The sequence below is a fragment of the Zea mays genome, chromosome 6 (genome assembly GCF_902167145.1).
Source record: "Zea mays cultivar B73 chromosome 6, Zm-B73-REFERENCE-NAM-5.0, whole genome shotgun sequence".
NCBI lineage: Eukaryota > Viridiplantae > Streptophyta > Magnoliopsida > Poales > Poaceae > Zea > Zea mays.
Genome location: NC_050101.1, coordinates 31,160,412 through 31,232,500, shown reverse-complemented (window position 1 = coordinate 31,232,500; position 72,089 = coordinate 31,160,412). Strand labels below are relative to the sequence as shown.

The window sequence follows — 72,089 nt, the reverse complement described above, 5'->3', positions numbered from 1 at the left end:
AAATACAAAGTGATAATAAGGCATTTTCCCAATAATTCTTGAACAACCCCTAATAATGTGATAATGGGCAACCAAAAATTAACTAAGTTCATAATGAGATAAACTACCAGAGAAAAATGCAAACCCATGAAAAAGAAGCAAACTCATACCTATTGCTAATAATTTAAAAGAAAGGCCACTTGATTCAAATAATGCATACCACCCCTTCCCTTAAGCAAATAGAGGCCAAACTTCAGAATGATTGCTCTTGCACAAAATAATAACCAAGAAAAATAAGAACTCTGTTGTTTGATGTTTTTCAAATATAATGGTAGTAGAAAGCACCCATTTGGCTAAGAACTTGAGAAAACCATAGAAAATTAATTAAAAGGTAATAATGACTAGAAATTTGTATCAAGTCATGTTATAACACCTAAAAGCCAGCAAAAATAAGTTTTAGAGAATTACCCACTGTTAAATAATAGTTGTAGTTCAAAGTACCCCTTCTGCCCTAAAATTTGGTATTTTTGTCCAGCGAAAACTACTCACTTTCTGATCCCCAAATTTTGAGACAGAGAAACATACACCAGTACCCAACTACTGTAATTTTTGCAAAATTTTTAGAATTTTATAAAAGCAACTTGTAGTTCAAACCTACTCCAAAACCTTTAAGAGAATAAAAGAAAAGGGAAGAAGAAATAAACCTCACCCCAATAAGTCTAACTTGAGAACTTATCAATTCTCCCTAAGACTTAAAAGGAATTCAGTGGAACCCCAAAATTTAATCTACTACTTACCTTAGCTAAGTTTAAACCAATTTACCAAGTATACCCCACCCAAGGGACTTATATAAGCAAAGTTAACCTTGTTTAACTCAAGAAAGATCATACACCTTTAAAGTTGTAATTTCTAAAAGCACATATCATATCATGCATATATCTTACGCATTGCATTCATTAGATTGTAATCTTGTCGACGGAGAGTACGTGCTCATCCCCGAGCAAGGATCTGTCCAAGAGGAGGACCAGGAGCAGGCTTCAGAGGCTGCTATTGAGGATATCCCCGTAGCCCCAGCAATTGAAGGCAAGCCCCGGTTTTATGCATAACCTGTTAGTTATGCTATTTTACTACACTTAATGCTTGTAGGATTGCAATGTGCACTTAAGTGTAGGAGTTGCTTGAAACCTCTAGTTGCATGAACTTAGGATTCCTTTTTGAGATGAATACTAGTATGCTAGGTCGAGTAGCTGCTTGCTAATCAGGATCTCGGTAGAAGTCGAGTGATTTTCTAGCACTCGCGCGAGGTCAGGAATTGATTGTATTCATCTTGATAATGGGATATATGTTTGGTCTATGGATTTGGATCCAGGGAGGATGCCTTGTCCATGAGACGGGAAAAATGAATTAAGGATTAATGTGTGGATACCTGAGTCAAGCTTTTGAACGTACTAAGCACATGCCGGGAAAAATGGTAACCGGTAAACCTAGTACCTGAGTGAAGCCGGGCGCGGACTTTATCCCTCATGCGACCTGAGACTAGGTCTCCCATGCTAGCTATGGTGGGTACAAGTGCGGTCACTGCACGGCGGCAGCCGGGGTCAGTGGAGCATTGTATGCCAAGGCGGTGAGGCCTGGACGCGAACGGGGAATCGATGGGGACGGTTGTCATGTGTGGGGTCGGAGTACCCTGACATGCCGTGTGTTTAGGTTTACCTTGCAAGGTTAAAACTCGATTCGAATCGTCTGCTTCTCGCAGCTAATGAGACTGCTTGATTCCTTGTACTGCATCGAGTAAGAAGTGAAATGTGGTTACATGAGATAACTCGTTGATTGAACTAATTGATTGTTACCATGTATGCTTAGAAGGAGCAAATCTAGCTAAGTTAAGGATGATAGAATTTGAAAAGCTAAAAATTGATTTTAGAAACAGCTAGTGCTTTTGGCAAACCAAACCCCTCAGCCAAACAGCTGCATAGTCTAGAGGTAGAGGAGTAGACTCCTCACACCGGTTAAGTCTAGCTGAGTATTAGTATACTCAGCCTTGCTTGTGGCACAATTTTTGCAGGTACCATTCAAGAAATGGTTGATGGTGTGACTTGACCTACCACCCTGCCACCGGGTTGGACGGTCGAGTGGGATGTTGCTCCGGCACGAGAGGAGCACGAGGAGTAGTGGGCTAGGCCTTGCCCATTTCCTCATTACCGACGACCTCGATTATCCGCTGCACTTTATTTTGTGAACTTATTTACTCCGCAAAAACTCCGATTTATGTAATAACTCCATACTTAATTTGAGGTTTCCTGTTTTATTGTATTTCTTCTGTGACTCACCTTCGAGTGAGATTGTGGAATTTGATCCTGGTTAAGTGGCTCTATCAGACTAGATCTGAAGGACTGACGGGTTATTCCGATTTAAGTGTGTTACGGCCCCTGAGGCGTGACTTAGGCACTTAAGCTGGAATAATTCGGGTGGTTCTGCCACAGCCTCGACCGTTATTTTCTCTTTCTCGCTTAGTCGTAGGTGTGTAACACCCAGTTTGTAATATATAATAAAAGAGGAGAAAATACATTTCCTATATTTTATGTGTGTGTTGAATCTACTTATCATCACATGTGAACACCATATTCAAACAACAAATAAATAATAAAAATATATGCCACTAAATTATGCATCATGCTGGAATTTTATTTTATATGCATTTTGTGACAACATAGAATAATGTGAAGTATACCAAAGTCCAAACTAGAATTTAAGATTCAAAGAGAAATTCAAGAATTTAAAATAAGAGAAAGAAAGAGAGAAAGGATGTAAAATATAAATAATATATATAAATATATCTCAAAATTTGAAAATTTTTATGGCGCCATGTAATCTAAGGATAAATTTGTCACAAGTTTGAATTTAAATTAGGATTTAAATTTGAATTTGTGAAATAATAGAGAAAGAAGAAAATAAAAGAAATTAAAAGAAAAAGAATACTATACCTGGATGGGCCGACGAACCTGAAATCGGCCCATGACCTTCCTCCACACCGCACGACCGGGCTCTGGTAATGGCGCCGACAAACGGGCCCGCCCCGTTAGTATCCACGCCTGGGCGCCGCTGGCAAGTGGACCCCGCGGGTCGGACTTGTCCTCCTTGCGCTGGTCGCTTACCTGCAGGTCCCTCGGGTCAGAACCGTCATCTCCTTCACGCGTGACGTAAGCTTCGCGTGGGTGGTTGCAACCTCCGCAACCGGCGTGGAACTCAGCTGGACGTGAACCACCCCTTCAAATAGCCAAAGTCGAGCCCCTCGCCCGACCTCTGCTCCATCCGCGCCTTACCCAGGCCAAGGGTTGTGAGTACGAGAGCTCCACACCGGGATATTTACGGCGACAGGAAAGCACCATCGCGCCGCACCTCGACCACCGTCAGCTATTGCGGTGGGTCGTCGGAGTAGTACTGCAGGCGTCCACCATAGCTCGCAAGAGAAGTTTCAGAGCCTCGCCTCGGCGAATCCTTGACCGGAGCACCAGGAATCGCTCGCCGTAGCAAGAGGGTCACCGTCGGGCCGCCGTTCGCCGTGAGCAGGGTGTTTGCCGCATCTAATCCCAATAAGAAACCTATCCAAACGGTTCACCTTCATCTCCTCGTTGCGTAGCACCCTTCAATTTTGGTGTTTAGTTTGGGGCACTTGGGCACCAGATCTGAGTTCGCCGGGGGCTGGGTGCGGCCGACGCCGGCGTCGCGGTCTGGTGGAGGAAGGTGATGATGCGTGGGCCCCTGATTCAATAACCGACGGCTAGGATCGGGGCTGGACATAGAGTTATTGCGCGCCGTTGATTTCGGAGCGACCGGTGCAGATTAGGAGTTAGCATACCCCTTCGGGCATTTGATCGTGACCGTCGATTTCGTGATCAACGATCCTCGGCGCGTACCGGTTCATTAAAGTCTAGATTCAATCAAGGCCAGGGAATCCCGATCGTGCGGCCCACAATGCATGATAACCCTTCGGCCGTCCAAAATTACCAAAGAAACCCTAGGGACTTAATAAATTAACCCACTGTCCTATTAGTGGAGCACTGGGTCTGGGATATTTTACCCCGAGGCCCCTGCCTTTCGCTGTAATAGTGCGCCCAATCCAGAGACCCAGGAAATTCAATAATTAAATATAGAAATTGATTTTAATAGATACTAGCCGAGCTCAGGACTCTCTGATGATTAAATTATGGAACCTAAACTCAATTTGTCATTTGCATCTGCATGGAATTATTTATTAATTTTGTTATATTATTTTTATTAAGGTTTGGTATCTACTTACATTTAGTAATTGCTAATAAAACTTTGACCAACTTTAAAAGCAATGCTCAGCTTTAAACCCCTATTGTTGACCAGCCTTACACATAACATGAGCTCCCACCTTTGGTGAGTTCGTGCCACATTATTCCCCACAACTTGTTGAGCGATGAACATGTGTGAGCTCACCCTTGCTGTCTCACACCCCCCCCCCCACAGGAGAAGAACAGGTGGTTCAGGAGGAGCCACAAAGCGAGGGGTTTGATCTGATCTAGGTGGCGTTTCCCCCAGTTGACTTTGCGCCAAGGATGATCCTTAGTTCGTTTTATATTTATCTTTTAATTTGTAATAAGACTTCCGCTATGTAATATGTACTCTGATGTTATTGTGACATTTATCTCTATACACTCTGTTATTATATATGTTGTCTTCTTGGCGTATGTATGAGATGCACTTGGCTTTGTTCCTTAAAGTCGAGTGTGACAGAAGTGGTATCAGAGGAAATGTTGACTGTAGGACGAAACCTAGATAGAAATGGACAACCCTTACCTACTTACCTTACCCTGATTCATTCTATACTTATCTTATCTTGATCATGTCTCACCTTTTGCTGTCATACTCTGATTACTCTTATCTTTTCTACTCTCACACAAGATGGATTTCACACTTTGGAATCCTACATTTATAACCTTTTAAGAGATAGGAGACCGAAAAAAGAAATTAAAAATTATTTTCTCTATTAAAAATGTTGGTTGATTGTTCTGATGATAAATGCTTGATTTGCTTCTTCGATTGATTGAAACATTATAGTTGGACATCTTAGCATGTACCACCATAAGGTAATGTATTAGCTTTAGTAGGTGACACACTAATCTACTACTTAGCTAATAAATCCCCCGTAGTAACATTTCTCGTAATTACTCGCCTTGTCTACAATTCTTCCTTTCTTACCCTGTATTTCTAACCCAGATGGGCTACCCCTATAGTGTTAGAAGAGAGCACTATAGACGTGATCCTTGGTATGTCATGGTTAAGAAAGGCAAAGACAGTATATACACTGTGCTAAGGGAACCGTGGAACTCACCAGTTCCAAAGGACAAAGATTTGAAGTTGAAATTGTAGTAACTACCACCATCAGACTAGCGGCATTCTTCGTAGATGAGAAGTTTGTTGGTGACAACATCCGTGTAGTTAGAGATTTTCCGGATGTCTTTCCAGAGGAGTTACCAAGGATGCCACCATATAGGGAAGTTGAGTTTGCCATTGATCCCTTACCTGGGACTGCCCCTACTTTCAAACGGACATACATGATGTCTGTAGAAGAGTTAAAGGGACTGAAGAAGCAGTTAACGGAGTTACAAGAGGCTGGGTACATACGTCCGAGTTCCTCACCTTGGGGAGCACCGGTACTGTTTGTACAGAACAAGGATGGATCGCAAAGGATGTGTGTGGATTATAGGTCCCTTAATGATGTTATCATGAAGAACAAGTATACGTTGCCCCACGTTGAGGATTTATTTGATCAGATGAGTGGTGCAAGGGTATTCTCGAAGATTGATCTCCGATCGGGTTATCACCAAGTGAAGATTAGACCATCGAATATTCCCAAGATGGATTTCTCGACCTGATATGGTTTATATGAGTTCACAGTTATGTCATTTGGACTAACTAATGCACCAGCCTATTTTATGGATCTGAAGAATAAGGCGTTCATGATCTAGACAAATTTGTTGTGGTTTTCATCGACGATATTTTATTCCAAGAGTGATAGTGATCATGAGGAACATCTGAGATTGCTGCTACAGAAGCTATGAGATAATCAACTCTACGCCAAGTACAGTAAATGCGAGTTTTGGATTGGCAAGGTGCCATTTCTCGGACACATTATTTCTAATGGAGGGATATCAGTGGATCCTGCTAAAGTCAAGGAGATAATGGAGTGGAGAGTACCCACTACAGTTACGAAGATTCGGAGTTTCTTGGGACTTGTCGAATACTATCGGAGATTTATTGAAGGATTCTCTAATATTGCCAAGCCTATGACCTCGCTTCTGGTGAAGGGAAGAGAGTTCAAGTGGGATGAGAAGTGCCAAGACAGCTTTGATCAATTGAAGAAGAGATTGTTGTCGCCACCAGTGTTGGTTATGCCAGATCTACAGAATGGATTTGACATTTATTGTGGTGCATGTGGCCAAGGCTTGGGATGTGTGCTCATGCAAGAAGGACATGTGATTGCCTATGCGTCTCATCAGTTACGGAAACATGAATTGAACTACCCCACTCATGACTTAGAACTGGCAGTCGTTGTGCATGCGCTTAAGATTTGGAGACATTATATTATGGGAACTAAGTGCCAAGTGTACACGGATCATAAGAGTTTGAAGTATATATTCACTCAGAAGGATCTCAACCTTAGGCAACGCCATTGGTTGGAGCTTATTAAGGATTATGATTTGGAGATTCACTATCACCCGCGCAAGGCAAATTTGGTTGCAGATTCCTTGAGTCAAAAGGAGCATGTTCATTCAGCTGTTGTTGCCCAGCTACCCGATGAGATTGTTGAGGATTTCAGGAGAGAGACTTAACCTGGGGATAGTTGCTCACACTGAAGGAGTTACTATTGATGTGGAACCTACCTTGGAGCAAGAAATCCGCAAAGGGCAGATTGGTGATGCTAGGATACAAGAGATCAAGGATCTGATTACTGAGGGACGAGGTCTAGAATTCACGGAAGATGAGCAAGGCATCAGATGGTTCAATGACCGGATATGTGTTCCTGAGATTGATAGCCTTCGTGAAACTATTAAAAAGGAGGCCCATGACTTGGATTATTCTATTCATCCTAGGAGTACCAAGATGTATCAGGATTTGAAGCAGAAGTGCTGGTGGTATGGACTGAAGAGAGATATGGCTGCACATGTGGCTATGTGCAATGTGTGTCAAAGAGTTAAGGCCGAACACCAAAGACTAGCTAGAATATTACACCCACTAAAGATACCCGAGTGGAAGTGGGAAGAGATTGGTATGGATTTTATTACTGGATTGCCTCGCACCCAGAAAGGATATGATGCTATATGGGTGATTGTGGATAGATTGACTAAAGTGGCTCACTTCATTCCTGTCAAGACTACTTATAAGTGATCTCAATTGGTTGAGTTATATATGGCTTGGATTATGCGCTTACACAGAGTACCAAAGAAGATCGTGTCTGAGCGAGGTTCACAGTTTACCTCAAGATTCTGGAGAAGCTTCCATGAGAATATGAATACCAAGTTGAACTTTAGTATGTCTTATCAACCTCAGACTGATGGACAGACTGAAAAAACTAATTAAGTATTGGAGGACATGTTGAGAGCTTGTGCCCTTCAGCATGGTAGTAGTTGGGACAAGAGTCTACCTTATGCTGAGTTCTCATATAATAATAGTTACCAGGCCAGTCTGAAGATGTCACCGTTCGAGACTCTGTATGACAGGAAATGCAGGACTCCTCTATATTGGGATCAGACTAGAGGAAGCCAGTTCTTTGGACCTGAACTTATTCAAGAGGCAGAAGAACAAGTCTGTATAATCAGGGAGAACTTGTGGGTAGCTCAGACCAGGCAAAAGAGCTACGCTGATAATAGAAGAAGACCACTGGAATTTGAGGAAGGAGATTATGTGTACCTCAAGGTGTCACCACTTCGTGGAATGAGGAGATTCAAAGTTAAGGGCAAATTGTCCCCTCGCTTTATTGGACCCTTTAGAGTTTTTAGGCAAGTTGGAGAGATGGCCTATCAACTTGAGCTACCTGATAATTTATCGGATGTGCATAATGTGTTCCACGTATCTCAACTGAAGAAGTGTCTCCGTGTCGCTGAGGAACAGTTACCAATGGAAGAGCTTAGTGTTCAGTGTGATTTAACTTACACAGAGTACCCGATCAAGATTTTGGATACTTTGACTCGAGTTACAAGTAATAAGGTGATAAAGATGTGCAAAGTGCAATGGAGTCACCATGGCGAAGATGAAGCAACATGGGAAAGAGAAGAAGAGCTTCGCATAGGTTTTCCCCATCTTTTTCCTAGACCTTCTTAAATCTCGAGGACGAGATTATTTTTAAGGGGGGTAGGATTTGTAACACCCAGTTTGTAATATATAATAAAAGAGGAGAAAAGACATTTCCTATATTTTATGTGTTTGTTGAATCTACTTATCATCACATGTGAACACCATATTCAAACAACAAATAAATAATAAAAATATATGCCACTAAATTATGCATCATGCTGGAATTTTATTTTGTATGCATTTTGTGACAACATAGAATAATGTGAAGTATACCAAAGTCCAAACTAGAATTTAAGATTCAAAGGGAAATTCAAGAATTTAAAATAAGAGAAAAAAAGAGAGAAAGGATGTAAAAATATAAATAATATATATAAATATATCTCAAAATTTGAAATTTTTTATGGCGCCATGTAATCTAAGGATAAATTTGTCACAAGTTTGAATTTAAATTAGGATTTAAATTTGAATTTGTGAAATAATGGAGAAAGAAGAAAATAAAAGAAATTAAAAAGAAAAAGAATACTATACCTGGATGGGCCGACGAACCTGAAATCGGCCCATGACATTCCTCCACACCGCACGGCCCGGCTCTGGTAATGGCGCCGACAAACGGGCCTGCCCCGTCAGTCTCCACTCCTGGGCGCAGCTGGCAAGTGGACCCCGCGGGTCGGACTTGTCCTCCTTGCGCTGGTCGCTTACCTGCGGGTCCCTCGAGTCAGAACCGTCGTCTCCTTCACGCGTGTCGTAAGCTTCGCGTAGGTGGTTGCAACCTCTGCAACCGGCGTGGAACTCAACTGGACGTGAACCACCCCTTCAAATAGCCAAAGTCGAGCCCCTCGCCCGACCTCCGCTCCATCCGCGCCTTACCCGGGCCAAGGGTTGTGAGTACGAGAGCTCCACACCGGGATATTTACGGCAACAAGAAAGCACCGTCGCGCCGCACCTCGACCACCGTCAGCTATTGCGGTGGGTCGTCGGAGTAGTACTGCAGGCGTTCGCCATAGCTCGCAAGAGAAGTTCTAGAGCCTTGCCTCGGCGAATCCTTGACCGGAGCACTGGGAATCGCTCGCCGTAGCAAGAGGGTCACCGTCGGGCCGCCGTTCGCCGTGAACAGGGTGTTTGCCGCTTCTAATCCCGGTAAGAAACCTATCCAAACGGTTCGCCTTCATCTCCTCGTTGCGTAGCACCCTTAAATTTTGGTGTTTAGTTTGGGGCACTTGGGCACCAGATCTGAGTTCGCCGGGGGATTTTCGCCGGGGGCTGGGTGCGGCCGACGCCGGCGTCGCGGTCTAGTGGAGGAAGGTGATGACGCGTGGGCCCCTGATTCGATAACCGACGGCTAGGATCGGGACTGGACGTAGAGTTATTGCGCGCCGTTGATTTCGGAGCGACCGGTGCAGATTAGGAGTTAGCATACCCCTTCGTGCATTTGATCGTGACCATCGATTTCGTGATCAATGATCCTCGGCGCGTACCGGTTCATTAAAGTCTAGATTCAATCCAGGCCAGGGAATCCCGATTGTGTGGCCCACAATGCATGATACCCCTTCGGCCATCCAAAATTACCAAAGAAACCCTAGGGACTTAATAAATTAACCCGCCGTCCTATTAGTGGAGCACTGGGTCTGGGATATTTTACCCCGAGGCCCCTGCCTTTCGCTGTAATAGTGCGCCCAATCCAGAGACCCAGGAAATTCAATAATTAAATATAGAAATTGATTTTAATGTATAAATAATTGCTAGAGACTTGCTAAATTCGTAGAAAATTCGTGTTAAGTTCAAATTGATCCATTCCACTTTCTAAAATTTTGTAATATTATTTTCTATCACTTAGAATCTCTGTTTTGTCATGAAAACAATAAGAAAATTTATTTCTCATTTAATCCAATTTTAAGCACATAAAACCTTTGGAAATTCATATCTTAAAATCTATAACTCCAAAAATTATGATTCCTGTTCCTAGGATTTTATTTTAATGTGTAGATTATTATCATGTATTTTTTACATGTTTGGTGTGATTTTAATTTTCTCTATATACTATGTATGTGTGTATTGATGCGAGTAGAAGAGCCCGTGACTGAGGATCCTGGTGACCAGCAGATAGAAGTAGTTGAGTAGGAGCTCATTGAAGGCAAGTTGTGCCCTTGACCACTTTTGTTACCCAATAATATTCTTTATCATCATTTACCATGCATAGGCTTAATTTTGATGGGACCCGATAGGTCACCCTAGATTGTTTATCTCTTTACCTTGTTATCCCTGAATCACTTGGGTAGTTTTGCTATTGCTTTACATGGTTTTGGCATAATATTTTGTTATATCCATGTTCCAGTTATTTTGTTATTCTATTTATGTTCATGTCAAGATCATTAATGTTAATTGGAACATGGAGCTTAACTTGAGAAACACGTGCCACCACAAGGGTTTAATGGGACGCCCTTGGCCAACTAACTAGGAAAGCTAGTGGAAGACTACCTTACCCGAAAGGGGCAAGGGCAGTACGGGATTGCATGCAAGGAGGTTCTCGGGTTGATTTTGCTGCGGTGGCGGTCAGACGGGGGATTCTTGCAAGTGCTCTTCCCATAAACTGTAGCGGGTTTTCGGAAGCTAGTGGAACTTTGTAAAGGCCTCGTAGTGGATCCCTAGCCATTCACCTCGGTAGTGTATAAGGGTCTAGCTAACCCTGGCGATATGGGATACACGACTTGTGGGTACAGGGTACAACCTCTGCAGAGTGTAAAACTGGTATACTAGCCGAGCTCACGGTCATGAGCAGCTCAGGACTCTCTGATGATTAAATTATGCAACCTAAACTCAATTTGTCATTTGCATCTGCATGGGATTATTTATTAATTTTGTTCTATTATTTTTATTAAGGTTTGGTATCTACTTACATTTAGTAATTGCTAATAAAATTTTGACCAACTTTAAAAGCAATGCTCAGCTTTAAACCCCTATTGTTGATCTGCCTTACACATAACATGAGCTCCCACCTTTGGTGAGTTCGTGCCACATTATTCCCCACAACTTGTTGAGCGATGAACATGTGTGAGCTCACCCTTGCTGTCTCACACCCACCACAGGAGAAGAATAGGTGGTTCAGGAGAAGCCACAAAGCGAGGGGTTTGATCTGATCTAGGTGGCGTTTCCCCCAGTTGACTTTGCGCCAAGGATGATCCTTAGTTCGTTTTATATTTATCTTTTAATTTGTAATAAGACTTCCGCTATGTAATATGTACTCTGATGTTATTGTGACATTTATCTCTATACACTCTGTTATTATATATGTTGTCTTCTTGGCGCATGTATGAGATGCACTTGGCTTTGTTCCTTAAAGCCGGGTGTGACAAGGTGCGAGCCCTGCACCGAGTGTCTGTTTATTTATTATATTTTATTGCATGGTGTATTGTTCCTTTTATATTAAAATTGTGGAATGTGTGTTTGAACTCGTATAGATAACAGTCAGTTGACGGAGTCTGAAGGAGTTGCATTTGAAGACCCTGAGCAGCAGCGGGTTGGTGAAGGCAAGTGTCCCTTGACCCATATATGTCCTACTCATTTTATAATTCACTCCTCGCATTTACACAATTTATACCTAAGGATTGACTAGCTTTTGTTCATCTTGTACTTGCTTACCTATATGGGTTGGGTTATTTTGGTTTAGCTTTATGCTAGTGCTCCACATTAATCAATGAACATGATGAGATTATTTATGATACACTGTTTTCCCTTTTGATTATGATGATGATACTGTGACATTTAAGGGGACTCGAGCGGTTTCTCGAGTGCCTCTCCGTAAGGACTGGTTCGTTGGATGACCGCCCGGGAAAACAGTGCAACCATGAGGGTGGTATGGGACGCCCTTGGCTAAGTAATTAGGGAAGTCTTATGTTGGGTGCTGGTTTTCGTCATTGGGGAACGGAGGCATCTGTTATGGCTCCTATATTCTTGCTCAGGGATTTTGGTACGGGCTTCTGAAAGGGAAATAGGCGCACACCTTTTTCCTAAATGATTTTGGTGGTTGAATTGCCCAACACAAATTATTGGACTAACTAGTTTGCTCTAGATTATAAGTTCTACAGGTGCCAAAGGTTCAACACAAACCAAAAAAAAGTCCAAGAAAAGGGTTCAAATAAAAAGGAGCAAAGACAACCGAAGGCAGCCCTGGTCTGGCGCACCAGACTGTCCGGTGTGCCACCGGACAGTGTCCGGTGCACCAGGGAGATCAACTCCAAACTTGCCACCTTCGGGTATTTGGGAAGCCACTCCGCTATAATTCACCGGACTGTCCGGTGTAGCACCGGACTGTCCGGTGTGCCAAGCGGAGCAACAGTCGCTAGCGCAATGATCGAGTTCAATGGTCGGCTAACAACGCTATAGTGCACGGACTGCATGCGCAGAGTCAGAGCAAGCGTCAGATGGCGCACTGTACATTGAACAGGACCTGTCTGATGCACCACCGGATTGTCCGGTGGCCCACTTGTCAGAAGCTCCAACGGTTGAACCCTAACGGTTGGGTGACGTGGCTGGCGCACCGGACAGTGTCCGGTGGCGCACCGGACTGCCCGGTGTGCCATACAACAGCAGCCTTCCCTAACGGCCATTTTGGTGGTTGAGGCTATAAAATACCCCCCAACCACCACTCTTCAAGGCATCCAAGCATTCACTACTCCTCATTCAATACAAGAGCAATACACAACACTCCAAGACACAAATCAAAGCCACCGATTGAATCAAAGTCCACAATTCAACTCTAGTTTTTAGGACTTGTGAGAAGATCGACTTGTGTTCTTTTGTTGTTCTTGTTGCTTGGTTGGCTTTCTTCTTTCTCTCATTCTTACTCTCAAAGCCTTGTAAGCGAAGCAAGAGACGCCAATTGTGTGGTGGTCCTTGCGGGGTCTAAGTGACCCGGGAAATCAAGGAAGGAAGCTCACTCGGTCTAAGTGATCGTTTGAGAGAGGGAAAGGGTTGAAAGAGACTCGGTCTTTGTGACCACCACAACGGGGAGTAGGTTTGCAAGAACCGAACCTCGGTAAAACAAATCACCGTGTCATCTGCCTCATTTACTTGTGATTTGTTTTTCGCCCTCTCTTTCGGACTCGATTATATTTCTAACGCTAACCCCGGCTTGTAGTTGTGTTTAAAGTTTATAAATTTCTGATTTGCCTATTCACCCCCCTCTAGGCGACTTCCAATTGGTATCAGAGCCGGTACTTCATTAAGAGCCTAACCGCTCGAAGTGATGTCGGAAGCTCACGTCAAGAAGGAAATGGTGACCGGCGAGAAGCCCGCCACAAGCCACGGGAAGGCTCCATCGGGGGAGTCCGGCAACAAGAAGAGGGAGGAGTCACCTCGCCGCGTCAAGTCGCACCGAAGTGGCGACAAGAAGAAGAAAATGAAGAAAGTGGTCTACTACGAGACCGATTCTTCGTCGCCCTCCACCTCCGGCTCCGACGCACCGTTCGTCACTTCTAAGCGCCATGAGCGCAAGAAAGTTTAGTAAGATTCCCCTACGCTACCCTCGCATTTCTAAACGCACTCCTTTACTTTCCGTCCCACTAGGCAAACCACCGGTTTTTGACGGTGAATATTATTGTATGTGGAGTGATAAAATGAGGCACCATCTAACCTCACTCCACGCTAGTATTTGGGACATTGTTGAATTTGGTGCGCAGGAACCATCCATGGGGGATGAAGGCTATGACTCGAACGAGGTAACCCAAATCCGGTACTTCAACTCCCAAGCCACTACTATACTCCTCGCCTCTCTAAGTCGAGAGGAGTATAATAAGATGCAAGGGTTGAAAAGTGCTAAAGAGATTTGGGACGTACTCAAGACTGCACACCAAGGAGACGAGGTGACCAAGATCACCAAGCGGGAGATGATCGAGGGGGAGCTCGGTCGATTCATGCTTCACCAAGGGGAGGAGCCACAAGCCATGTACAACCGGCTCAAGACCTTGGTGAACCAAGTGCGCAACCTCGGGAGCACTAAGTGGGATGACCATGAAATGGTCAAGGTTATTCTTAGATCACTTGTTTTTCTTAATCCTACTCAAGTTCAATTAATTCGTGGTGATCCAAGATATAAACTAATGTCTCCCGAGGAAGTGATAGGAAAATTTGTGAGCTTTGAATTGATGATCAAAGGCTCCAAGAAAATCATCGAGCAAGGCGCCACCTCTACATCCGAGGTGCAACCCGTCGCCTTCAAAGCGACGGAGGAGAAGAAGGAAGAGTCTACATCAAGTAGGCTTCCCATCGACGCCTCCAAGCTCGACAACGAGGAGATGGCGCTCATCATCAAGAGCTTCCGCCAAATCCTCAAGCAAAGGAGGGGGAAGGATTACAAACCCCGCTCCAAGAAGGTTTGCTACAAATGTGGTAAGCCCGGTCATTTTATCGCTAAATGTCCTTTGTCTAGTGATAGTGACAGGGATAACGACAATAAGGGAAGAAGGAAGGAGAAGAAGAAGTATTACAAGAAGAAGGGCGGCGATGCCCATGTTTGCCGGGAATGGGACTCCGACGAGAGCTCCACCGACTCCTCCTCCAACGAGGACGCCACCAACATCACCATCAACAAGGGACTCCTCTTCCCCAACGTCAGCCACAAGTGCCTCATGGCAAAGGACGGCAAAAAGAAGAAGGTAAAATCTAGAGCCTCCACTAAATATGCAACATCTAGTGATGAGGCTAGCTCTAGTGATGATGAGGATGATTTGCTCACCCTTTTTGCCAACTTAAACATGCAACAAAAAGAAAAGTTGAATGAATTGATTAGTGCTATTCATGAGAAGGATGAACTCTTGGATAGCCAAGAGGACTTCCTTATTAAAGAAAATAAGAAGCATGTTAAAGTTAAAAATGCTTATGCTCAAGAGATAGAAAAATGTGAAAAATTAACTAGTGAGCTAAGCACTTGCCATGACACTATTTCCAATCTTAAATTTGAAAATGATAAATTGATTGCTAAAGTTGAAAACTTAAATATTAGTGATGATTCAATTGTTAATCTTAGAAATAATGATGCTAATTTAATTGCTAAGATTGACAAATTGAATGCATCTCTCTCTAGCCTTAAAATTGAAAATGAAAAATTAATTGCTAAGGCTAAAGATTTAAATGTTTGCAATGTTTCTATTTCCAATATTAGAGATGATAATGCTATTTTACATGCTAAGATTGTTGAATTAAATACTTGCAAACCGTCTACATCTACCGTTGAGCATGTTACCATTTGCACTAGATGTAGAGATATTAATGTTGATGCTATTCATGATCACCTAGCTTTAATTAAACAACAAAATGATCACATAACTCAACTTAGTGCCAAAATTAATGAGCATGACTTAGAAAATGAAAATTTTAAATTTGCTATAAGCATGCTCTATAGTGGGAGACGCCCAGGCATTAAGGATGGCATTGGCTTCCAAAAGGGAGACAATGTCAAGCTTAATGCCCCTAAGAAATTGTCTAACTTTGTTAAGGGCAAAGCTCCCATGGTTCAGGATAACGAGGGTTACATTTTATACCATGCCGGTTCTCTCGAACACAAAATTAGGAGAATTCATTCTAGGAAGTCTCACTCTGGCTCTCATCATGCTTTTATGTATAAGAGTGAGGCATCTAGTTTTAGGCAATCCACTCAAGTTAAATTGCCTAAGAAGAAATCTCCAATTGCATCAAATGAACCTAATATTTCATTTAAGACTTTTGATGCTTCTTATGTGCTCACTAACAAATCAGGCAAAGTAGTTGCCAAATATGTTGGGGCCAAACACAAGGGCTCAAAGACTTGTGTTTGGGTACCCAAGGTCCTTGTTTCTAATGTGAAAGGACCCAAGACCGTTTGGGTACCTAAGAACAAGGCCTAAACTTGTTTTGTAGGTTTATGCATCCGGGGGCTCAAGTTGGATCAACGATAGCGGGTGCACAAACCACATGACTGGGGAGAAAAGGATGTTCTCCTCCTATGAGAAAAACCATGATCCCCAAAGAGCTATCACATTCGGGGATGGAAATCAAGGTTTGGTCAAAGGACTTGGTAAAATTGTTATATCTCTTAACCATTCTATTTCCAATGTTTTCTTGTAGATTCTTTAGATTACAATTTGCTTTCTGTTTCTCAATTATGCAAAATGGGCTACAATTGTCTTTTTACAGATATAGGTGTTACTGTCTTTAGAAGAAGTGATAATTCAGTAGCATTTAAGGGAGTGTTAGAGGGTCAGCTATACTTAGTTGATTTTAATAGAGTTGAACTTGACACTTGCTTAATTGCTAAGACTAACATGGGTTGGCTCTGGCATCGCCGACTAGCCCACGTTGGGATGAAGAATCTTCATAAGCTTCTAAAGGGAGAGCACATTTTGGGACTAACTGAAAGGGAAATGTGCCCTTGGGCCATTTCTATTATATTTTGGTGATTAAGTGTCCAACACATAGTGAGTAAGTTATTATGTGCCAAATGAAGAGAGAAGTGCAAATCATGTAACAAGGTACATTTCTAGACTTAGTACATTGGTTTGAGTACTAACATGTTTTGTCTAAGTGCTAGAAACAGAGAAAAGAAGAAGAAAAGGACTTGGCTCTAAGAAGCCAACACTTAGCTCAGTCTGGCACACCGGACTGTCCGGTGGTGCACCGGACAGTGTCCGGTGCGCCAGGCTGGCTTTCGGCAAACTGGCCGCTCTCGGGAGATTTTGGCGGCGTACGGCTATAATTCACCGGACTGTCCGGTGGTGCACTGGACTATCCAGTGAGCCAACGGTCGCCGGCGCAACTGTCGGCCGCGCAATCCACAGGCGACGCGTGGCCCGCGCCAACGGTCGGCTGGGGCACTGGACTGTCCGGTGTGCACCGGATAGTGTCCGGTGCGCCAACCAGCCCAGAGTTGCAACAGTCGTCTGCACCAAATTAGGAAGGAGATCTGCACTGGACATGCTACAGTGATTGTCCGGTGGTGCACGAAACTGTCCGGTGCACCACCTGACAGAAGGAAACTTTTGCCTTCCTTGTTGGCCTCCAACGGCTCCTAGCTGCCTTGGGGCTATAAAAGAGACCCCTAGGTGCATGGAGGAGTCACCCAAGCTTACAAGAAAGATCCTAAGACTCCAAGACTCCATTCTCACGCATTTGATTCTTTGAGATAGTGACTTGAGCTCCATTTGAGTTGAGAACTCCTTGTGTTGTGTTTTGAGCTCGAGTTGTGACTTGTGTGCGTTATTGTGCTCTCGCTTTGAGTCTTGTGTGTGTTGCTCTCCCCTCCCTTACTTCCGTGCTTCTTTGTGATCATCAATTGTAAGGGCGAGAGGCTCCAAGTTGTGGAGATTCCTCGCAAACGGGAGAAAGTCTAAGAAAAAAGAACACCGTGGTATTCAAGTTGATCATTGGATCACTTGAAAGGGGTTGAGTGCAACCCTCGTCCATTGGGACGCCACAACATGGAAGTAGGCAAGTGTTACTTGGCCGAACCACGGGATAAACTCATGTGTCTCTTGTGATTGCTTTTCTGTGATTACTTGTGTGTTCGCAAGAGCTCGCTACTTATCTGTATTAACATCTCTATAACCGAGTTTCGTGGCTATTAGTTGTTGATTTTTACAGGATCACCTATTCACCCCCCCCCCTCTAGGTGCTCTCAATTGGTATCAGAGGCGTTCTCTTCACGTAAGGGACTAATCGCCCGAAGAGATGGATCCTAAGAAAAAGGGGATGGTGGTCAACGATAAGGAGAAGGAGTCCATCTTCAACGAGCCTAGAGATGACAAGCCAACCGACTCAGGCTCGAGTCATAAGAAAAGAGATGGAAAGAAGAGGCGCATCAAGAAGATCGTCTACTACGACAGCGATGAATCTTCCTCTTCACCAAGAGACGACGACGACGAGAAAAAGAAACTGGTTAATTCAAATTATTCATTTGATTATTCTCGTATTCCTTTTAATTCCAATGCTCATTTGCTTTCAATTCCTCTTGGTAAACCTCCACACTTTGATGGAGAAGACTACTCTTTTTGGAGTCACAAAATGCGTAGTCATCTATTCTCTCTCCATCCTAGTATTTGGGAGATAGTTGAACATAGAATGCAATTTGATAGTACGGATAACTCTGTGTTTATTAATGAGCAAATTCATAAAAATGCACAAGCTACCACTGTTTTGCTAGCATCTTTGTGCAGAGATGAGTACAACAAGGTGAGCGGCTTGGACAACGCCAAGCAGATCTGGGACACCCTCAAAATATCACATGAGGGAAACGACGCCACCATAATCACCAAAATGGAGTTGGTGGAAGGCGAGCTGGGAAGGTTCGCTATGATCAGGGGAGAGGAGCCAACACAGACATACAACAGGCTCAAGACCCTGGTCAACAAGATTAGGAGCTATGGGAGCACGAGATGGACGGACCACGACGTCGCTCGACTTATGCTCAGGTCTTTTACCGTTATCGACCCTCATCTTGTGAACCTCATCCGTGAAAATCCCAGGTACACAAAGATGACGCCCGAGGAGATACTCGGAAAGTTTGTGAGCGGGCGCATGATGGTGAAAGAAGCCCAATATGTAGACGACGCGCTTAATGGTCCATTACCCGTCTACGAGCCTCAACCCGTTGCTCTCAAAGCAACAAGTAGCAGGGAGGCGCTACCAAGCAAGGTGGCACAAGTTGAGGCGGCCGGGCTAAACGAAGATGAGATGGCTCTCATCATCAAGCGCTTCAAGACCGCATTAAAGGGACGCAAGGAGTACCCCAACAAGAATAAAGCAAAGGGAAAGTGCTCCTACTTCAAATGTGGTAAGACAGGTCATTTTATTGCTCAATGTCCCGATAATGAAGATGACCAGGGGAAGAAAGACATGGGAAGAAGGAGAAGAAGAAAAGCTATAGGAAGGCTAAAGGCGAGGCGCATCTTGGCAAGGAATGGGACTCGAACTGCTCGTCATCCGACTCCTGTGATGAAGGACTGGCAGCCTCGGCCTTCAACAAATCTTCTCTCTTCCCCAACGAACGCCACACTTGCCTCATGGCAAAGGAGAAAAAGGTAAGCGTTCAAAAAACCCCTAAGTATTCTACTTCTAGTGATGAGGATTCTAGTGATGATGAAGTAGATTATACTAGCTTGTTCAAAGGATTAGATAGAGCTAAAGTAGAAAAGATTAATGAATTGATTGATGCCTTAAATGAAAAAGATAGACTGCTAGAGAGGCAAGAGGACATTTTGTATGAGGAACATGACAAATTTGTTAGTGTTCAAAAGTCTCTTGCCTTAGAGATTAAAAGGAATGAATTACTATCTTCTGAGTTATCTACTTGCAATGAATCTATCTCTAGTTTAAAAACTTTGAATGATGATTTAAGTGCTAAGCTAGAAGTAGCTAATAAATTAAGTTCATGTGTAGAACATGTTCTAATTTGCAATAGATGCAAGGATTTTAATATCAATGCTTGTGATGAACATCTTGCTTCTATTGCTAAATTAAATGATGAGGTGGCAAGTCTTAATGCTCAACTTAAGACTTACAAGGTTGATTTTGATAAGCTAAAATTTGCTAGGGATGCCTACACTATTGGTAGACACCCCTCAATTAAGGATGGACTTGGCTTTCGAAAGGAAGCCAAGAACTTAACAAGCCAAAAGGCTCCCATTTCCAACAAGGAGAAAGGGAAGGCCCCTATGGCCAGTAGCATTCAAAAGAATCATGCTTTCATGTATAATAGGAAAATTGTTAGTCATAATAGGAGATATGATTATGATGCTTATGATTCACATGCTATGTTCGCTTCAAGTTCTAATGGTAGGCGTAGGAGAAAATTTGTGTCTCATGCTCCTAGCAAAATGTGTAATAAACCAACTACTGTCTTTCATACTTGCAACACTAAGTTTGTACTTTCATGTAAAAATGAAAAAGTGGTTGCTAAAAAATTGGGACCCAAATGCAAAGGAGACAAGGCTTGCATTTGGGTACCAAAGCTATTGTAACTGTAGGACCCAACAAGAGTTGGGTACCTAAAACCCAAGCGTAAATTGTCTTGCGAGTTTATGCATCCGGGGGCTCAAGCTGGATTATCGACAGCAGATGCACAAACCACATGACGGAGGAGAAGAAGATGTTCACCTCCTACGTCAAGAACAAGGATTCCCAGGATACGATTATCTTTGGAGATGGGAACCAAGGCAAGGTCAAAGGCTTGGGCAAGATAGCCATCACAAATGAGCACTCTATTTCTAATGTATTTTTAGTAGAGTCGCTAGGCTATAATCTCCTGTCTGTTAGTCAATTGTGCCACATGGGCTACAATTGTTTGTTTACAAATGTTGATGTATCTGTCTTTAGAAGGAGTGATGGTTCATTAGCGTTTAAGGGTGTACTAGATGGCAAACTCTACTTAGTTGATTTTTCGAAAGAGGAGGCTGATCTAGATGCATGCTTAATCGCTAAGACTAGTATGGGCTGGCTGTGGCATCGTCGTCTAGCACATGTTGGGATGAAGAACCTTCACAAACTTCTAAAGGGAGAACATGTGTTAGGACTAACCAATGTATGTTTCGAAAAAGATAGACCTTGTGCAGCTTGTTAGGCAGGGAAACAGGTGGGAAGCACTCATCACAACAAGAATGTGATGACAACATCAAGACCACTGGAGCTACTACATATGGACCTCTTTGGACCCATCGCCTACCTTAGCATCGGGGGAAGTAAGTATGGTCTTGTTATTGTTGATGATTTTTCCCGCTTCACTTGGGTGTTCTTTTTGCAGGATAAATCAGAAACCCAAGGGACCCTTAAGCGCTTTCTAAGGCGGGCTCAAAATGAATTTGAGCTCAAGGTGAAAAAGATAAGAAGCGACAACGGGTCTGAGTTCAAGAATCTGCAAGTGGAGGAGTACCTTGAGGAGGAAGGAATCAAGCACGAGTTTTCCGCTCCCTACACACCACAGCAAAATGGTGTGGTAGAGAGGAAGAATAGGACACTTATCGACATGGCGAGGACGATGCTTGGAGAGTTTAAGACGCCTGAGCGGTTTTGGTCGGAAGCTGTGAACACAACTTGCCATGCCATAAACCGGATCTACCTTCATCGCCTCCTCAAGAAGACCTCGTATGAACTTCTTACCGGTAACAAACCCAACGTCTCATACTTTCATGTATTTGGGAGCAAATGTTACATTCTAGTAAAGAAAAGTAGAAATTCTAAATTTGCTCCCAAAGCCGTAGAAGGGTTTTTACTAGGGTATGACTCAAATACAAAAGCGTATAGAGTCTTCAACAAATCATCGGGTTTGGTTGAAGTCTCTAGCGACGTTGTATTTGATGAGACTAATGGCTCTCCAAGAGAGCAAGTTGATCTTGATGATATAGATGAAGATGATGTTCCGACGGCCGCAATACGCACCATGGCGATTGGAGATGTGCGACCACAGGAACAACAAGAGCAAGATCAACCTTCTTCCTCAACAATGGTGCATCCCCCAACTCAAGATGACGAACAGGTTCATCAAGAAGAGGCGTGTGATCAAGGGGAGCACAAGAAGAACAAGTGATAGAGGAAGAAGTACCACTGGCCCCTCCAACTCAAGTCCGAGCGACAAATTCAAAGGAATCACCCCGTCGATCGAATTCCGGGTGACATAAGCAAGGGAGTAACTACTCGCTCACGATTAGCTAATTTTTGTGAGCATTACTCGTTTGTCTCTTCTATTGAGCCTTTCAGGGTAGAAGAGGCCTTGCAAGATCCGGACAGGGTGTTGGCCATGCAGGAGGAGCTCAACAACTTCAAGCGAAATGAAGTTTGGAGCCTGGTGCCACGTCCAAAGCAAAATGTTGTGGGAACCAAGTGGGTGTTCCGCAACAAGCAAGACGAGCACGGAGTGGTGACAAGAAATAAGGCTCGACTTGTGGCAAAAGGTTATGCCCAAGTTGCAGGTTTGGATTTCGAGGAGACTTTTGCTCCTGTGGCTAGGCTAGAGTCAATTAGAATATTATTAGCCTATGCCGCTCACCACTCTTTCAGGTTGTTTCAAATGGATGTGAAGAGCGCTTTCCTCAATGGGCCAATCAAGGAGGAGTTGTACGTGGAACAACTCCCTGACTTTGAGGATGACAGGTATCCCGACCACATTTTTAAGCTCTCTAAGGCGCTCTATGGACTTAAGCAAGCCCCAAGAGCATGGTATGAATGCCTTAGAGATTTCTTAATTGCTAATGCTTTCAAGGATGGGAAAGCCAATCCCACTCTTTTCACTAAGACTTGTGACGGTGACCTTTTTGTGTGCCAAATTTATGTCGATGGCATAATATTTTGTTCTACTAATCAAAAGTCTTGTGAGGCGTTTAGCAGGGTGATGACACAGAAATTTGAGATGTCGATGATGGGCGAGTTAACATACTTTCTTGGGTTCCAAGTGAGACAACTCAAGGACGACACCTTCCTCTCTCAAACGAAGTACACTCAAGATCTTCTCAAGAGGTTTGGGATGAAGGACGTCAAGCCCGCAAAGACGCCAATGGGAACCGACGGACATGTCGACCTCAACAAAGGAGGTAAGTCCGTTGATCAAAAGGCATACCGGTCTATGATAGGTTCCTTGCTTTATTTATGTGCTAGTAGACCAGATATTATGCTTAGCGTATGCATGTGTGCTAGATTTCAATCTGACCCAAGGGAATGTCACCTTATGGCCGTTAAGCGAATTCTTAGATATTTAGTTGCTACGCCTTGCTTCGGGATCTGGTATCCAAATGGGTCTACCTTTGACTTGATTGGATACTCAGACTCCGATTATGCTGGATGCAAGGTTGATAGGAAGAGTACATCAGGGACGTGCCAATTCCTAGGAAGGTTCCTGGTGTCTTGGAGTTCTAAGAAACAAACCTCCGTTGCCCTATCCACCGCTGAGGCCGAGTATGTTGCCGCAGGACAGTGTTGTGCGCAACTACTTTGGATGAGGCAAACCCTCCGGGACTTTGGCTACAATCTGAGCAAAGTCTCACTCCTATGTGACAATGAGAGTGCAATCCGCATGGCAGATAATCCTGTTGAACACAGCCGCACTAAGCACATAGACATCCGTCATCACTTTTTGAGAGACCACCAGCAAAAGGGAGATATCGAAGTGTTCTATATTAGCACCGAGAACCAGCTAGCCGATATCTTTACCAAGCCTTTAGATGAGAAAACCTTTTGTAGGCTGCATAGTGAGCTAAATGTCTTAGATTCGCGTAACTTGGATTGATTTATAGCATACATGTGTTTTATGCCCTTGATCAAGTTACTTTATGCATTTATGAGATATATTGTTTATGGTGCTCAAGTTGTGCAAGGGATCCTCGGACCTCACAAGTCCATGTGTGAATGATGCACATATTTAGGGGGAGAAGTACTACAACTTGACCCTTTGAGACTAACATTTGTGGTTGAGTTTACTTGATGTAGTCTCAAAGGTGAATTGAAAGGGAAAGGTGAACTTGGACCATGCAAAGACTTCCACTGCACTCCGGTATTAGTGTACTAACCTCCAAGTTCATTCTTAAGCTCATATGTCCTTTTTGCTCTTAATTGACATTTTTGGTGAGGCAATGAGGTTGAAGGGCCAATAATGATCCCATTTTGGTGCTTAAATGCCAAAGGGGGAGAAATTAAGGCCAAAGCAAATGGATCAGCTACTGAAAGGGAATTAGACTTACACCTTTTTCCTAATTGATTTTGGTGGTTGAAATGCCCAACACAAATAATTGGACTAACTAGTTCGCTCTAGTCTATAAGTTTTACAGGTGCCAAAGGTTCACAATAAGCCAATAAAAAGACTGAGAAAGGGTTCAAACAAAGAGAGCAAAAGACATCCCAAATGGCACCCTGGTCTGGCACACCGTACTGTCCGGTGTGCCACCGGACAGTGTCTGGTGCACCAGGGAACTCGAGGCTGAACTTGCCACCTTCGGGAAAATGGGAGGACGCTCCGCTATAAATCATCGGACTGTCCGGTGAAGCACCGGACAGAGTCCGGTGTCACACCGGACTGTCTGGTGTGCCAGCGGAGCAATGGCTACTTCGCGCCAACGGTCGACTGCAACCGCATTGAATGCGCTATAGTGCGCGCCAGAGTCAGAGCACGCGCAGAAGGGGCACCGGACAGTCTATAGGACCTATCTGGTGCACCACCGGACAGCCCAGAGGCCCCACCAGTCAGAGCTCCAACGGTCAGAACCCAACGGCCAGCTGACGTGGCTGGCGCACCGGACTGTTCGGTGCGCCATGCGACAGACAGCCTCCCAATGGCCACTTTTGGTGGTTGGGGCTATAAATACCCCAACCACCCCACCATTCATTGCATCCAAGTTTTCCACCTTCAACACATTACAAGAGCTATATCATTCAATTCTACACACAACCAAAGAGATCAAATCCTCTCCCAAGTCCGGAATCACTCCAAATCAAATAGTGACTAGAGAGAGCGGCATTTGTGTTCATTTGAGCTCTTGCGCTTGGATTGCTTCTTTTCTTTCTCATTCTTCTTGTGATCATACTCAATTGTAACCAAGGCAAGAGACACCAATTGTGTGGTGGTCCTTGCGGGAACTTTGTGTTCCGTTTGATTGAAAAGAGAAGCTCACTCGGTCTAAGTGACCGTTTGAGAGAGGGAAAGGGTTGAAAGAGACCCGGTCTTTGTGACCACCTCAACGGGGAGTAGGTTTGCAAGAACCGAACCTCGGTAAAACAAATCATCGTGTCTCACTCTTTATTTGCTCACAATTTGTTTTGCGCCCTCTCTCTCGGACTCGTTTATATTTCTAAGCTAACCCGGCTTGTAGTTGTGCTTAAGTTTATAAATTTCAGATTCGCCCTATTCACCCCCCTCTAGGCGACTTTCAGCTACCACTTGAGAATTTTGAAAATAGTAGAGTTAGAACTTCTAATTTGTCAAAATACTCTTATTGTCAAAATTTGGTCTCTTGTGTGGAGAATTTATGTTTATGAGAAAAAGGGGGAGTTTTTGGACTCGATAATTTGTTTTTTCAATTGGAATATCTCTCTTTGTGCCTAAACATGTGTGTTTGACTTAGAGATATGAAAATTATTTTGATTTGCAAAATCAAACCAAGTGGTGGCAAAGGATGATCCAAATATGCCAAATTAGAGTTAAAAACAATTTGGTCTTCATTTTGAATCAATGTTGCATGTTTTGCATTGCTTTTTGATGTGTTGGCATAAATCACCAAAAAGGGGGAGATTGAAAGGGAAATGTGCCCTTGGGCCATTTCTATTATATTTTGGTGATTAAGTGTCCAACACATAGTGAGTAAGTTATTATGTGCCAAATGAAGAGAGAAGTGCAAATCATGTAACAAGGTATGTTTCTAGACTTAGTACATTGGTTTGAGTACTAACATGTTTTGTCTAAGTGCTAGAAACAGAGAAAAGAAGAAGAAAAGGACTTGGCTCTAAGAAGCCAACACTCAGCTCAGTCTGGCACACCGGACTGTCCGGTGGTGCACCGGACAGTGTCCGGTGCGCTAGGCTGGCTTCCGGCAAACTGGCCGCTCTCGGGAGATTTTGGCGGCGTATGGCTATAATTCACCGGACAGTCCGGTGGTGCACCGGACTGTCCGGTGAGCCAACGGTCGCCGGCGCAATGGTCGGCCGCGCAATCCGCGGGCGACGCGTGGCCCGCACCAACGGTCGGCTGGGGGCACCGGACTGTCCGGTGCGCCAACCAGCCCAGAGTTGCAACGGTCGTCTGTGCCAAATTAGGAAGGAGATCCACACCGGACATGCTACAGTGACTGTCCGGTGGTGCACCGGACTGTCCGGTGCACCACCTGACAGAAGGAAACTTTTGCCTTCCTGGTTGGCCTCCAACGGCTCCTAGCTGCCTTAGGGCTATAAAAGAGACCCCTAGGCGCATGGAGGAGTCACCCAAGCTTACAAGAAAGATCCTAAGACTCCAAGACTCCATTCTCACGCATTTGATTCTTTGAGATAGTGACTTGAGCTCCATTTGAGTTGAGAACTCCTTGTGTTGTGTTTTGAGCTCGAGTTGTGACTTGTGTGCGTGATTGTGCTCTCGCTTTGAGTCTTGTGTGTGTTGCTCTCTCCTCCCTTACTTCCGTGCTTCTTTGTGATCATCAATTGTAAGGGCGAGAGGCTCCAAGTTGTGGATATTCCTCGCAAATGGGAGAAAGACTAAGAAAGAAGAACACCGTGGTATTCGAGTTGATCATTGGATCACTTGAAAGGGGTTGAGTGCAACCCTCGTCCATTGGGACGCCACAACGTGGAAGTAGGCAAGTGTTACTTGGCCGAACCACGGGATAAACTCACGTGTCTCTTGTGATTGCTTTTCTGTGATTACTTGTGTGTTCGCAAGAGCTCGCTACTTAGCCGTACTAACATCTCTATAACCAAGTTTCGTGGCTATTAGTTGTTGATTTTTACAGGATCACCTATTCACCCCCCTCTAGGTGCTCTCACTAACAAATGTTCATTTTGAGAAATATAGGGTTTGTAGTGCATGTCAAGCAGGGAAGCAAGTTGGTGTTCATCATCCACACAAAAACATCATGACGACTGGCAGGCTGCTTGAGCTACTCCACATGGACCTATTCGGCCCGATAGCTTACATAAGCATCGGCGGGAGTAAGTACTGTCTAGTTATTGTGGATGATTATTCTCGCTTCACTTGGGTGTTCTTTTGTAGGAAAAATCTCAAACCCAAAAGACCTTAAAGGGATTCTTGAGACGGGCTCAAAATGAGTTCGGCTTAAGGATTAAGAAGATTAGAAGCGACAACGGGACGGAGTTCAAGAACTCACAAATAGAAGGCTTCCTTGAGGATGAGGGCATCAAGCATGAGTTCTCTTCTCCCTACACGCCACAACAAAATGGTGTAGTGGAGAGGAAGAATAGAACTCTACTTGACATGGTGAGGACCATACTTGATGTGTACAAGACTTCAGACCGGTTTTGGGCAGAAGCAATCAACATCTCTTGCTACGCCATCAACTGTCTCTACCTTCACCGAATCCTCAAGAAGACATCTTATGAACTCCTAACCGAAAAAAGCCCAATGTTTCATATTTTAGAGTCTTTGGTAGCAAATGCTTTATTCTTGTTAAAAGAGGTAGAAAATCTAAATTTGCTCCTAAGGTTGTAGAAGGCTTTTTACTTGGTTATGATTCGAACACAAGGGCATATAGAGTCTTTAACAAGTCCACTAGACTAGTTGAAGTCTCTTGTGACATTGTGTTTGATGAGACTAATGGCTCTCAAGTAGAGCAAGTTGATCTTGATGAGCTAGATGATGAAGAGGCTCCATGCGTCACGCTAAGGAACATGTCCATTGGGGATGTGTGTCCTAAGGAATCCGAAGAGCCTCCAAATGCACAAGATCAACCATCTTCCTCCATGCAAGCATCTCCACCAACCCAAGATGAGGATCAAGCCCAAGATAATGAAAATGAAGATCAAGAGGGGTCACCTCAAGAGGAGGACAATGATCAAGGGGGAGATGCTAATGATCAAGACAAGGAAGATGATGAGGGTCCAAGACCACCACACCCAAGAGTTCACCAAGCAATACAACGAGATCACCCTATGAACACCATCCTCGGCGATATTCATAAGGGGGTAACCACTCGATCTCGTGTTTCTCATTTTTGTGAACATTACTCCTTTGTGTCTTCTATTGAGCCATACAGGGTGGAAGACGCATTAAGGGATTTGGATTGGGTGTTGGCAATGCAAGAGGAACTCAACAACTTCACGAGGAATGAGGTTTGGCATCTCGTTCCACGTCCTAATCAAAATGTTGTAGGAACCAAGTGGGTCTTCCACAACAAGCAAGATGAGCATGGTGTGGTGACAAGGAACAAAGCCCGACTTGTGGCCAAGGGATATTCACAAGTCGAAGGTTTGGATTTCGGTGAAACCTATGCACTCGTAGCTAGGCTTGAGTCAATTCGTATATGACTTGCCTATGCTACTTACCATGGCTTTAAGCTTTACCAAATGGACGTGAAAAGTGCCTTCCTCAATGGACCAATCAAGGAGGAGGTCTATGTTGAGCAACCTCCCGGCTTTGAAGATAGTGAGTACCCTAACCATGTTTACAAACTCTCTAAGGCGCTTTATGGGCTCAAGCAAGCCCCAAGAGCATGGTATGAATGCCTAAGAGATTTTCTTATCACTAATGGATTCAAAGTCGGAAAAGCCAATCCTACTCTCTTTACTAAAATAATTGCAAATGATTTGTTTGTATGCCAAATTTATGTTGATGATATTATATTTGGGTCTACTAACAAATCTACCTGTGAAGAGTTTATTAGGATTATGATTCAAAAATTCGAGATGTCTATGATGGGGGAGTTGAAGTATTTTCTAGGATTTCAAGTCAAGCAACTCCAAGAGGGCACCTTCATTAGCCAAACAAAGTACACTCAAGATATACTCACCAAGTTTGGGATGAAGGATGCCAAGCCCATCAAGACACCCATGGGAACCAATGGGCATCTCGACCTCGACACGGGAGGTAAATCCGTAGATCAAAAGGTATACCGGTCGATGATAGGATCCTTACTCTATTTATGTGCATCTCGACCGGATATTATGCTTTCTGTATGCATGTGTGCAAGATTCCAAGCCGATCCTAAGGAAGTTCACCTTAGGGCCGTAAAACGAATCTTGAGATATTTAGTTTATACTCCTAAGTTTGGTCTTTGGTACCCCAAGGGATCCACTTTTGATTTAATTGGTTATTCAGATGCTGATTGGGCAGGGTGTAAGATTGATAGAAAGAGCACATCAGGGACTTGCCAGTTCTTGGGAAGATCTTTGGTGTCTTGGGCTTCTAAGAAACAAAATTATATAGCTCTTTCTACCGCCGAAGCCGAGTACATTGCCGCAGGCCATTGTTGCGCGCAATTGCTTTGGATGAGGCAAACCCTTAGGGACTATGGTTACAAATTAACCAAAGTCCCTCTCCTATGTGATAATGAGAGTGCAATCCGCATGGCGGATAATCCCGTTGAGCACAGCCACCCTAAGCACATAGCCATTCGGTATCACTTTTTTAAGGGATCACCAACAAAGGGGGGATATCGAGATTGCATATGTTAGCATCAAAGAAGAATTAGCCGATATCTTTACCAAGACATTAGATGAGAAAACTTTTACCAAACTTAGGCATGAGCTAAATATCCTTGATTCTAGGAACTTTGATTGATTCCTTGCATACATAGCTCATTTATACTTTTTGATCATATCTCTTTCATGTGCTATGACTAATGTGGTTTTCAAGTGTATTTCATGCTAAGTCATAGATTGAAAGGGAAATGGAGTTCTTCGGCGAAGACAAGGCTTCCACTCCACTCCATCCAATTACTCATCCTTCGCCGTCACTCCGCACTGCTCTCCAATTTGGTATAATCTTCACTCATATATTATTTACCAAAGGGGGAGAAAGTTTGAAAAAGGGCTTATATTTCACTCACAAGTATCCATTTTTGGCGATTCATGCCAAAGGGGGAGAAAGTATTAGCCCAAAGCAAAAGGACCGCACCACCACCAATTTCAAAAATTATAGTCTTTCAATGTTGTATTAAAAGAAGGTTTTTGATTGGTATCTTATTTTTGATATAATTTCAAATTGGTATGACCTCTTTCAAAATTAATATATAAAACCCTCTTGAACACTAAGAGGAGAATTTCATTGAGGGGGAGTTTTGTTTAGTCAAAGGAAAGCATTTGAAACAGGGGGAGAAAATTTCAAATCTCAAAAATGCTTCTCAAAATCTTATTCACATGCCTTTGACCATTTGCAAAAAGACTTTGAAAAGAATTTCCAAAAGAGTTTACAAAAACAAAACAAGTGGTGCAAGTGTGGTCCAAAATGTTAAATATGAAGAAAACATCCATGCATATCTTATGAAATGTATATTGGTTTAATTCCAAGCAACCTTTGCACTTACCTTATGCGAACTAGTTCAATTCTGCACTTATATATTTGCTTTGGTTTGTGTTGGCATCAATCACCAAAAAGGGGGAGATTGAAAGGGAAATAGGCTCACACCTTTTTCCTAAATGATTTTGGTGGTTGAATTGCCCAACATAAATTATTGGACTAACTAGTTTGCTCTAGATTATAAGTTCTACAGGTGCCAAAGGTTCAACACAAACCAATAAAAGTCCAAGAAAAGGGTTCAAATAAATAGGAGCAAAGACAACCGAAGGCAGCCTGGTCTGGCGCACCAGACTGTCCGGTGCACTCCCGGACAGTGTCCGGTGCACCAGGGAGATCAACTCCAAACTTGCCACCTTCGGGTATTTAGGAAGCCACTCCGCTATAATTCACCGGACTGTCCGGTGTAGCACCGGACTGTCCTCTGTGCCAAGCGGAGCAATGGTCGCCAGCGCAACGGTCGGGTTCAACGGTCGGCTGACAACGCTACAGTGCACGGACTGCGCGCAGAGTCAGAGCAGGTGTCAAATGGCGCACCGGACAGTGAACAGGACCTGTCCGGTGCACCACCGGACTATCCGGTGGCCCACTTGTCAGAAGCTCCAACGGTTGAACCCTAACGGTTGGGTGACGTGGCTAGCGTACTGGACTGTCCGGTGCGCCATACGACAGCAGCCTTCCCCAACGGCCATTTTGGTGGTTGAGGCTATAAAATACCCCCAACCACCACTCTTCAAGGCATCCAAGCATTCACTACTCCTCATTCAATACAAGAGCAATACACAACACTCCAAGACACAAATCAAAGCCACCGATCGAATCAAAGTCCACAATTCAACTCTAGTTTTTAGGACTTGTGAGAAGATCGACTTGTGTTCTTTTGTTGTTCTTGTTGCTTGGTTGGCTTTCTTCTTTCTCTCATTCTTACTCTCAAAGCCTTGTAAGCGAAGCAAGAGACACCAATTGTGTGGTGGTCCTTGCGGGGTCTAAGTGACCCGGGAAATCAAGGAAGGAAGCTCACTCGGTCTAAGTGACCGTTTGAGAGAGGGAAAGGGTTGAAAGAGACCCGGTCTTTGTGACCACCTCAACGGGGAGTAGGTTTGCAAGAACCAAACCTCGGTAAAATAAATCACCGTGTCATCCGCCTCATTTGCTTGTGATTTGTTTTTCACCCTCTCTTTCGGACTCGATTATATTTCTAACGCTAACCCCAGCTTGTAGTTGTGCTTAAAGTTTATAAATTTCAGATTTGCCTATTCACCCCCTCTAGGCGACTTTCAGCGTCATCCCACGGCTTTTTCCTGAGGGCAGAGGTATAGGTTTTGGTACGCCAGATGGTCTCTATGGCAATGGTGGCATCTGTTATGGCTCCTATAATCTCGCTCAGGGATTTTGGTACGGGCATCGTCCCACGGCTTTCCCTGAGGGCGGAGGTATATGTTTGGTACATCAGATGGTCACTATGCAATGGTCATTTCCAACATTCGCATAGTGAGGACCCTACGGAAAAGCCACATAGTGAGACCCTGCTAGGTCACCTTGGTAGTGATCAATGGAGAGTCATGATCTCCGGGCAAAACGGGAATCATGGCTCATGGGTAAAGTGTGCAACCTATGCAGAGTGTTATGAAACTGATATATCAGCCGTGCTCGCGGTTATGAGCGGCCAAGGGAGCTCCATTGATTAGAGACACATTGATCAGAGATGTTTGGTTTACAGGTGATGATGAGGATAATGCTGGTTTTTTATTATGATTATGGTAACGGTTTCTGGTATTCTTTCCGTTTGGAAAGGGTACTTTTGGGTTAACAACTTAGGTTAATGCTAAAACCTAGCTCTCTACTAATAATAATAACCTGACCAACTAAAAGAAACTGCTTGACCTTAACCCCATATAAAGTTAGTCCACTACAGCCGGGACAATTGCTGAGTATGTTGATGTGTACTCAGCCTTGCTTTACACATCAAACCCCCCAGCTTGTCCACGTTGCAACCACTGCTCAGGAGAAGATGAAGTCGTGGAGGAGGACTTCCAGGAGTTCCAAGAGTACGATGAGTTCTAGGCGTGGGTTAGCGGCAAACCCCCCAGTCGGCTACCTTTGAAGGCCGTGTTTATCTACGTTTCGTTTTCGCACTTTGATAATTGTTATTGACTATGTGGATGTCTCGAACATCATAATGTAATCAACTATTACTATCTTTTATATTATTATTCGAGCACTGTGTGATGATGTCCGATTATGTAACTGTTGTGTATGTGAATTGCTGATTCTGGCACGTACATGGTTTGTATTCGGTTTGCCTTCTAAAATCGGGTGTGACACACCCCCATAGAAGAAGAACATGTGGTCGAAAAGGAGTCACCCAACACTGAAGCTTACGATTTGATCTAGGTGGCATCTCCGAGTCAGCTTTGTGGCGCCACGGAAATAATATTTAGTTCGTTTTATATTCATCATTTATTTTGTAAGACTTTCGCTATGTAATAAGTACATTTATAATATTTATGACATTTATCTCTATTCACTCTATTATTATATGTGTTGTTTTTCTTTGGCGCACCTGGATTTGTCCCCTTAAATCCGGGTGTGACACCGAATTGAACTAATAATCTTCTTTTTAAGGACAATCGCGACAATAAATTGTCACATGCATCTGCACGCAGTACTTGCATCGCATCGCTGCAACAAAAAGTTGCCAATCAATTGCACCGCACAATTCCTCCATGTGCCCCCTTTTTTTGGGGGCATTTTTTGATTTAATTTCGATTACAATTTTGGAATCTAACTAATCCACTCGAGAAACCAAATTCAGTTTACACAGAAATTCTCGTTTCTCTTTTTATGTGACGCCAACGCCGCGCACCGATGACGCGTACGACCGAGATCAATTGCTGTTGAACGCGGAGCAGACGTCCCTGACCTCGCCGGCGTCGTCCCCGGTGATGGCGCCGATGGTGCCCATCTTAACCATGGCGGCCGCGAAGTCCTGCTCGAAGCTGCCCGCCCAGGGGCCCAGGTACGCGTCGACGAGCGCGCGGGTGGCGTTGCTGTTGGCCAGCGCGGCGTCGGAGGCGATGACGGCGAGGCCAGAGCGGATGTTCCGGAGGATGGAGTCGTCGAAGTCGCTCTCGCTGCCGCGGTCCAGCGCCAGCCGCGTGTTGAAGTTGCCCGGTGGGCACCGGTCCTCGAGCTCCGCCAGGAACGACGCCGGGATCGACGGGTCCGGCCCCCTCCCGCCGCTCGGCAGCGGGTAGCTGTAGAGCCGGTCCTTCACGAAGAAGCACGCCGTCGTGCCCACCGTGTGCGCCGCTGCGGCCGGTCTCGTTGCACTGTCATGCGCGTCCATGTCCATATGCACGTAGTGAAGGTGAAGTACCTACCTGTGAGGAGGACGAGGTCGCGGTCGTCAAGTCCGCTCGCGGCGAAGCGTGACCGGAGCACGCTGATAGAGTCACCGGCGTCCGGCAGCACGTCGGCGTCGCGGATGTTAGAGGTCAGCCCGTCGCGCCGCCCCGTGGGCACGTCGAACGACGGCCCGCCCGTCTGATGGCATGGCATGCATTCCAGTTTCCAGCGCGTCAGCAGGTACTCTACCATCATGCATCTACCTAGCTAGGTAATACTATATGTTACCATGGCGACGGCGTCGCGCGCGGCGAGCGCGATGATGTCGGCGCAGGAGACGACGCCGGGGCACTGGTCCTCGAGCTGCGCCTTGGCGGCGTCCACCACGTTCTGGCCGCGCAGGCCCTGGTTCTTGCCGTTGTCCACCTCCGCGTCGTTGCTGGCGCTCCTGATGAGCACCGACGCGTCGCACCCCTGCATATATATTGCCGGCGCGCCGGCGAACACACACAGACACGTAAAAGCTAGTAAGTATTAATCGGCCGGATGGTGCTCACACACAGACACACGTACGTACCTTGACGAAGCAGTCGTGGAACTGGAGGCGGAGCAGCGCGGGGAGGATGGTGGGGTCGTTGCCGGCGGCGTCCTGGACGGCGGCGGTGACCGTGTCCTCGGCGTCCGGGCAGTAGTCGGAGTAGAAGCCCACCTGGAGCTGGGCACGGGAGACGCCAACTCCAACAAGCAACAGAGACAACACCATCGATGATGCGATGTGCGCCGCCGCCGCTCCAGCTCCGGACGCCATGCCGCCTCGTCTGGCCGCCATTGTTGGTAGCTCCAAATTAAACTAATGCAACTTGCTGGCCTAGGCCGACCCGGCTCTAATGGACGGCATATATGGCTAGCCGTGGAACTTGTCTTGAGAAATGTCTACACTCGCATCCCACATGTGGCTTCCAATCCATACGGATTGCTGGACTCACGCAGCATGAGTATAGTACCAAACAAGCTGCCAAAATCTTGAAGGGATGAGAGTTATTGTTCGTTTTGGATTAAAGCTACCTATTCAGAATGTTGCAGCTGCAATTCATAAAGACAAAACACTGTAGAAACTAGTATAAATTAAAGCCAAGCGAACAAGCTCGACAACTTGACGGAGGCGCGGTTTGGACTGATCTTGACGACAAGGTGAGCTCATTGGCAATTTTTGGTAGCCTTGTTATCATATCAAATAAAATCTTATAAAATTTAAATGAAATAAACGACGATCTCAACATATGGTTTTATTTTATAGTTTTACAAATACTTAATTTCTTGACTCAATACGAATTTCAACCTCCTCCGTAAGCAGCGCGGGATCTATGGGGTTTTACCGGTGTCGACCCCCATAAAATTTACAAATCTTTTAATAAAATATTGTTAAAGTTAGAAATATTATATTATATATAGAAGTTGATTCCAATGACCCCAATAATATTTTTGATTAGATTCGTCAATGTCCGTAAGCCTCATTGTTCTCTCAATATTGAAAATGGTGCCACATCATAAAAATGTCTATTGGCAGCTTGTTAAGGCCACTTCGTTAGAGCTCCCACTAGCTTAGCTCCAATGGCTCTGTGTGAGAAGGAGAGAGAAATGCTCCCGTGAATGTTACGTGAACAGTGTAGTTATATTAGACTATTTCTAACAGATTACACATTCTCATACCTATATTCAAACTCTATTATGCGAACGGTACAATATACAATACAGAACTTACAAAAACGATGTTTTGAGTAAACTATGGATCAAATGCTGGACACAGTCTTACAGTAGCTGAAATCGATGGCAGCTCTACCCAAAAATGTCCCAGATGCAAATGAAACCTGGATAAAACTCCACTAAGTTATTGTAATGGCCTTTTTGATCCACATCGGTAAAGTTTAGGTACACTTTTAATAAACTTTATCACTTAGAGAACAAACACGAATACTAAAAGGTGCTAAAAGGTATTAAAAATAAAGTTCTAAACTGTAGCACCCATTAGTAAGAGATGTCTATATGTAATATATAAAAAGAATTTTATCTATCTTGCTATTACAAAAAAGTTGGAATGCCTAAATAAATCCGCAGGTAGCCATCGACGCGCATGATTTGGCTGAGCTCATGAGTAATGGCATCATTGCTGCTTGCACCTCCATTATGTCATCTGGTGAAGTGGTGATTGGGACGGCATTCTCAGAATCTCAATGCTATATTTGGACCGGATGCTTTTAGGATGTTTTTAATAATCATCGAACAAGTGTTCTTTCCTATTTAGATCCTATTTTAGTAAAAAAAAATCGATCCTTTTTTATTATATCTTATTTTTACTTCTATATTGAGAATTACTCTATGTATTAACTGACATAAAACCAATAATGTCAAGCTCGATATTATAAGTAATTCCTACCTCGAATCGGTTAATAACAGATAGTACGATGCTACGAAGTGGGTTCTTATCCTAGTTGGCATATTTATACTCTCACTATCGCGAGAATGGCTCAATAGATCGGTAATGGTTGAGAATTTTCATGAAATGGGTGACAAAATGAGAATGGAGAACAAAACTAGAAATGGTTGAACTGAAAATCCCGATTGGTTGAATAAAACCGAGGTGGCTGACATCAATTCCATCGAATGGATGAACAAAACGTGAATGGCTGACATAAATTTTATAGAATGATTGAAATCGTGAAGATGGCTTGAGCGCAACTGAGCACACAACACAGATGGAAGGGGTGTGCGCAGGAGACCAAGGCGGGTGCGCTCGGTCGGTTGGTTGGACCAACATCTAGGTCGGTCGGTCTAGATGATGTATCGATGGGTCCATCACCTAGGTGACGACATATACGGAAGCGTTATTCATCATCTAGGCTGATCCTGAGCCGTCATATCCGAACTAGACAGACACCTGTGTGCACCCGTCCAAACCACACAACCACCTTAGCACGCATGTAAATTGCATCCAGTTCTCTCGTGGGTCCATAAATGCATTCATGATTCACTATTCACTTAAAATTTGATATCTATCAAACTGTGTGTCGAAATTGAAATCAATTTCGCGACGAAAACTTCAAAACTAGATTCCACTTGACATATTTATCTCACTTCCACTATCATCACAAGAATGGCTGAGAGAACTATCATGAAATGGTTGCTAAAATAAGAATGGCTGAACAAAATCGAGGTGGCTGACATCAATTCCATGAAACAGTGAACAAACACGAATGGCTGACATCAGCTTTATATAATGGCTGAAATTGACTCGAGGGAGCGTACATGCGTGGGTGGAAGGGTGTGTGCAGGGGACCGAGCGCGGGTGGTCGAACCCACAGCTAGGTCGATTGGTTTAGGAATATGCAAAGAATATGGTTCGAGTCCTACTCTCTTGTGCTTCCTATCTTAGTGCAAATAAAAGCTACCACATATGTGTTGTTTTTGCTTGTTCCACACTAGTACAGAGAAACTCTATACCGGCGGTTCTAAATATATTTGTACTGTCTTTTTTCATAACTGCCAACGCTAGAGGCTAGTATAAATAATATTTTTCATATCTATTAATTGAGAACCGCCAGTGAAAACTTTCACTTACGGTGTCTTAAAAACCGCAAGTAGAAATCCTTTCCACTTAGTTTTAAATAGCAAAAAAATATTTTAACTAGGGGAGGCCCCATCCACTCTACGATGTCCATGGGATTTGACCTGCTGACTCACCCTTGTATGAATCCTCTTCTACCATCGCACCCATGTCATGCCATGTGCCTAGAAAGCGATTTTGTTGCTCACGTATTATAACCAGCGGAATGTAAATTTATTATTTGAGGCCTTAAATGAATTCTAAAAAGAAGTTGTATACTGCAAAGTTGAATAACTTTTGAAGTTCTGCAACTTTTATTTCGATACCTTTTCCATTCGAGGTTGTTTAACAGATTTGTATTTTAAATTTGACATATTCAAATTTAATTCTTGAGAACCGAAATGATCTCAAATAAAAAAATGTCAACTACAAAGTTTCATAACTTTTAGAGATCAACAACTTTTTTGCTATTTTTTTATACGAGGCCATTTGGAATTCTCAAAAAATCAAGTTAAAAATGATTTCTAGTGTCGGTTTTTTAAGAAAACCATATATAAAAATATACATCGGTTTTTTTTAAAAAAATCCGCTAACAGATTTTCTTAAGAACTGACATTAGAAATATGATTTTTATAGACAGATTTATTAAGAAACCGTATGTACAAATAACACTGATGTTGATAACCGAATCCTTATAAACCTCGTCGTAGACTTATACTCCCTCCGGTGCAGTAAAAGAAGTCATCGTGATCGAGCGTGCACAAAAAGAAGTCATAGTGCGCGCGGGTCTGGGATTTGGACGTTGTTGCCCCTAGTAATTGCACAAAAAAATATGCACTTAAGAGAAATCGAACTTGAGACCTCCAGTCTAGAATGCCTTGGAGCTGCTGCAGCAACCAATCAAGCCTGATTGTTTTGGTGACATTAATGCACACATATCTCTATTTAATAGGGCCAAACAGGGAAAACTCTATGATAATTAATCACTCCTTGGTATGCACAATCATGTCCTAAACGACTAACTTTACTGCACTGGAGGGAGTAGACATATAACCGAATCCTTATAAACATCGCCGTAGACTTATAGCTGCTTTCTACGTCTTTCCCACCAGACCACCACGACGCTGGACGTTTTTGGGAACGGTAAAACCCACGAGCGACGCGGAGCCGGCGGCGGCTGGTCAGGTCTGGGACAGCGTGTACCGTCGGTTTCTCCAGCCGTGTTTACACCCGTGACAACAAAACAACGCCACCGTCTGACATTGCAGCTTTGTCCCGGCCGGCCGGCCTTGGTAAGATCTCGACGTGCAAATCAAATGGCAGCCAGAGGCAGGGCAACCTCATATAAGCTTCTGTTTCTGTCCCATTAGCTTATGTGTATTTTGCCCAGTCTGCTTTAGTTATTATTTTTCTGTAAAAGAAACTTCTTGAAACAAGTCAGAAGACCCAATCTTTTTTTTCAGACAGTTTTGCAATTTTTACGGTAAAAAAGTACTCGTTATCAGTTTCCTCATTTATGAAGACAATATGATACCGTTTGGTTCACGTATTTATAATGTAATGGGTAACTAACATTAAATCATGTTTATTTAAATCCAACCATAATTAGATACCACACTACGAATTGATACTAACTTATTTAAACTTATTGCCGTTGGACCCGAGTGTTAATCATTGTTCGCTTCGGATTAAAGCCAGTTGTCCGGACTGCTGCAACTGCAATTCATATAGACAAAACAATGTAGAAACAGTAGAAACCGGTACGAATTAAATCCAACCGGACAGACGAATCATTTATTTTACATTTCGTGAACCAAACAACACCTATCATTTTTTTCTCTCTCACGAAGGCGACAATTTTGTAATTTTTATTGTAAGAAAGTACTCCTAATTAGGGGTGGTAATGGATCGTATTTCAAATGATTCTTCACAAAATAGTATGACACTAAATAAATTTTAATTCAAAATAAATAAAAATAGGACTCAATCTTAATCCAATCCAATCTTTAAATCTTATAGCGTAAAATTTAAAGTCTATTATCACGCCTGCTCCTAATCAGTTTCCTCTTTCTACTAAGGTACACTCATTTTTCCTATGGAAGAAGACAGTTTTGCAATTTTTACGGTAAAAAAGCAATCCTATTCAGTTTCATCTTCCGTGAAGACACTGCCATTTCCCCCCCCCCCCCCCCCCCCCCCCCCCCCCCATGAACCGGTAGTTTTGCAATTTTTACGGTAAAAAGTACTTCTAGTCAGTCAGTTTCCTCAGTATTAGGCACTGGTGCCATTTTTCCTCAGAAAAGCAGACAGTTTTTCACGGTAAAAAGGTACTCCTAGTCAGTTTCCTCCTTCCCCAAGACACTGTAATTTTTTCTCAGAAAGTATACGGTTTTGCAATTTTTATGATAAAAAGTACTCCTAGTCGGTTTTGCTTTTCGTGACGACACTGCCAGTTGCCAGTTTTCTCTTATCTAAAGACACTACTGCCATTTTTCCTCAGACAGTTTTGCAATTTTTACGGTAAAAAGGTACTCTTAGCCACTTTTCTCTATCTTGAAGACACTGCCATTTTTCCTAAGGAAGTTGTCCATTTTGCAATTTTTAGGGTAAAACAGTACCCCTACTCAGTTTCCTTTTTTCCTGGTGTTGTTATAAAAAAAATAGACTGTTTCACCTTGTCATATAGAATTCGCACTTCAACCACATGTGTTGCTAACTTATTTTGGCTATTGGATCCCACGATCAGTTTAAATAAATGGTATAAAGTATTTCCTCCTGTCCAAGTTAAAAATCGTTTTAGCTAATTAATATATTCATACAATGTTTAATGTATAAGTTATATATATATGTCGGGGACCATAATTAGGGGTACCCTCAAGGCTCCTAATTCTCAGCTGGTAACCCCCATCAGCATAAAGCTGCAAAGGCCTGATGGTGCGACTAAGTCAGGGATCAGTCCATTCGAGCGACTCGATCACGCCTCGCCCGAGCCTAGCCTCGGGCAAGGGCAGCCGACCCCGGAGGATTTCCGTCTCGCCCGAGGCCCCCCTCCGACGGCGAACATATTTCCGGCTCGCCCGAGGCCCTGCCTTCGCTAAGAAGCAACCCTGACCAAATCGCCGCACCAACCGACCAAATCACAGGACCATTTAATGCAAAGGTGGCCTGACACCTTTATCCTGACGCGCGCCCCCAGCCGGCAGAGCCGAAGTGACCGCCGTCACTTCGCCGCTCCACTGACCGGCCTGACAGAAGGACAGCGCCGCCTGCGCCACTCCGACTGCGGTGCCACTTGACAGAGTGAGACTGACAGGCAGTCAGGCCCGGCCGAAGGCACCATAGGAAGCTCTGCTTCGCCCGACCCAGGGCTCGGACTCGGGCTCAGCCCCGGAAGACGGCGAACTCCGCTCCGCCCGACCCAGGGCTCGGACTCGGGCACAGCCCCAGAAGACGACGAACTCCGCTCCGCCCGACCTAGGGCTCGGACTCGGGCTAAGTCCCGGAAGACGACGAACTCCGCTCCGCCCGACCCAGGGCTCGGACTCGGGCTATGTCCCGGAAGACGGCGAACTCCGCTCCGCCCGACCCAGGGCTCGGACTCGGGCTAAGTCCCGGAAGACGGCGAACTCCGCTCCGCCCAACCCAGGGCCCGGACTCGGGCTCAGCCCCGGAAGACGACGAACTCCGCTCTGCCCGACCCAGGGCTCGGACTCGGGCTCAGCCCCAGAAGACGACGAACTCCGCTTCGCCCGACCCCACGGCTCGGACTCCGCCCTGGCCTCAGCCGACGGCCTCCGCCTCGCCCGACCCAGGGGCTCGGACTCGACCTCGGCTTCGGAGGAGCTTCCACATCGCCCAACCAAGGGCGCAGGCCAGCCACGTCAACAGGAGGCGCCATCATCACCCTACCCCGAGCTAACTCGGGCCGCAGGGAACAAGACCAGCGTCCCATCTGGCTAGCACCGCCAGATAGGCAATGATGGCGCCCCGCGTACTCTGTGACAACGGTGGCTCTCAGCCCCCTTACGGAAGCAAGAGGACGTCAGCAAGGACTCAACCGCTCCGACAGCTGTCCCTCCGCCAGGCTCCATCGCTCCTCCGACGGCCACGACATCACACCAGCTGGGTGCCAAAATCTCTCCGACTGCCACAACGGCATGTACTTAGGGCGCTAGCTCTCCTCCGCTAGACATGTAGCACTCTGCTACACCCCCATTGTACACCTGGATCCTCTCCTTACGCCTATAAAAGGAAGGACCAGGGCCCTCTTAGAGAGGGTCGGCCGCGCGGGGACGAGGACGGGACAGGCGCTCGCTTGGGGCCGCTCGCTCCCTCTCCCGCGTGGACGCTTGTAACCCCCTACTGCAAGCGCACCGACCTGGGCGCGGGACGAACACGAAGGCCGCGGGATTCCCACCTCTCTCACGCCGGTCTCCGGCCGCCTCGCTCTCCCCCTTCACGCTCGCCCTCGCGCTCGACCCATCTGGGCTGGGGCACGCGGCGACATTCACTCGTCGGCCCAGGGACCCCCCGGTCTCGAAACGCCGATAGTTGGCGCGCCAGGTAGGGGCCTGCTGCGTGTTGACGAACAGCTTCCCGTCAAGCTCCAGATGGGCAGTCTCCAGCAACCTCTCCAACCGGGACGGTGCTCCGTTTCGGGAGTCTTGAGTTCATGTCCCTCGACGGCGGCTACGACATGATACTCCTTCCACCGCCGCGCGACAACGACAATGGCGGCCGACAGCCCGCCCGCCGGCGGCGGAATCGACGACGTCTTCCCCGCGTGGCGGAAGAACAACCTTCGAGCTCATCCCGCCTTCTTCCCCGCCAGCGGAGGGGAAGGCAGGACAACCAAGGCCAAGCAGGAGGCAGCGCCTCGTTGGCTGTCGAGCGAGTCGACAGCACCGGCACCCCAACGGGGGGCGCACCGGGTATCGACTTCGCGCTTGAGACGAAGACGAGCGCCGTCTCCTCGCAACACGCCGATCCCGAGCAAGCGGACGACGCCAGCGCGCTCGCGAAAAGCTTGCTGGACGTCACCCTCGTACCTAAGACGACGGTGCAGTCAGTCCCCGACGTGACTCTATCGCCGCTCATCGACCAAGAGGTACCGACCGATTCCCATCCCATGTCATTTGGATTCAGCCTCAACCCGCCTAGCGACCTCGCTCTGGTGGGCGCTCTCGTAGAGGCGAGTCCAAACCCTCTGGGGTTTTGCATGCGGTCGCCTTGGGACCGGCTGACGGACGTCTCGACCTACGGGCCCTCTGGGTTCGAGGAAGACGACGACCCCAGCATCTGTTGGGATTTCTCTGGACTTGGCAACCCCAGTGCCATGCGGGACTTCATGACCGCATGTGACTACTGCCTCTCCGACTGTTTCGACGGTAGCCGCAGTCTCGGCGACGAGGATTGTGGCCCAAGCCGCGAATGCTTCCACGTCGATCTAGGGGGTCCCCCCGAAGGCAATCATCTCGGCATGCCGGAGGACGGGGATCTCCCTAGGCCGGCGCCCCGCGTTGACATCCCACGGGAGCTAGCTGTGGTCCCCGTTCAGGCGGGGGGCCATGATCCACAGCCCGAGCAAATCCGCGGGGTGCAGGCCACAGCTCGAGCAAATCCGCGGGGTGCAGGAGCGCTTGAGCCGATCCGCCGGGACGTCGGGCAGGCATGGGTGGGCCAACCCCTGGCCGGAGAAATACATCATCTGCCCCAGGGCTTCCAGCACCGTGCCACCGACGATGTCAGGGTCAGGCCGCCACCCGCATCTAGTGGGGTCGGCCAGAACCTGGCTGCAGCAGCGATGCTTCTCCGCGCGATGCCGGAGCCATCAACCACCGAGGACCGGCGAATCCAGGGGGAACTCAAGAATCTCCTGGAAGGCGCCGCGGTCCGACGGGCCGAGAGCTTTGCCTCCCGAAGGCAGGGATACCCCTCGGAACCTCATGCCGCGACTTCCCGATTCATGCGGGAAGCCTCGGTCTACACCGGGCGCACGCGCAACACCGCGCCTGCGGCCCCGGGCCGCCTCGGCAACGAGCACCATCACCGCGACCGTCGGGCCCACCTCGACGAGAGGGTGCGCCGAGGCTACCACCCCAGGCGTGGGGGACGCTACGACAGCGGGGAGGATCAGAGTCCCTCGCCCGAACCGCCCGGTCCGCAGGCCTTCAGCCGGGCCATCCGACGGGCACCGTTCCCGACCCGGTTCTGACCCCCGACTACTATCACAAAGTACTCGGGGGAGACGAGACCGGAACTGTGGCTCGCGGACTACCGTCCGGCCTGCCAACTGGGTGGAACGGACGATGACAACCTCATCATCCGCAACCTCCCCCTGTTCCTCTCCGACACCGCTAGCACCTGGTTGGAACACCTGCCTCCGGGGCAGATCTCCAACTGGGACGACCTAGTCCAAGCTTTCGCCGGCAATTTCCAGGGCACGTACGTGCGCCCCGAGAATTCCTGGGACCTCCGAAGCTGCCGGCAGCAGCCGGGAGAGTCCCTCCGGGACTACATCCGGCGATTCTCGAAGCAGCGCACCGAGCTGCCCAACATCACCGACTCGGATGTCATCGGCGCGTTCCTTGCCGGCACCACCTGCAGCGACCTGGTGAGCAAGTTGGGTCGCAAGACCCCCACCAGGGCGGGCGAGCTGATGGAGATCGCCACCAAGTTCGCCTCCGGCCAGGAGGCGGTCGAGGCTATCTTCCGAAAGGACAAGCAGCCCCAGGGCAGCCCATCGGGAGATGCTCCCGAGACGTCAACTCAGCGCAGCGCCAAGAAGAAATGCAAGAAGAAGTCGCAAGCGAAACGCGACGCCACTGACGCGGACCTTGTCGCCGCCGCCGAGTACAAGAACCCTCGGAAACCCCCCAGAGGTGCTAACCTCTTCGACAAGATGCTCAAGGAGTCGTGCCCCTATCACCAGGGGCCCGTCAAGCACACCCTTGAGGAGTGCGTCATGCTTCGGCGCCACTTCCACAGGGTCGGGCCGCCCGAGGAGGGTGGCAGGGCCCGCGACGACGACAAGAAGGAAGATCACCAAGCAGGAGAGTTCCCCGAGGTCCGCGACTGCTTCATGATCTACGGTGAGCAAGCGGCGAATGCCTCGGCTCGGCACCGCAAGAAAGAGTGCCGGGAGGTCTGCTCGGTGAAGGTGGCGACGCCAGTCTACCTAGACTGGTCCGACAAGCCCATCACCTTCGACCAAGCTGACCACCCCGACCACGTGCCGAGCCCGGGGAAATACCCGCTCGTCGTCGACCCCGTCATCGGCGACGTCAGGCTCACCAAGGTCCTTATGGACGGAGGCAGCAGCCTCAACATCATCTACGCCGAGACCCTCGGGCTCCTGCGCGTCGATCTGTCCTCTGTCCGAGCAGGCACTGCGCCCTTCCATGGGATCATTCCCGGGAAGCGCGTCCAGCCCCTCGGATGACTCGACCTTCCCGTCTGCTTCGGAACACCCTCCAACTTCTGAAGGGAGACCCTGACATTCGAGGTGGTCGGGTTCCGAGGAACCTACCACGCAGTACTGGGAAGGCCATGCTACGCGAAGTTCATGGCCGTCCCCAACTACACCTACCTGAAGCTCAAGATGTCGGGCCCCAACGGGGTCATCACAGTCGGCCCCACGTACAAACACGCGTTCGAATGCGACGTGGAGTGCGTGGAGTACGCCGAGGCCCTCGCCGAGTCCGAGGCCCTCATCGCCGACCTGGAAAGCCTCTCTAAGGAGGTGCCAGACGTGAAACGTCATGCCGGCAACTTCGAGCCAGTGGAGACGGTTAAGGCCATCCCCCTCGACCCTAGCGGCGACGCCTCCAAGCAGATCCGGATCGGCTCCGGGCTCGATCCCAAATAGGGACCAGTGCTCGTCGACTTTCTCCGCGCAAACGCCGACGTCTTCGCGTGGAGTCCCTCGGACATGCCCGCCATACCGAGGAATGTCGCCAAGCACTCGCTGGATATTCGGGCCGGAGCCCGACCCGTCAAGCAGCCTCTGCGCCGATTCGACGAGGAGAAGCGCAGAGCGATAGGCGAGGAGATCCACAAGCTAATGGCGGCGGAGTCCATCAAAGAGGCAAAAGGCGCCAAGCTCAATCCTGGTCTTGGGGTTCATCATCTCCAGGCGGGGCATCGAAGCCCACCCGGAGAAGATCGCGACCATCGCACAGCACCTCGAGCCCTTGTTGGGGGCACCCGGGGGCTACACGCACCCCTGGGAAGGACCGCTTGTCATCGCCAAAGTTCTGAAGCTCGGAACGCACAAGCTGGCCAACAGTCAAGGCGAGGTCTACGGCAACGCTTGGAACATCCAACAGCTACGTCGCTTCTATCCTTAAGATGTTTTCAAGTTGTTCGTATACCTCGCTCCCACGCAAGTCTTAGTCGTCAAGGAAGGGTCAGCCTCGCCTCGGTAGAGCCTGACCCTCCCTCGGGGGCTAAAAAGGGGGGAACCCCTCTGCGTCAAGATTGGGGAACCTCTCTGCGTCCAAAATTTTCTATCAAAAAGGCTTTTGCATTCCCCCGGCTATGTCAGAAGCAGGACCCCAAGGAGCGAACGTGGATGCATCTAAGTGGCAAGGCCGACTGAGCCGAGGGACTCCCATGCCTCCGGGTTAGGGACACCTCACTCGTCACCCGCCACGAAAAGTGACCCCTACTTGGGGAAGCCACCCTGCTACTAACAGGCGAAGCCGGACACACAAAATAAAAGGAAAAGGAGTACGACTTCATGCAACGGTAACAAAGTGTTTAGGCCTCAGCGGCCGCAGAAAGACACACGCGCATCCAACAGAAACTGTTCCAACAGAGTTAGGCGTCACCTTGGGAAGGAGCCGCGCCTTCAGCTCCGTCCCCACCTTCGGCAAAGTCCATCTCGGCTTCCGATGACGGCGCAGGTGGGAGGATCTCCGCCTCAAAGGTGGTCGCCAGCACTGCGCTCGGACCCGCGGCGGCCGCATCGAGTCTCTGGACTTCTGCCAGGGCGGCTTCATCTTCGTCGGGAAGGCAATACCCCTCGCTAACCCGCTCAAGGTCCACAACGTAGTGGGAAGCGAGCACGGCGAAGGCCCGCCTGACGCCGTGGTGTAGCGCCTCGCGGAGTCTGCCACGCACATGATCGCCCAAGACTTGAAGGCGACTTTGAGGGGAGCTTCCTGAGGGGACGTCGCCGGAGCCAAGGATCCGGTAAACGTCCGAGACGGCTTTGGACATGGCCGCGTGGTCGGCCTCCCTCTGCTCGGCCGCCCCGGCAAGCGCCTCGGCAAGCGCCTTGGCGGACTCATCAAGGGCGGACTCGAGCTCTGCGAACAGCCAGAAGAAAGATCTCAAACACAAGCAGAGGAAACAAACAGGAACGAAAACCAAGGATGGCCAAGGCGTACCTCCGGCTCGGGCACGCTGCTCCGAGGCTACGACCTGGGCTACGGCTAACTCGGCTGCAAGGGTTTCGGCCCAGCTTTCGGCCTCGATAGCCCGGCCCTGAGATTGGTCCCGCTCCTCGACGACCCGGTCGAACTCCGACCGCTGTCGTTGCGCTTCTGCGCGCGCCGCGGCTGCCTCCGCGCGCGCCGCTGCCGCCTCGGCTCTTAGATCGGTGCAGAGCAACTGAAGGTCCGCTACCTCGGCACCCTGCTGAGAAAGGCGCGCAGTAGCCCCGGCGAGCGGGGTCCTCAGGGATCGCAGCGAGCCCCAGACGTCGACCTCGCGGCGGATGAACGACGACTTGGCGGCGCTCCGATCCGTCAGATCCTAAGGGAAGGAAGCGGGGCGTCACGAAAGACGCCTCGGTCACAGAAGAGAAAAGGTATGCCTGAAACCATTACCTGGAGGATTTTGGGGACGTCCCTGCAGAAAACCTCCAGCGACGACCGGAGCGACCCCACCGTTGCTTCGGCACACTCGCGGAGCTCATCCCAGGACTGGTCCTCCCGTTCATCGTCGAGAACGAAGACGGGATTCGAGGCCTCACGGGTCCGGAACCGGAGCAACTAGCGCCGGCCCTCGGAGCTCCGCCGCACAACGACGAGGCTGCCGCTCGGCGGGACGGATCACGTCTCCACGCCCCCCTCTTCCGAGGCACCAAGCGCCGACGCATCAGCCGTCTCAACGTTGGCAGCAACCGGTCGCTCTCCGACTGGGACGGCGACGACTTCAGTAGCGGCAAGCGCCGGCATGGCCGGCACGTCCGGTGGGCTCGGGGCCACGTCCGCATCAGCCGCCTCCCCTATCACAATGGCCACCTCAGCAGAAGAGCCAGCCTCGGGAACCCGCTCCACGGCGACTGGTGCCGCCTGAGCCCCCTGCGGTGGAACGGCTTGCGAGAAGGTCGGCTGAACGGCAAGGCCCGGAGCGACGCTGGCCACGCAAGCCGGCGCCGTCTTAAGGACCTTCCGGGGGTGCCAGGTCGGTCAGGCCATGGCTCCGCTTGCTGAGGGAAAAAGGAAAATCACGGCCGAGACATATGGATGAAAAGCCAGGACGAAGACATTCCGAGATACTTACCCGCTCCGGGCCATGATCAACCGTGCCTGGGGGGGAGTCTCTTGGATCTCGACCCCCGGAACCGCCGCCGAGGTCCGCTTCGCCGGAAGCTTCGGCACCACCCTTGCTTTGAACGCCCTGGACGCCCGGGGTGCGGACTGCCCAGGCACTGTCACGGCGACCTAGGGGTCGCTCCTCTGCACTGCCGACACGGGCGGTGGCTCTCGGGGAGCAGACGCTCCGGCCTAGCTCCCCGGGGTCGCCTCAGCTCTTCCAGCCGAGGGGTCCGATACCCTCTCGGATTGCCCCCGCCCCTCAGGCCGGGACCCCGGCGTCCCGACCCCGGGGACTGACGGCATCAGCCCGCTCGGGGGCTGGTTTGACGGCTTCTGGCCAAACCCCAAGCTGGGGCTGAGGCCGAGGCGAGCAGCCATGTCGTCCTCCCCGTCATCATCTTCATCATCGTCGTCGTCGTCGGGCGTTTCCGGCGACGGCTCCCTCGGGAGCCCCTCCCTCTCCTGCCGGCGACGAAGCTTCTCCAAGGCGTCTCGAGCCCGCCTTCGCTCGCGGGCCCGGGCCTTCTCCGCGTCTTTCTTCTTCTTCTTCTCCTCCGTGGCGACCCGCCGCGCTGCTCGGTCCGCCGCATCCTGCGGGACCCGTGGCAAGGAAGGCTTGTGCCACCCCACCTCCTGAAGAAGGGGGAAAACCCCAATCGTAAGAACCAGGAGCAACCCGGTGCAAGAGAAAGGAAGAAGTGGACACTCACCAGAGTCACGCACCCTTGGTCTGGGCGCATCAAAAGCTGGGAGAAGGCGTTGGGGTCCGGCTTCCCCAACGCGACGGACTCCCGCCCGTGGAGGACGTCGAAGGGAAGAGGATCAGGGGACATCCGCGAGGCCTCCAAGTCAGCCTCCGGTGTCATCTCCCAAAGCGACAGCCGTTGCTCCGCCAAAGGAAGCACCCTCCAGCGGTGGATGGCGGCAATCACTCCCGCAGCGGTGAGTCCCCCCTTCCGCAACGCCTCCAAGGCCTGGAGAAGGGTTTCGAGGTTCTTTTGTCTCTCGTGCGGGGTCCCGTGGCGCCAAGCATCGGTGGCGGTGGTGACTACTCGCTGGGAGAACGGCGGGAGCAACTCGCCGTCATTCCGGAGGTAGAACCACCGGCGCTGCCACCCCTTGTTCGAGGACGCGAGAATGGCAGGAATATACAGCGACGCCCGCGACTGCCTCAGCAGGAGGGTGCAGCCGCCGGCCCGCACCGCTGCGCGGACCTTCCTCTCCCCCGTCGGCGAGGCAAAAAGCTCCGCGAAAAAGAGATGGGTCCACAAATCCCAATGGGGGGCGATCCCCAAGTACCCCTCGCACACCGCTACGAAGATGGCGGCCTGCGAGATGGAGTTGGGGGTGAGGTTGTGCAACTCCACCCCGTAGTGGTGCAGGATCGCCCGCATAAAGCGGCTCGCCGGCACACCAAATCCCCGCTCATGGAAGGAGACGAAGCTCACGATGTACCCCGGCGGTGGGGACGGAGCGGCTCCGCCCACGGGAGGAATCCATTCCAGTCGCTGCTCATCGGTGAGAGGGCGAAGTAAACCCTCGCTAACGAGATCCTCCAGATCACTCGCCGTCACCGTGGAAAAAGGCCATGGGTCGCGCGGCGAGATGATGGTCACCCGGTCAGCCATCACCGAGCGGAAGGGGTGGCGGCGCAAGGGGCAGGGAGGGCGGTTTCCTCTTCTCTAGCTAAGTCTCTCGGGTTGCGAAAACCTAAGAGGGAGGCAGGAAGCGGAGCAAAGAACTGTCACCAGACCCTCTCCCGGGTATATAAAGACCAAGGCGAGACCGGTTCAAACGTTCCACTCGGACCGGACGCGGGATTCGAAAACGCAAAGCGAAACAGCCGTTCCCCGGACGACTCGCGCACGCGCAACGGCCGCCCCGCCAACCACTCGCCCCGTCGCATTAACTCCGCGGCGGGACAGGCGGCGCCTCTGGCAGGAGAAGCAGGCGACGCTTCGCCTTCGCTGTAATAACCGCGCCAAAAAAAGGTACGCCGCGTCGTTCGATTTCGTATCCTTTTCCTTTTTCCTCTTTCTCTCTCTTGCAACAGGGACCGGGAAAGGGGGATACCCCGAAAAGGATCCTTCCCTGTGAAGGAACCAGGCTCCGAGCCACCCTACTGATCAGAGGTTCGAAGGCTGGCCCCCTGGAAGGGTTCGACAGCCGCCTCAGATCGCGTGGGCCCTACACCCACTACTGGTCAGAGGTTCGAAGGCCGGCCCCTCGGAAGGGTTCCACGGCCGCCTCAGGCTACTCGGGCTCCGCGCCCATTACTGATCAGGGGTTCGAAGGCTGGCCCCCGAAGGGTTCACAGCCGCCCCAGACGCCGAGCGAGGGATGACCATGGGTACGTTCGATACATAACCAAGGCTCGGGCTGCGCTCCCGAGGTACCCTAGGACATTTCCGAGACCAGCGGGAGCTATCTTGTAACGGAATCCCATCAGAGGGAGACATCGAGCCCTCGGACCCCGTCGCCAGGGGACCGGGTTCGGCAGATCACCCGCATGTACTTTTGGGCGTGCCTCTGGGCCCCTAGCCGACCCCTAACGAACGGGGCACGGACGTCCACTCGGATTACCCGCTTGCAGCTCACCAGAGACACCATGTTCGGCGCCCATCGAGGGCAACATGGCGCTTTCCCCCCCTCCTCCTTGCGGAAAGGCGACGCAGGGGCGTATGTAAAAAAGCCGAGTCTATCTCTGATCGCCCTCTCGCCCTTTGCAGAGGCTCGGGGGCTGCTCTCGCAAACCTGGCTCCGGCCGAACCGTTGACAGCGTCAACATACCAGCCCGAGAACTTGGGACCCGACCGTACACCCGGGCTACGGCCAGCTCGCATGAGGGAACAACCAGACCAGCCGAAGCATTACGCAAGGCATTAAGACCTCGAAGGAGTAAAACCACTCCTCCGAGGCCTCGGGGGCTACACCCGGCGAGTGCGCTCGCGCGCACCCACCGGAACAAAATGCAACCGAGAAAGGCTGGTCCCCTTGCAAAAAAGTGCGACGAAAGCCTCCAAGCGAGTGCTAACACTCCCTTCGAGGCTCGGGGGCTACTGTCGGGGACCATAATTAGGGGTACCCTCAAGGCTCCTAATTCTCAGCTGGTAACCCCCATCAGCATAAAGCTGCAAAGGCCTGATGGGTGCGACTAAGTCAGGGATCAGTCCATTCGAGCGACTCGATCACGCCTCGCCCGAGCCTAGCCTCGGGCAAGGGCAGCCGACCCCGGAGGATTTCCGTCTCGCCCGAGGCCCCCCTCCGACGGCGAACATATTTCCGGCTCGCCCGAGGCCCTGCCTTCGCTAAGAAGCAACCCTAACCAAATCGCCGCACCAACCGACCAAATCGCAGGAGCATTTAATGCAAAGGTGGCCTGACACCTTTATCCTGACGCGCGCCCCCCAGCCGGCAAGGCCGAAGTGACCGTCGTCACTTCGCCGCTCCACTGACCGGCCTGACAGAAGGACAGCGCCGCCTGCGCCACTCCGACTGCGGTGCCACTTGACAGAGTGAGACTGACAAGCAGTCAGGCCCGGCCGAAGGCACCATAGGAAGCTCCGCTTCGCCTGACCCAGGGCTCGGACTCGGGCTCAGCCCCGGAAGACGGCGAACTCCGCTCCGCCCGACCCAGGGCTCGGTCTCGGGCTCAGCCCCAGAAGACGATGAACTCCGCTCCGCCCGACCCAGGGCTCGGACTCGGGCTAAGTCCCGGAAGACGACGAACTCCGCTCCGCCCGACCCAGGGCTCGGACTTGGGCTAAGTCCCGGAAGACGGCGAACTCCGCTCCGCCCGACCCAGGGCTCGGACTCGGGCTAAGTCCCGGAAGACGGCGAACTCCACTCCGCCCGACCCAGGGCTCGGACTCGGGCTCAGCCCCGAAAGACGGCGAACTCCACTCCGCCCGACCCAGGGCTCGGACTCGGGCTCAGCCCCGGAAGACGACGAACTCCGCTCCGCCCAACCCAGGGCTCGGACTCGGGCTCAGCCCCAGAAGACGACGAACTCCGCTTCGCCCGACCCCAGGGCTCGGACTCCGCCCTGGCCTCAGTCGACGGCCTCCGCCTCGCCCGACCCAGGGGCTCGGACTCGACCTCGGCTTTGGAGGAGCTTCCACATCGCCCAACCAAGGGCGCAGGCCAGCCACGTCAACAGGAGGCACCATCATCACCCTACCCCGAGCTAACTCGGGCCGCAGGGAACAAGACCGGCGTCCCATCTGGCTAGCACCGCCAGATAGGCAATGATGGCGCCCCGCGTACTCTATGACGACGGCGGCTCTCAGCCCCCTTACGGAAGCAAGAGGACGTCAGTAAGGACTCAACCGCTCCGACAGCTGTCCCTCCACCAGGCTCCATCGCTCCTCCGACGGCCACGACATCACACCAGCTGGGTGCCAAAATCTCTCCGGCTGCCACAACGACATGTACTTAGGGCGCTAGCTCTCCTCCGCTAGACACGTAGCACTCTGCTACACCCCCCCATTGTACACCTGGATCCTCTCCTTACGCCTATAAAAGGAAGGACCAGGGCCCTCTTAGAGAGGGTCGGCCGCGCGGGGACGAGGACGGGACAGGCGCTCGCTTGGGGCCGCTCGCTCCCTCTCCCGCGTGGACGCTTGTAACCCCCTACTGCAAGCGCACCCGACCTGGGCGCGGGACGAACACGAAGGCCGCGGGATTCCCACCTCTCTCACGCCGGTCTCCGGTCGCCTCGCTCTCCCCCCTTCGCGCTCGCCCTCGCGCTCGACCCATCTGGGCTGGGGCACGCGGCGACATTCACTCGTCGGCCCAGGGACCCCCCGGTCTCGAAACGCCGACAATATATATGTCTAAATTTATCATCATCATCCATTTAAATATAGACGTAAAACCAAAAGCTAAAACGACTAATATTTTAGGACGAAGAGAGTATATGGTATCTAAAATTTAGCTAGCCTCAAAAGAACGAACGTTAATTCATTAGATCGTCAAGTAAGCTAAAGTGATCTAAAATTAACCTTTAATTTTGGCCAATAAAAGCTTAGACCATGTGGTCTAATAGGACATAGGATTAAAAACCTCTTTACTAGGTACTACTGGAGAACCGGAGTACCGGTTGGAAATTGGCTATAGTATTGGATTCATATCCGATATTGAACAACCAAGACTAAAGGCACCAAAATTTAGTCTCGGTTGCATGGTCTGTTACTAAAAAGAATTTTAGTATTACTAAAGGTGAACATTTAGTACCAGTTCTAGCCAAAAACAGTACTCTTAAGGATATATAACAGTGGTACCCAAGAGCACTTTAACAAACAGAGACCCTTATAGGTGGCTCCGAGAGATTGGCTACGCTATCCAGAGACTCTGTCCACATGTCAGAGAGATACCTGACTCATATGGGAAAGATAAAGCTACGATATCTTTTCAGATCACTATATAAGATCGACATGCATGTAAAAATAGAGAAAAGAGTCCTAGTTAGACTTAGTTAAACTGATATGTATCCTTATCTGATAGAATACTAAATAACCTTCCTGGAACCGCTCTCTCCTTGGACTATAAAAGGAGGGTGGAGGCACCCCAAGAGGGCATATCATAAGCAATAGCCACAAACACATAGGACATTGGGTATTATCTCGCATTGAGAGCCCAACCTGTCGAAATCCTCAAGTCTCCTATGCATTTACCTTCAGTTCTCGATCTCGCGATCCACACAATAAATCCACTATCGAATATTTTTGGATAGTTGGCATCCCATATATTCACTGTCAAATATTTCTCAACACTTGGCACGTCAGCTAGGATATATCATGTTGATCATAGTAGACCTAATGGCAGCTATGGGCTTTACACAAGAAGATGATATTTTCTTTGGCACCTTCAGATTCGTCACCGGTGATCTTTTGAATCTCAGGCTTGCCCCAAAAACCACAATGACTTCACCATCCTTCATCCAAGATTCCATAGGTCCAATATGCACTTTAGCCCGGTTTCTACCTCAACACCAATTCAGTTTTGGTCCAAGCTTCAAATTGGATCCCGGCACCGTGTAAGACCCAAAATCTGTATAAGAAAAAAAATAATAAAAAAATAAATATATGAAGAAATAAAATAGTAAATTCAGATATCTCAAATTACATTTGAGTATTGAAAATTGAGGACTGAATTTTGAAAACCAGGAGTTATTTTAGAAACGAAGTAATAGAAAAGTTTTTTATTCAATTAAATAATGATGCATCTCACTAAATGATGCACCATAAGCATATATTTATATGAATATTTAATTCTGGAGTAACTTTTACTTCTTATCCCACATTCAAAATACTAGTTTTTTCTAAAAAGAAAGAAAACAATATGAGTGTGTATCATATTGCAAGCATCCACCAAATAAAAAAATAATAATAATTAAAATAAACATATATTTATTCCATTATGTTAGAATTTATTTGTGTGGGCATTTAATAATAATAATATTCTTATTAATACAAATGAACTCATTTGAGAATTAAAGAACATCTTGAATATTTGGAATTGAGTAAATAATCAAGAAAAGGGAGTAAAGATATCAATATATAGAAAATGCACATAAATATATTGGTACCTTTAAATACACAATATAATCTGAGTGTGGGTTTACCACAAGTTTGAATTTGAATTTAGGACTCAAATTGGAATCCTAGAAATTTGGAAAATAAGAGGAGGAAAAGATTATACAAAATAGAGAAAATAAATATATGAATAAATACATTCTGTTCCTACAAAGAATTGAATGTAGGCATTTAACTCAGGTGAGAAGTTCACAAATAGGTCTGAATTCAAATTGAGATTTAAAAGGAAAAAAGAAAGGAAAAAATACAAAAAAAGAAAAAGAAAATAAAAAGGGAAGAATGCGAGTGGGCCAAAACCCCAGGAATCCAGCCCAACTTTCCCCCTTCACCCGCCGGCCCAGCCTGATCGTCGTACTGGGTTGTGTCACCGCCATGTGGGCCATACGCGTCAGCTCCTACACGCGTGATGCCGTTAACAATCAGCGCCGACACCTGGGGGGCACCTTGTCAGTCTCTTCCGCTTTCTCCCCTCGCGCGCTCGTCCGTGTCACTGTCGCACGGGCCCGCCCAGTCATTCTCCGCTCGCGCGTGAACAAACACCGACCGGTGGGCCCGCCTAGCCAGTCCCTCGATCGTCCTACGCGCCGCGTATGTCTCTGCTACGTGGACCCCATGCATCAGGCTCGTCCCTATCCCCAGTCCACACCACGCAACAAACGCGACCGAATCCTGCGCGATCTCAACCGAGCGCGATAATGGCGGGCACCTTACGAATTTGTTGCTGGGAACGTGAGGATAAAAGCCGGACCCGTTGACGCCGCCCCCCTTACTTCTCCACCAAGCGATTGGCTTAGCTCCCGCGCCGCAGTTTGCCGCACGACGCCGTCGCGCGCGTCAGGGGTCGATTCCGCGATTCGCAGCCGTCGGCGGCCCTCAGGGCAAGATTGGGGCTTCACGTGATCAAGTGAAGGCATTTCGTAGTGGAGCAAGTGTGTGGGAGTTCTCTGTGGCGCTGCAATTTCTCGTCGTCGACCTGCGCTCCGCCGCAGATCCGCCTTCGCCGTGGCCGAATGCTCTCCGCGCCGAGAAGACCGGTAAGACCTACTCCAGCGTGCTCGCCATCAATTCCGTATCACGTAGAACTCTCGGACTTGAGGTAGTGACCTAGGGCGCCGAATTGTTGATCACCGGCGATGTTCCACCGCTGGCCGTTGGCGGCGCCGCCGTCTAATGGTGAAGGGATTGGGGAGAATCGTGTGCGCCGTCAGATCTTGATGGATGGATGAGATTAGAAGGGAGATGTACCGGTTCGGCCTGATCCGTTGCGGATCGTTTGATCATGATCGGACGCTTGCAGATCGATCTAGGCATTTTAAAATCCAAAGCGTCAGTTATTGATCCAGTGGCTCGAGTGAGTTGGCTGGTTTGATCTAATCGTGGCCTCAGAGTTGCATCCAACGGCTGAGATTGTAGCGTACCCCTTCGCTGTGGCGAATTAACAGAAGAGACCTTGTATTTAATTGAAAATAGCCTGCGGTCCATCCTGATGGAAGTTGGAGTCTAAGGAATTTTTATGGATTAGTCCCTGACCTTCCTGGATTTAGGTGCTCAGCCCAGGAGATAGAAAAACCAGATAAATAAATTTAGAAATTGATTTTTAATACACAAATAATTCCAGAAACTTGAGAAATTCATATTTAATTCAATTGAGCTCCAAATTGATTCATTCCAGAGACATTAATTTTGTTTTAGTGTTATCTATCACCTAGTATCTCTGTTTAGCCATGAAACTTGAATTAAAATTGTTCAATTGAATTAATCTACTCTAGGTGCTTAATAACTTCGAAAAATCGTAATTTGAGAACCGTAACTCCGATTTGATTCATTCAAATTGTTCATAAAAATATTGTATACGTAGTGGCAATATTAATTGTACCATAGAACATATGTGGCAGAACCGCCCGGATTATTCCAGCTTAAGTGCCCAAGTCGCACCCTTAGAGGCAGCAACACACTTAAATCTGAATAACCCGTCAGTCCCTCGGATCTAGTCCGATAAAGCCACTTATCCAGGATCGAATACCACTAGCTCACTCGAAGGTGAGGCACAGAGAAATACAATAAAGCATAATACCATAAATTAAGAAAGTATCATTAGTGATTACATTATCGGAGTTTTAGAAATAATAACATTAAGTTTTAATGCAGCGGAAATAACTAACGAAGAAAACCGAGTAACATGGCGAAGCCTAGCCACGCTACTCCTCCTGGTCCTCTCTGCGGAAGCAATAACCCACTCGACTGTCTATCCCGGTGGCAGGGATGGAGGCCAAGTCACACCATCAACCAATCAAGGAGGTACCTGCAAAAATTGTGCCACAAGCAAGGCTGAGTATACTAATACTCAGCTAGACTTACCCGGTGTGAGGAGTCTACTCCTCTACCTCTAGACATGCAGCTGTTTGGCTGAGGGGTTTGGTTTTCCAAAAGCACTAGCTGAGTCTAAAATCAAGTTTTAGATTTTTCAAGTTCTAGAATAATAATTTTAGACTAGATGAGAACCTATCTATTCATACATGGTATCAAACATTATATCAATCAACATCTTTTGCCAGTATCCTCATTCCCACTTATTACTCAATGCAGTACAATGGATCAAGCAGTCTCATTAGCTGCGAGAAGCAGACGATTCGAATCGAGTTTTATCCTTGCAAGGTAAACCTAAACACACGACATGTCAGGGCACTCCGTCCCCACACATGTCAACCGTCCCCATCGATTCCCCGCTCGCGTCCAGGCCTCACCGCCTTGGCATACAATGCTCCACTGACCCCGGTCGCCGCCGTGCAGTGGTGAAAGGGAAATGTGCCCTTGGGCCATTTCTAAGTATTTTGGTGATTGAGTGCCAACACAAGTACTTAAATGTGAATCTATGCCCATGGATGAACAAAGTGAAAATCAAGAGTAAAGGTATGTTTCTAAGCCTTAGTACATTGGTTTTGTGTACTAATATACTTGTCTAAGTGTTAGAAACAGAAAGAAGAAGAAAAGAGAAGAGTTGGCTGTGTACAGCCGGTCTGGGGCACCGGACTGTCCGGTGGTACACCGGACAGTGTCCGGTGCGCCAGGCTGCCTCGAGCGAAGTGGCCGCTCTCGGGAATTCGCCGACGGCGTACGGCTAAAATTGACCGGACTGTCCGATGTGCACCGGACTGTCCGGTGAGCCAACGGTCGGCCGGGCCAACGGTCGGCCGCGGAATCCGCGCGCGACACGTGGCCGAGCCAACGGTCGGAAGGGGGCACCGGACTGTCCGGTGTGCACCGGACATGTCCGGTGCGCCAACGGCTCCCGCATCTGCAACGGTCGGCTTCGCCATTTAAGGAAGGAAATCGGGCACCGGACAGTGTCCGGTGTGCACCGGACTGTCCGGTGCGCCCGACGACAGAAGGCAAGGATGGCCTTCCAGATTTGTTCTCAACGGCTCCTAGCTGCCTTGGGGCTATAAAAGGGACCCCTAGGCGCATGGAGGAGAATACCAAGCAACCTTAGAGCATTCTTGATCATCCACACTCAGTCTTTGCGCATTCGTTTGTCATTCTCAGTGATTCGAGCTCCGTTCTAGTGAGAACTTTGAGATAGTCTTTTGAGCTCGATTCTTGGCCGTGTGTGTGCGCATTTTGCTGTGGATTTGTGTGTGTTGCTTCCCTTCCTTACTCCGTGATTCTTTGTGAACATCAAAAGTGAAAGGGCGAGAGGCTCCAAGTTGTGGAGATTCCTCGCGAACGGGATAAGAAAAGAAAAGCATAACACTGTGGTATTCAAGTTGATCATTGGATCACTTGAGAGGAGTTGAGTGCAACTCTCGTCCGTTGGGACGCCACAACGTGGAGTAGGCAAGTTTTGTACTTGGCCGAACCACGGGATAAACCACTGTGTCTTCTCTGTGTTGAACTCTTTGTGGTTATCGTATTGTGCAAGATCTTCTCTCTAGCCACTTGGCATTAACTGTGCTAACGTTGAACCAAGTTTTGTGGCTTAAGTTTTTAAGTTTTATAGGATCACCTATTCACCCCCCCCCTCTAGGTGCTCTCAATTGGTATCAGAGCCGTTCTCTTCACAAAGGGACTAACCGCCCGAAGAGATGGATCCTAAAGGGAAGGGAATCGTGATCAACGACAAGGAGAAGGAGTCCTTCGTCAACGAGCCAAGGGATGACAAGTCCAACGACTCGGGCTCGGGCCACAGACGCAAAGATGGGAAGAATAAGAAGACAAGACGCATCAAGGAGATCGTCTACTACGAAAGCGATGAGTCTACTTCCTCCCAAAAGGACGACGACCACAACGAATACGAGAGAAAGAAACCGGTCAATTCGAACTTTTCTTTTGATTACTCTCGCATTCCTCAAAGTACTAATACTCATTTATTATCTATTCCACTTGGTAAACCTCCTCATTTTGATGGAGAGGACTACGGATTTTGGAGTCACAAAATGCGTAGTCACTTGTTCTCTCTCCATCCTAGCATATGGGAGATTGTAGAAAGTGGAATGCACTTTGATAGTACAGATAGTCCCATGATTATTAATGAACAGATACATAAAAATGCACAAGCTACTACTGTGTTGCTAGCCTCTTTGTGCAGGGACGAGTACCATAAGGTGAGCGGCTTGGACAATGCCAAGCAGATCTGGGACACCCTCAAGATCTCTCATGAGGGGAATGATGTCACCTTGCTCACCAAGATGGAGTTGGTGGAGGGCGAGCTTGGACGGTTCGCAATGATAAGGGGCGAGGAGCCAACTCAAACATACAACCAGCTCAAGACTCTTATCAACAAAATAAGGAGCTACGGAAGCACGCGATGGACGGATCACGATGTCGTCCGCCTAATGCTAAGGTCCTTTACCGTTCTTGATCCTCATTTGGTGAACAATATTCGTGAAAATCCTAGGTACACCAAGATGTCGCCCGAAGAAGTTCTTGGGAAGTTCGTAAGCGGGCGAATGATGATCAAGGAGGCAAGATATGTGGACGACGCGTTGAACGGTCCTATTCATGAGCCTCAACCCATTGCTCTCAAGGCAACGAGGAGCAAGGAGGCGCTACCGAGCAAGGTGGCGCAAGTTGAGGCGGCCGGGCTAAACAATGAGGAGATGGCCCTCATCATTAAGCGCTTCAAGACGGCGCTTAAAGGTCGCAAGGGACAGCCAAGCAAGACCAAGACAAAGGAGAAGCGCTCGTGCTTCAAATGTGGTAAGATTGGTCATTTCATTGCTAACTGTCCCGATAATGAAAGTGACCAGGAAAAGGGGAACAAAAGGGAGAAGAAGAAGCATTACAAGAAGGCCAAGGGCGAGGCACATATCGGAAAGGAGTGGGATTTGGATTGCTCCTCCTCCGACTCCGACAATGAAGGACTCGCCGCCACCGCCTTCAACAAGTCATCCCTCTTCCCCAACGAGCGTCACACTTGCCTCATGGCAAGGGAGAAGAAAGTAAGCACTCATGATGCTAGTACTTATGCTTCTTCAAGTGAGGATGAGTCTAGTGATGATGATGAGATAGATTACTCATGCTTATTTAAGGGATTAGATAGACTTAAAATTAATAAGATTAATGAGTTGATTGATGCTTTGAATGACAAGAATAGATTACTAGAAAAACAAGAGGATCTTTTATATGAGGAGCATGATAAATTTGTTAGTGCACAAAATTCTCTTGCTCTAGAAATTAAAAGGAATGAAATGCTCTCTAGAGAATTATCTACTTGTCATGAATCCATCTCTAAATTAAAAGGTGTTAATGATGATTTGAATGCTAAGTTAGAAATAGCTAGTAAATCAACATCTTGTGTAGAAATTGTTGAAACTTGTAATAGGTGTAAAGATTTTGACATTGATGCTTGTAGTGAACACCTAGTTTCAATTTCCAAACTTAATGATGAATTGGCTAGTCTTAATGCTCAACTTAAGACTAGCAAGAGTAATTTTGATAAGCTAAAATTTGCAAGGGATGCCTACACAATTGGTAGACACCCCTCAATTAAGGATGGACTTGGCTACAAGAGGGAAGCCAAGGACTTGACAAGCCATAAGGCTCCTATCTCCGCCAAGGAGAAAGGGAAGGCTCATATGGCTAGTAGTGCTAAAAAGAACCATGCTTTTATGTACCATGATAGGAGACAAACTAGAAATGCTTATAGGAGTTATAATGCTTATGATGATTTTGATTCTCATGCCATGTTTGCTTCTAGTTCTTCCTATATGCATGGTAGAAATATGTCTAGGAGAAGTGCTATTCATCATGTGCCTAGAAAGAATATTATTCATGCTCCTAGGAAAGTAATGAATGAACCTTCTACAATTTATCGTGCTTTAAATGCTTCCTTTGCTATTTGTAGAAAGGATAGGAAAATAGTTGCTAGGAAGTTAGGGGCAAAATGCAAGGGAGACAAAACTTGCATTTGGGTCCCTAAGGATATTTGCACTAACCTTGTAGGACCCAACATGAGTTGGGTACCTAAGACCCAAGCCTAAATTTGCCTTGCAGGTTTATGCATCTGGGGGTTCAAGCTGGATTATTGACAGCGGATGCACAAACCATATGACGGGGGAGAAGAAGATGTTCACCTCCTACGTCAAGAATAAGGATTCCCAAGATTCAATAATATTCGGTGATGGGAATCAAGGCAAGGTAAAAGGGTTAGGTAAAATTGCCATCTCAAATGAGCACTCTATCTCTAATGTGTTTTTAGTAGAGTCTCTTGGATATAATTTGCTATCTGTTAGTCAATTATGCAATATGGGATATAACTGTTTGTTTACAAATGTAGATGTGTCTGTCTTTAGAAGATGTGATGGTTCACTAGCTTTTAAGGGTATTCTAGACGGCAAGCTTTACTTAGTTGATTTTGCAAAAGAAGAGGCCGGTCTAGATGCATGCTTAATGGCTAAGACTTGCATGGGCTGGTTGTGGCATTGCCGCTTAGCACATGTGGGGATGAAGAACCTCCACAAGCTTCTAAAGGGAGAACACGTGATAGGTCTAACCAATGTTCATTTCGAAAAAGATAGACCTTGTGCAGCTTGTCAAGCAGGGAAACAGGTGGGAGGCTCTCATCACACCAAAAATGTGATGACAACATCAAGACCCCTGGGGCTGCTACATATGGACCTCTTCAGACCCGTCGCCTATCTGAGCATAGGAGGAAGTAAGTATGGTCTAGTTATCGTTGATGACTTTTCTCGCTTCACTTGGGTGTTCTTTTTGCAGGATAAGTCTGAAACCCAAGGGACCCTCAAGCGCTTCCTCAGGAGAGCTCAAAATGAGTTTGAGCTCAAGGTGAAGAAGATAAGGAGCGACAACGGGTCCGAGTTCAAGAACCTTCAAGTGGAGGAGTTCCTTGAGGAGGAAGGGATCAAGCACGAGTTCTCCGCTCCCTACACACCACAGCAAAATGGTGTGGTTGAGAGGAAGAACAGGACGCTAATCGATATGGCAAGGACGATGCTTGGAGAATTCAAGACCCCCGAGCGTTTCTGGTCGGAAGCCGTGAACACGGCTTGCCACGCCATCAACAGGGTCTACCTTCATCGCCTCCTCAAGAAGACTTCGTATGAGCTACTAACCGGTAACAAACCCAATGTATCTTACTTTCGTGTATTTGGGAGCAAGTGCTACATTCTAGTAAAGAAGGGTAGAAATTCTAAGTTTGCTCCCAAAGCTGTAGAAGGGTTTTTGTTAGGTTATGACTCAAATACAAAGGCGTATAGAGTCTTCAACAAAACATCGGGTTTGGTTGAAGTCTCTAGCGACGTTGTATTTGATGAGACTAATGGCTCCCCAAGAGAGCAAGTTGTTGATCTTGATGATGTAGATGAAGAAGACGTTCCAACGGCCGCTATGCGCACCATGGCGATTGGTGATGTGCGACCACAGGAACAATTGGAGCAAGATCAACCTTCTTCCTCAACAATGGTGCATTCCCCAACTCAAAGCGATGAACAGGTTCATCAAGAGGAGTGTGATCAAGGGGGAGCACAAGATGATCATGTGATGGAGGTGGTACCTCCAACCCAAGTTCGAGCGATGATTCAAAGGGATCATCCCGTCGACCAAATTTTGGGTGATATTAGCAAGGGAGTAACTACTCGATCTCGATTAGTTAATTTTTGTGAGCATTACTCCTTTGTCTCTTCTATTGAGCCTTTCAGGGTAGAAGAGGCCTTGCTAGATCCGGACTGGGTGTTGGCCATGCAGGAGGAGCTCAACAACTTCAAGAGAAATGAAGTTTGGACTCTGGTGCCTCGTCCCAAGCAAAATATTGTGGGAACCAAGTGGGTGTTCCGCAACAAACAAGACGAGCACGGGGTGGTGACAAGGAACAAGGCTAGACTTGTGGCAAAAGGTTATGCCCAAGTCGCAGGTTTGGACTTTGAGTAGACTTTTGCTCCTGTGGCTAGGCTAGAATCAATTCGTATCTTGCTAGCATATGCCGCTCACCATTCCTTCAGGTTGTTCCAAATGGATGTGAAGAGCGCTTTCCTCAACGGGCCAATCAAGGAGGAGGTGTACGTGGAGCAACCCCCTGGCTTCGAGGATGAACGGTACCCCGACCACGTGTGTAAGCTCTCTAAGGCGCTCTATGGACTTAAGCAAGCCCCAAGAGCATGGTATGAATGCCTTAGAGACTTTCTAATTGTTAATGCTTTCAAGGTTGGGAAAGCCGATCCAACTCTTTTTACTAAGACATGTGATGGTGATTTGTTTGTGTGCCAAATTTATGTCGATGACATAATATTTGGTTCTACTAACCAAAAGTCTTGTGAAGAGTTTAGCAGGGTGATGACGCAGAAATTCGAGATGTCGATGATGGGCGAGTTGAACTACTTCCTTGGGTTCCAAGTGAAGCAACTCAAGGACGGCACCTTCATCTCCCAAACGAAGTACACGCAAGATCTGCTAAAGCGGTTTGGGATGAAGGACGCCAAGCCCGCAAAGACTCTGATGGGGACCGACGGACTCACCGACCTCAACAAAGGAGGTAAGTCCGTTGATCAAAAAGCATACCGGTCAATGATAGGGTCTTTACTTTATTTATGTGCTAGTAGACCGGATATTATGCTTAGCGTTTGCATGTGTGCTAGATTTCAATCCGATCCTAAGGAGTGTCACTTAGTGGCGGTGAAGCGAATTCTTAGATATTTGGTTGCTACGCCTTGCTTCGGGCTCTGGTATCCAAAGGGGTCTCTACCTTTGACTTGGTTGGATACTCAGATTCCGACTATGCTGGATGTAAGGTCGATAGGAAGAGTACATCGGGGACGTGCCAATTCTTAGGAAGGTCCCTGGTGTCGTGGAACTCTAAGAAACAAACCTCCGTTGCCCTATCCACCGCTGAGGCCGAGTATGTTGCCGCAGGACAGTGTTGCGCGCAACTACTTTGGATGAGGCAAACCCTCAGGGACTTTGGCTACAATCTGAGCAAAGTCCCACTCCTATGTGACAATGAGAGTGCTATCCGCATGGCGGAAAATCCTGTTGAACACAGCCGCACAAAGCACATTGACATCCGGCATCACTTTTTGAGAGACCACCAGCAAAAGGGAGATATCGAAGTGTTTCATGTTAGCACCGAGAACCAGCTAGCCGATATCTTCACTAAGCCTCTAGATGAGAAGACCTTTTGCAGGTTGCGTAGTGAGCTAAATGTCTTAGATTCGCGAAACCTGGATTGATTTATAGCATACATGTGTTTATGCCTTTAATCATGTTCATTCTGCATTGTGTTGCTTATTATGGTGCTCAAGTTGTACAAGCACTCCCCGGACCTCACAAGTCCTTATGCCAGTAATGCACATATTTAGGGGGAGATGTGTTACAACTTGACCCTTTGAGACTAACCGTTTGCTTGAGTTTGATTGTTTTAGTCTCAAAGAAGGTTTGAAAGGGAAAGGTGGACTTGGACCGTGAAAGACTTCCACTGCACTCCGATGAGAGGGTAACTTATTCCAAGTTCATCTTTAAACTCTTATTGCCTATTTGCTCTTAATTGAAGATTTTGGTGAGGCAATGGGGTTAAAGGGCCAAGATTGATCCCGTTTTGGTGCTTGATGCCAAAGGGGGAGAAAATAAAGGCCAAAGCGATAAATGGATCAGCTACCACTTGAGAGATTTTGAAAATAGTAGAGTAGAGCTTTTTGTTTTGACAAAACTCTTTTATTGTCTCTCTTGTCAAAAGTTGGCTTCTTGTGGGGAGAAGTGTTGATTATGGGAAAAAGGGGGAGTTTTTGGATTCTTGAATCAAATTTCTTTGGAAAACCTCTCTTTATGTCTCTACAAGTGGATTTGACTTAGAGATAGGATTTTGAGTTTGATTTGCAAAAACAAACCAAGTGGTGGCAAAGGATGATCCATATATGCCAAAAATGAATCAAAATAAATTTGAGTTTTATTTGAAGTGATATTGCACTTGTTCTAGTTGCTTTATGTTGTGTTGGCATAAATCACCAAAAAGGGGGAGATTGAAAGGGAAATGTGCCCTTGGGCCATTTCTAAGTATTTTGGTGATTGAGTGCCAACACAAGTACTTAAATGTGAATCTATGCCCATGGATGAACAAAGTGAAAATCAAGAGTAAAGGTATGTTTCTAAGCCTTAGTACATTGGTTTTGTGTACTAATATACTTGTCTAAGTGTTAGAAACAGAAAGAAGAAGAAAAGAGAAGAGTTGGCTGTGTACAGCCGGTCTGGGGCACCGGACTGTCCGGTGGTACACCGGACAGTGTCCGGTGCGCCAGGCTGCCTCGAGCGAAGTGGCCGCTCTCGGGAATTCGCCGACGGCGTACGGCTAAAATTGACCGGACTGTCCGGTGTGCACCGGACTGTCCGGTGAGCCAACGGTCGGCCGGGCCAACGGTCGGCCGCGGAATCCGCGCGCGACACGTGGCCGAGCCAACGGTCGGAAGGGGGCACCGGACTGTCCGGTGTGCACCGGACATGTCCGGTGCGCCAACGGCTCCCGCATCTGCAACGGTCGGCTTCGCCATTTAAGGAAGGAAATCGGGCACCGGACAGTGTCCGGTGTGCACCGGACTGTCCGGTGCGCCCGACGACAGAAGGCAAGGATGGCCTTCCAGATTTGTTCTCAACGGCTCCTAGCTGCCTTGGGGCTATAAAAGGGACCCCTAGGCACATGGAGGAGAATACCAAGCAACCTTAGAGCATTCTTGATCATCCACACTCAGTCTTTGCGCATTCGTTTGTCATTCTCAGTGATTCGAGCTCCGTTCTAGTGAGAACTTTGAGATAGTCTTTTGAGCTCGATTCTTGGCCGTGTGTGTGCGCATTTTGCTGTGGATTTGTGTGTGTTGCTTCCCTTCCTTACTCCGTGATTCTTTGTGAACATCAAAAGTGTAAGGGCGAGAGGCTCCAAGTTGTGGAGATTCCTCGCGAACGGGATAAGAAAAGAAAAGCATAACACTGTGGTATTCAAGTTGATCATTGGATCACTTGAGAGGAGTTGAGTGCAACTCTCGTCCGTTGGGACGCCACAACGTGGAGTAGGCAAGTTTTGTACTTGGCCGAACCACGAGATAAACCACTGTGTCTTCTCTGTGTTGAACTCTTTGTGGTTATCGTATTGTGCAAGATCTTCTCTCTAGCCACTTGGCATTAACTGTGCTAACGTTTAACCAAGTTTTGTGGCTTAAGTTTTTAAGTTTTACAGGATCACCTATTCACCCCCCCTCTAGGTGCTCTCAAGTGGCCACACTTGTACCCACCATATCTAGAATGGGAGACCCAGTCTCAGGTCGCGTGAGGGATAAAGTCCGCGCTCGGCTTCACTCAGGTACTAGGTTTATCGGTTACCATTTTTCCCGACATGTGTTTAGTACATTCAAACGCTTGACACAGGTATCCGCACGTTAATCCTTATTCCAATTTTTGTCTAATAGACAACGCATCCCCATGGATCCGTGTCCATAGACCATCATCATTCTGTTATCAAAATTGGATACAACCAATTCCTGACCTCGCGCGAGTGCTAGAAAAATCACTCGACTGCTACTGAGATCCTGATTTAGCATAGCAGCTACTCGACCTAGCATACTAGTATCCATCTCAAAAGGAATCCTGAGTTTATGCAACTAGGGTTTCAACCAACTCCTACACTTAAGTGCACGGTACAAGCCTACAAACATTAAGTGTAGTAAAATAGCATATATAAACGGTTATGTATAAAACCGGGTCTTGCCTTTAATTTAACACTTAGACAGTGTTTGCTGGGTGGCACTCGCTTGGCAAGCATCCACTGGTTAAGTCCATCATTCTTCAGGTCGTCCACCAACTGCATCTTGTGGTTGGCACCACATCACTTGCACGATCATCCTCTCTCGGTCCTAAATGAGATGCAAGATGCATATGTATGAATATGATGAAAAATACCACAAGATATACAAAGACACAGTAGCGAACTAACATTAATTTAGAAGACACCGCAGACAACCACATGTTAGCTTAAGTTATCTACACATCATTGGGCATACGTAGTCGCTACCACTGGAAAGATGACGACGCTTACTTTACTTAACCAATACAAACATGACCACACACGTACAAGCATTTACCACCTTCACTTTTATCCTTTCTTAGTTACTCTATTATTAAACTACTTAGGCACGCATACATTCACTGTGACTTCTAAATATCATACAGACAAACTTACTTTAATAGGGAATATTTACTTAATCTGGTTCTACCAACATTCTCAATATTCTAATGCAAGCACACACCCAAGAGCACACACGGAAAGCAATAGCCTAATCACAATGCTTCTTATACTAGTCTAATGAGGTTGGTTATTTAGCAATATTATATTTGCTATGCAAGTATTAAAAATGGTAACATCTCGTTTATTGTGTTTCTTATCCACATAACGACACTTGTTAAAATAACATTGATTGAAGCTGATTACTTACTAGACTTCAACAATTTAATTTACTACTTAGGAATATGCACTAGTTACTTATGTATAGCCAAATTATATCAGTTACTATCATTATTACTCATGTTCAGTCAAATCTCAAAACAACCAAGCAGTCGACTCAATACAGCTACAACAACATGTTTGGGACAGCAGCATAGCAGTTGCTTGTCTTAGTTATAATTCACACGTTATTTATCTAAACATGGTGAACAAATACTCTTTGGAAATCTTATTAAACACTCTATAACTTTGGTATTTTCATCTCAAGGTAATTAAACACTTAATAAGGTTAAATAGTGATACATGATAGTTTTATTTAGATTTGGACAGATTCAGACTTACGACTTCAAAATTTTATAACTAGAGACTCAATCATTCAAATCAATTGATCCTAGACTTTCTGGAAAGCTAATTAAATGTTCTACAAATTATTTATAAACATCTCAAGGTGATTCAATATTTAACTAAGGATAAAAGACACTAGAAGGCTTTGGTGTCTAGAATTGGACAGATTCAGTCTTCAGACTTTAAACATCCATAACTTAATCTTCAGATCACAAAAAAGAGTGATCTAAGACTTTTTGGAAAGCTTAGAAAAATCACTACATAACTTTTATAATCACCAAAAAGTGATTCAATGTTTAACTAAATCAAACAACACAGTTTTCTAAATCTGTTCTGACAGTGGACAGAATACAGCAATCCTCTTATACAATTCATAACTCTCAAACTATCAGGTTTATTGTCCTGAAAATTTAACACAAGTAAGATAAGAACATTATTTACAACTTTCTTATAACGACCATGAACAGATTGTAACATTAAATTAGGCAAACAATGCAGTTTCTGAAATCTGTACAGAATTTGGGCAGATTCAGTTACTGAATTTGTGAAAAGCACAACTTCTAAACGATCAGACGTATGACTGTCAAATTTTAACACAAGTAAGATAATAATGATATCTACAACTTTCTTGTGACCACCAATAATTGATTTCAACATTAACTTAAGCAACCATTGCAATTCTGAAATCTGTTCAAAAATTGGACAGATTCAATTACTGAACTTGTGAAAAGTATAGCTTCTAAACAATCAATTCTTAGCTCATGCATTTTTAGGACAAGCTACATACACAAGTAAACTACAACTTTTATATAGCGCATATCTACAGAAAACACACTTTACTTTACTAGATTACTCACACAACCAAAACTGTACACCCACAAATTTCAGTTTGCTAGCACAAGAGCACTTAACTAAATCACCAAGCAAACTCATAAAGAGATACTATCGCCAATTTCTTAAATTCAAATCATTATGACCTAGTGGTAAAGTTTCAATTTATATCAAGGCACTTAAGTATTTCAAGAAACATGCATGCCCTTGTTTACTTCTAATTTTTCACTAATTGTTCTTATAATTATAAAATGTGTGTCATTTTAGCACCATATGAAACTATATAATTTGAGGCTGGAATTTTTATGAGGAATAGGTAATAATAAATCATGAACAATGTATAAATTTCACATGCCCAGGTTTTATATTTTATTTAATACAAAAATAACAAATTGTTAATGCAATAAAGCATGTGAGAGCAAGTTAAATCTAAAACTAATTATTTTCTGTGGATTCTTGACCATATTAAGTTTATTAGGCTACTATAATATCATGCAAGGACAGTGGAACACCATTTTATATTTTTGCATCTATACATTATTTTTAAATCATTTAAAACTACTTAAGGTGCATTAAACAAGTTAAATCACTAACTTAATCATACATGCACAAAAATTCATGAAATTTTTACCAGCCACCAAACATCACACCAAGAGTCTACTGTTAAAATTTCAACCAGAGCTACAGATCCAAAAATAACAATCAAAACAATCATCTTTTTCCTATTTAACATGTTTTAATTAACACACCAAGAAAACAGTGAACAACCTGTAAGTTTTATATTTTTCTTAGATAGAGTATGATAACATCTAACTAAGAAAATAAGTTTCATTATTTTTGGATTTTTATAATTAAAACTATGGAGAGATGCAAGTTCATTTATTCTCTAAATCAGTTTTTAAATATGAATTTCTACAGAAAAACTTTTCCACTAAAACATGCCAACATATAGTTCGAATAGTTAGAGCATTTCATAAGGAAGCCAACAAAACAAATTTCGTGATTTTTGGAGCTCCGAAACTCAAGATATGAAATTTAGAACAAACACAAAAATCTGTGATTTGTGCACTTACACTAGCCACTGGGGCCCACGTGTCATAGACTTGAGGGGGGTCTTCTTCAACCTCCAATACAGCACGTACGCACAGCCATAACGCAGGGAGGAGCACGGCTGTCCCATGGGGAGAGGGAGGGTAGAGCCGAGCTAGGAGGGGGATGGCATGGGAGTGGAAGAATAGAGGGCGCCGAGCGCCATGGGAGCTGAGTGGACGTGAGGGCCGACCAGGGAAGAAACGGAGGTCGGCCATGGCTAAGCTCCAGGTGAGCAGGGCGCCGAGCGCTGTCGGGAAAGGCACCAAGCATCCATCCATGCGGGTGTCGAGCCAAGGGGCTGGAGGAGTTCCTGTGCTGGCGTGTGAGGAGGAGCAGGGAGGTGGATCTGCTGTTTTAAAGGGGTGCTTGCTGCAGCCATTGGTGGACATGGGCGGCTGCTGCAGAGCACCAGTCTGCACAAAGACAGAAAGGATCACGCATTGGACGGACGTTTTTGGCATTTTCTGTTTGAAATCGGATCTTGGTTGCTGCATAAAATATCTTCCTTGATGTATACTCTACAAATCGTTTATAGCACTTAAGATGATTCGAGCCCTGGTTAGAGAGTTATAGACCCACGAAAATTGGTTTGTCAGTGGGTCAGAAATCAGTGGAAACTTGTGAAAACTGAATGTCAAAGCATGTCAAACGGAATCGGATGAATGCCATCTTTTAATATGTTGTGTCCCTATTAGTTATTAAAAACTTTTATATTTGGAGAAACTTGAGTTGTTCAACAAAAATTTGGGAACGCGAGACGTCGACCCGAACGATACTGATTTCAGACTTAGAATAATTCCGATCCTGAAATCAGATTTTTATTCTGTCTTGATGGCACTGTTTGAGATACTTAGAGATTGAATCAAGGCTTGGTTTAAATATAATATTTGTTGTATAACACCTGTTCTCCAACTTTTATTAAAGGTCAAACCCTATATCTTGGCTGGAAATTGAAATTCCACTTTGGTCAATGTATTATCATTATGAAGGTCAAATTATATTTTTAAGGCAATCGGGGTATTTTCTCGACATTTTCTTGGCATGGACCCTGAATAACTTTTGTTGCAGAGTTGATTTAGAGTATTTTGGGAAAGTTGCCATAACTTGGTTGAATTTCTAAATTTGCTTTTATTTAATCGAGTAGTCTCAAGCAAGCGTAGGATTTATAACTTCACACGAATATTGGTTTAAACTTGAAGAAATCTTTAGAATACACTTGATAGATAGAGATGAATGATGATACAAAGATAACCAACTGATTTGCATAAGAATTAATTAGATGTTGACACAAAGAGATTGTGCGGGAGAATGCGGATTCAGATTAAGTATTTGGACGTAGACCGACTATCGAGAAAGCGGATTCGGACACCGATTGGATAACATAACAACTATCGAGAGTCTGAATAAATGAGTCTGGACGGGAGTTACTAGACGAGATTGACTTTCGAATGCGCGTTTGCTTCAAGAAACAAAGAGTTTTAACAGGCTCCAAATTTGGCTGTTCTTGAGATAGAATAATTCTAAATTTGGTGAAACATTCATGAGTAACTTGATAAATGTGATAAAGAGATAGAAATTTTCACTGAACATTCGAGATTAGGATAAATCTCCCGATATAATGCGAAATAGACACCTGGGGTGTCACAACATATTTTTATAATTAGATATTTGTTTAAGCCTATGCTTCGTAGAATATACCTTTTAACCAAAGTTAGACTAGACCATGATAGTGATTTGACTATAATATGATTCCTAAACAAGTTGTAATCTGGATTAAAGTTTACTTAACTATTTGGAGTATATTTTCTCATATGATGTATATTAACTCAATTATAATATAGTTTAATATTTAAATCACATTTATCTTCTATAAATCAAAACTCCTTAACCATAACTCCGAATTTAGTGGTTTCGTTCCCACGATCTCATAGCAACACACAAATAATTATTATATCGTCTATTCTTATGTTTGGTGTGATGTTAATCATGTCTATACCATGTTTGTTTGTATTGCTACGACTAGCGGTGAGGTCACGAGTCACCTGAAGATCACCCTGGTAACTGGAATCTCAAGTGTCAGGCAAGTTGTGCCCTTGATCACTTTCATTTACCCAATAATATTCTTTATTATCACTACTCAATGCATAGTTTTAATTTTGATGGGACCCAATAGGTCACCCTAGTCTGTTTATCCATTTTACCTTGTTATCCCTGAATCACTTGGGTAGTTTTGCTATTGCTTTACATGGTTTTGGGAAAATATTGCATTATATCCATGTTCTAATTATTATGTTATTTTATTTATGTTCATGTCAAGATCATTAATGTTAATTGGAACATGGAGCTTAACTTGAGAAACAAGTGCCACCACAAGGGTGGAATGGGATGCCCTTGGCTGACTAATTAGGAAAGCTAGTGGAAGACTACCTTACCCGAAAGGGGCAAGGGCAGTAGGGGAGTTGCATGCAAGGAGGTTCTCGGTTTGATTTTGGTGCGATGGCGATCAGACGGGGGATTCTTGCAAGTGCTCTTGCCATAA

At 46.8% G+C, this 72,089-nt stretch overlaps 1 protein-coding gene across 1 annotated transcript; it reads right to left on the bottom strand.

Moving 5' to 3' along the window:
* Window positions 1-32,942: 32,942 nt before the first annotated feature.
* Window positions 32,943-34,654, bottom strand: LOC103629160 (peroxidase 43). The gene is made up of 4 exons (XM_008650336.4): window positions 34,185-34,654; window positions 33,896-34,081; window positions 33,643-33,805; window positions 32,943-33,571 (listed from the first exon to the last, which is right to left on the bottom strand). Exons 1-4 carry the CDS (start codon window positions 34,434-34,436, stop codon window positions 33,147-33,149), a joined length of 1,026 nt encoding a protein of 341 aa, XP_008648558.1. The 5' UTR covers window positions 34,437-34,654; the 3' UTR covers window positions 32,943-33,146.
* Window positions 34,655-72,089: the final 37,435 nt, after the last annotated feature.

Bases quoted from the DNA above. Each gene is read 5' to 3' on its own strand.
- LOC103629160 (XM_008650336.4), bottom strand. From the start codon at position 34,436: ATGGCGGCCAGACGAGGCGGCATGGCGTCCGGAGCTGGAGCGGCGGCG. The intron at 33,806-33,895 runs GTAACATATAGT...CCATGCCATCAG, and splicing joins CGCGCGACGCCGTCGCCATG to ACGGGCGGGCCGTCGTTCGA. The intron at 33,572-33,642 runs GTAGGTACTTCA...GACCGGCCGCAG, and splicing joins CGACCTCGTCCTCCTCACAG to CGGCGCACACGGTGGGCACG.